The sequence below is a fragment of the Mizuhopecten yessoensis genome, unplaced genomic scaffold (assembly GCF_002113885.1).
Source record: "Mizuhopecten yessoensis strain PY_sf001 unplaced genomic scaffold, ASM211388v2 scaffold2073, whole genome shotgun sequence".
NCBI lineage: Eukaryota > Metazoa > Mollusca > Bivalvia > Pectinida > Pectinidae > Mizuhopecten > Mizuhopecten yessoensis.
In genome coordinates, this window is record NW_018404364.1 from 115,538 (window position 1) to 185,776 (window position 70,239).

The window sequence follows — 70,239 nt, forward strand, 5'->3', positions numbered from 1 at the left end:
TATAAAGACACGAAGTTTACCGAGAGTCTTTTACAATTTGAAAATTAACTAACGAGAGTTAGATAAACGTGATAACTTATCATCAAGAATTTTGGAGCCTGTTTCTCCAATAACGTTTGTATTTTATCTGAAAGACCACATGATTCCCCTGGAAAATACATCATGTGTCTTTCCGATGAGGGAAACTATTGCCATGGATCATGATGTCACAATGGAAATGACGTCGAAAAGCATTGTTACGGTGACGTCATAAATCAAAGATTGACAAATGAAATCAAGTCCAGTGTGTTACCTACTAGTGGTTAACCAAAAAACATTTCCCAACTCCTATTTGGTTTATCCGATGAGTCATGAGTGAGAAAACCTACAGTGGTTGTTGGAGAACATACAGGTTCAAACTACATACATAATACATAAGTACATATATCAGAAACATACACCCACGCTCACATACACCCATACACGTCTGTCAGCACATACAAACTTTCCTTATATCATGACATCCATATATGCATACATCCATTCATTTAATTACACTAAATACAGTACTATTTCAGTCAACACATACACAAAAAATAACTCCAAAAAACTACTCTTTAACATATTACACAGTCAATTATTAGCATAAGACATACATTTTATATACACCTGTCATGTACCTGTATACCAACAATCAGTTCAGTGCTTTTATTATCTAAGGGTTGCTGTAAATCTACCTGTATGTGTACTTTTATCATTATTTTTTCTTTAAATGTTAAGGGAAGACCACTTTTGGTTGAAATTGTTCGCTGAATTGGATGATGTTATACCGTACGAAGCATTACATATACTAATATTTACCATATAATAACGTTTGTGCGAAGTCTGTTCACCATCGTGACTCTAACCGGAAATCAGACACTGGATTATAATACAATTTTAATTAGAATAGAATACGGAAAAGAATATCCGGAAGTTTAATTTTTTATATCAAAATAGTGAATTTATACTTATTTGTTAATATATATGTAAGGCGATTATAGACGCCCATGTACATTGCATGTATATAATATATATATTTATGTTATAAAATTTTGAAAATATAATAAAAAACACAAAAAAAAAAAATCAAAAAAAAATGGAGTAATCACAGGTTACTTATTTAGAAGAAATACCTCATTCTTATCACAATAAAGAAGTAGCTTGCTTTAACACTTTGGAGAAAAAAAAATGTTCATCGTTTTGTTCACTTTAGGCACCTTTATCAATCTGTTGTTGAATAATTCGACTAATTCCACCATTGGAAGACGATTGAATATTTTGGGACCGACGCGTAAATATATAATATGTAATGTAATCAGTATATAGTTGTTTATATTAGATGGACCATATTCACAGAAAAATAAGACACCCTTGATATTAATCTGATCAATAGATATGTGATTGTTGCTCTTAAGATCATTGACACAAGCTGCTAAATCAGTCCATTCTGTATTTACCTTCATACAGTAAAAACAAGTGTTCAATTGTTCCTGGTGCATCTGTATATATTCGTACATCCACAACATTAATTAAGGAAACCGTTTGGTGTGAATATTGTATGAAAAATCTTAAGTTGTAGATTTTGAACATTGTATCTATGATTACCAGAAACCTGTTTTATTATTTTTCTTCAAACCTGTATCGTCATTTAAAATTGTTTTACGGGATACTGTTTGCAGTTAGCAACTTGTGCATTATTAACATATCTCAGATCATTAGGTGGAGACCTTTCCTTAAAAACACCGTTTCTGATTGATTGTTCATCTACGGTTGTTGTCGTATTATGTTTGAATTTTCTCTTGAAATGTTTTTATTAATGAAAAATATCGTAAACGAATCCGTTTCTCACATTTAGTCTAAACATCATTGAATGACAAAAAATGTAAATTATTGTCTAACAAGGCCTCAGATGTCTTTACTCCGTTCGTTTCACAATCAATACTTTTTTGAACGTTTTAACAGGTATTTAGTTCCAAAGGTCACCACAAGGAAAACTTGAAACTTCGTTTTTATCTTTTTGAAATTAATTCCGTGATAAATTAAATCTTATCAGAAAGCTTCAGTTATGTTTTTGATATTCTTATAGTTGTGACTTTCCTTCGGTTTCCACAACATTTCCCCTCCAGATTTACTAAAATCTGATTTTGCTAAACGTTGCCCGTCCCCATTGGAAATGCATTTATATATTTTTACCCACTTAATTTTTAAAACTCTCAATGTGTATCATCTGTATACCTCCTTCTCCATATTCCAAAATCATTGTATCTCATTTGATTTTGTCCGGTCTGTACTCATACAGGATTCTATAGAAACATGTGTAAATTCCATTAAGCCATTTTGCCCTCGATCTGGAAGTGAATGCAGCAAGTGTGTGGGAAGAGGTCATGCAAGTGTTTTAACAACTGTGATTTTTCCTAAAAGAATCAGATTTCTTTAAAACCACTTGCTAAGCACTTTCCTAATTTTTGATAGTTTTCCTTCGATCTTTCCAAAGAAAAATGTATACTGAGAAGTTAAATTGTTTTTGTAGATGAATGGAATTTATGTTCAATCCATATCAATCGACACTTGAGATGATTTCGAATAACCACCTCGGAAGAAAAAGGCATCATCAGCATATTGACCAAAACAACATTGTCTATCGTTTATTCGTACAACTTTGACACTTTGAATTTGTTTAATTGTATAGCGAAAAGTGCAACACGTATCAGGAACGGATATGTACAGATGGGATCCCCTTTTAAATACCACGTTGTACACCAAAAAAACGAAGGAAAGACCTAATGTAAAATATTTTGCTGTTTGCATTATGATACAAAATATGTATAAACGTAATAAAAAAAAAATCTCAAAAGATGAATTGTTTTAAAGACCTGTGGATAAAACCCCATTGTATTGAATCCAAGTTTTTTTTTAAAAATCAACACGTAACAACAAACCAGACATACTTTCCTTCTAATTCATGTATTATATCATATACCATTATTGTATTTTGACCAATAAACATATTTCTTTAAAAGCCTTTCTGTGTATTTTTTATAATGGAAGGTACATGTAGTACTGTTTTCATGCAATTTGCTATTGCAAAAGGAGCAATTTTGTAGTCAGTATTTAGTAAGGTTAAATTACTCCATATTTTTTTTTATTTATCTTCAGTGTTTGGAATCTTTTGGAATGCATGTAATTATTCCCTGATTTTCAAATTCTGATAATGATCCAAGAGTTATGCATAGTTTATGGATTTACAAACAAACTTTTTTCAAATTGTTCCCAAACTAATTGTGTGTGATAAGAACAATATCGTCCAGAATATTTTTTTTATAATAACTCGACAAAATTATGTTTATCGATAATGTTTTACACATAATTAGTTTTCAATTTTCATTTATGTATACATATTTTGCCTCCTTTTGGATGTTAAAACGTGGTCATAACGTTGACTAGGATATTGCCCTCCCCCAAAGGTGGTTCCTTTCAACTTTAGGGCAAAATACCCTTATTATTCGAGAGTTATTTGGACGAAGTGTCTCCATTATCATTTTAATATCTGGCATATTTTCAGTGTTAAAGAGAGAAAAAAGCAGGTTATTTGCAACAAGAAAACAGATATTCCACAATAACACAGACAAAGGGAAGATTAAGCATTTTATTAAGTAATATTTATCACATATTATCTGAAATATAGCGAATTGTGAAAGTTATCAGGATTAATTACTATAACTACGTTTATTTCGTAGTTTCAGAGAACCACAAAATATAATCTCGATGGAACTTTAACCACAAGAAATATTTGAACTTTGCAATAACACCGGAGTCACGTGGTTTAGACTACCATGGTTCCAAAGGTCTGAATTCACATATCTTTTTGTTTCTAAAAACAGAAAACTCAATATTCAAACTTACAAAATAACCAAAGTTACAGAATATCAACTCTCTTCAAGTGTATAGAACAAAGGATGGTTTGGAGGACCATTCTGTCTTCTCCAAGACGCCTAGGGTTCGATTCCGCAATCGAACGTGGAGGAGGGTTTCGCATTTTATAGTTTTTTATGTAGTGAGTTATGGTTTGAAAATAAATATTTCATCATCATTCTTTGTTTGAAATGTATTTTGTTATGTTGATCAGAATTTATAGTATGAATATATTTGCCTCAGTTAATGTCTGTAAAGCTTTCCAACTAACCATACTTACAAAATAATTACTATCTAAAGTTGAAACCTCGGGAAATACCTGTATTGGAGAGATAATCATAATATTGATTTTGTTTGGTATCAAATGTTATGTCAGCGTTAACTGGAGGAGGCTTATATATCGTTTTTTCCCAAATGCATATATTGTCTTACAAACATGGTTTACCATATGAACTAATTCAGCTTTTAAAAGTTTTTAAAGGTGTTGTCCTATTAATGTAGTTTAATATCAAGTTATCTTATATTCACAATGATAGGAGATTTTATGAAAAGGCTATACAGGATACATTGTCACAGATGTATTTGCATCACATGTGCAGTTCCAAAACTATTCAAAGAGTGAACTCCCTTTGGGTATTCTATCATATGAATAGGTATAACTAATATCATGTGTTTCCTGGTCAGCACTGGATAGCCTTAAATCATATGAAGTGCTTGTTTCTTTGTGTTGGGAATGTTTTTCCTCATAGTACAACGTCTGTTCGCCCATGTGACGTCACGAACCGGAAATAACAACCAAGTAAAAGTTTTCTGGGTAAGAAAAAAGTCTGCCTATAAAAGTTTCCTAATTATTGAAAAAGAAAACAAGTGTTTATTTAATTTAAAAAAATGACAAGATGGTGTTCATCTGAACATGACAGGAAAATCAACACGTCTTCATTGAAGGTTGTTCACTATCACAATTTAAAAATGCTAAGTCATAGCGTTGGTGGAGATGCAGCACAATAACAAAACGGTCGCTTGAATTGGCGTCACACCTGACTGCGCTTGTCAAAGCCAGCCCAGTAAATTGATAAACAATGTATCACAGTAGTATAGTCTATTACGTTAAGTTATTGCGTGCAATTGATCATTTCCACAAGATCAATTAAATCATGTTCAAATCACGATCCTATGAATTGCACGATATCGATATGGCTGTGCCGGTTGACAAAGCATGTTAACTTGATCCATGTCTGTAAAAACTGCAACCTTTCTTTCGCACAAAAAAACCCACAAAAACAAAAACAAAACAAAAAAATGTCTTCCTCGACAATGAAGACGACCCTACTTACCTGGTACACTTTTCCATTTTTTCGAAATACTAGTTCATCATGCTTCTATATTGTAGTACAAATGCAGCGCAGTACACTAATTCTTCTAGCTGCGCAACAAAATAAGTATCCAATTTTTTTACCCTTAAATACTACTAAAGCATGGCTCATTCATGTTTCAACACTATATTTTGCAGGTGTTGGATGTTGATTTTGAAGAATCAAAACTACAATTTTATCAAACCTGAACATATTAGAACATTAGCTACAACATAGGGTTAACCCTAACCCTAACTATGGAGCGTTTATACAAAATCCATTGGTATTTTTTAGATATTTTAATTCATACATTTATTTACATATGTGCAGAACCGTTCTTCTTTCAAAACACTAGCTACTATATCATCAGAGGTTATCAAATCTTTACACTAATTTATGTTGTGGAAATGATCAATTGCATGTAATGTTTTCATGCCAGACTGTTTAATAAATTATGATAATGTGATGCAAGTAGTACCTAGAAACCCATCTGTTCTATATTATATTGTCTTTTGGCTACTCATACATGATGTGATTAAAATTAAATATTCAACAAAATGTCGTTAATTGTATTCCTCCTGGGACGAATACAATGTTTTGTCCTATACAGTTGTATAAAAGGCTTTGACCTGTTGTAGATATCGTCTACGTCATTGACATTGCGGACAACAAGGTATGGTGTGGAAATAATTATATTTGAACTGATGTCCATTGGGAACAGCATGGGGTCTCTGTTTGTAGATATCAATGCAAGCAAAAACGATTGAAATATCTTTTAAATATTCAGTCTGGTTTTAATTAAAAAATCTAATATGCAGGAATTCACCACTCTCTGTTGCTATAAATATGCATTTATTGTCTGTTAAATCCGTGTTATGTATTGGAAAACACATTTTCACAACAGATTTTCTTGTAGTCATACCTGCATGGCTGGTACATATATTGCCAATTTGGTCACGTGACAACGAAAAATAAGCCAATTTAGACAGAGTTTACATTTTACATCATTTCTTATTTATATGATATAATTGAATGTGCCCTATAATATTTCTGAAATTATACATGACGTTGTATAAATACTCTGTATTATTATCATTGTTTTAGAATTTGTTAAACTTGATACAATGTAAGTGTATTTATCGCATTATGGTTTGGAATTATACGTGGACATAGTTGAAGTATTTTTTGTCCCTGTCAAAACACTCTTTTATTTTTTAGCCTTAGTTCTTTGTAAGGAATTGATTGTAAATATTGTATTGCAGGATCAATCTGGAACACTTAAAACATATATCCTCGTGGCAACTGGCTCGCAGGGAATGGAATGGAACTATTGGTCAACTGTCGTTAACGCCCTCAGATTTGATGCATGGATAGCCATCAGAGGAGTACGTGGTGCCGGTTCAGGGTCAGACATCTGTTTCGACGATGTGATGATTGACCTGTGCTGAATAATGTGTATCCGGTTTCAGTTGACAATCAAAACACATAACTGATAAAGACGATATTGAATAGAACAATATAATGTGCTGTATTACTCTGTAAAAGAAAAGACACCAATATTCTAAATGGTAAATCTGATGGTGGTAGTCGTTTTCTGTTGAGCGACACGTTAGAGGATGTTCCAATTTTTTAATGAAACTATATTTGTTTCTGGTACATTTAGAAACCACTCCTATCACAGTTGAGCACAATGGGAGGTAGTCCGAATTATTCTGACGTTTTATCGACTTTTTTCATAAAGAATAGATCTTTCGATCCATGTGTGACATGTGTGTGAAAGTGACGATTTGTTTCTATAATATCAGCTTGAAGTGCGCTCCGGGTGCGGGACGCATATTTCCCGCATATTATAGAGGGCCGGAGTTCTGACGTTAATCGACGACAGACCGATATGAAAAAAGTCGATAAAACGTCAAAATAATTCGGACTAAATGGGAGGTGGACAGATGAAGATCCGGTGGTGGGGTGTATGCTGAGTCATACGCAGACCAGTTAAAATTGGAACTTATAGATTACCGACGACATTGTGAAACCATATTTCATTCGGAGATTAGAACTCTTATGTCATGACGGCGTGATCATCTGGGGAAATCGTGTGGTAATTCCAAAACCTGGACGTGCATCATTATTTGGCTTTCTACATGAGGGGCATCCGGAAATTGTGTGTATGAAGGTACTAGCGCGTAGTTACGTGTGGTGGCCTTGTTTAGACTGATATTGAAGGACGATTCCAGGCATGTTCTGAATGCCAGCTAAAGACTCGTAAAATCTGTAACATTTCTCCAGTTCTGGGATTGGCCAGATCGGTCATATCGGCCATGGTCGCGTGTTCACGCAGATTACGTGGGTCAATTTCTTGGACAGATTTTTTTGGTCACTTACACTAAGTGGTTGGAGGATATTCCGACTAATTCGTCAACATCTGCAGTGACAATTATCAAACTACGTCAGATATTTGCCGAGCTTGTCTTCCTGAAATGTAAGTTTCTGACATGGGACCGTGTTTTGTAAGCGAAAAATTCGCTACGTTTATGTTAGAATACGGCATTAAACATGTGAAGACACACCCAGCATCGAATGGACAGTGAGAAGTTTCAAAGAGGGACGGAAATAAATGAGCAATTCAAGTGGTGATATGACGGCTTAGTTGAGTAGATTTCTTCTTGCGTATGGTACCACGCCACAAACCACAATATGTGTGTCGCCCGTAGAACTGTTATTCAATTGTAAGTTACGAACAAAGTTGGACTTTTTCAAACCGGAAGTCCGCAAACGCGTGATGAAACGGTTACGGTCACAGATAAATTATCACGATAAGCGTGCCAAGGATCTTTATTTCGATGTTAGTGATAAAGTCTTCGTGAACAACTTTTTACGCGGGAACTTAGTCTGCAGAAATAATATCGGTCCGGTCTCATATACGGTGAAGGATAGAATGTTGTTGTCGCTAGACGCCATGCCAATCACATTCGGCAACGACACTGTTTACCGGTTAATGAACCTGATGTAAGCGAGGATATTTTAGACAATGCTATCCCTAGTTGCACTCCTCTAATTAGCAGTAAACCAACACTTGGGGTAGGGCAGATGGCACACGTATAGGTACATTCGAACTCAGGTACTAGTCATGATCAGCTGAGTAGCAGTGAGCCGACTACGCAACAGACTGGTGTGACAAGTGCACGACCCCAAAGGTTGAGAACAGGTCCAGGTTATTTGAAAGACCATGCGAGACCTACATAACCATTGTGCGTCCAGAGGAGAATTGTATCCTTTTTGATAAGTTTTGTTAAACTATTGTTTTGTGCTTGACGAAATACACTGTGCTAAATGATGAACATACAGTGCTAAATGATGAATACACAGGACTAAATGATGAACATACAGTGCTAAAAGAACTGTGCTAAACTTAAATCGAAGTGTGCTAGAAGTACAATTTCTAAATTTATAGTCTAGTCATGAACAGTTTGCGATACAAAACAAAACAATACAGCATTGTAAGTTCGTTTGATACAGAAATAGTCCTGTGACATTATTGGACAATGGAACCTCAGTATTTTAGTAAATTCCAACATTTATTTACAGGTATTGTCTAAGGCATGACAATATTATGTTGACTCTAAAGTTCATGCGCGGTTAAAGTATAATTACCTAAGGGTAGAGGAATGTAGTATTCCGAAATAATATAACTGTTTTACATCAAGTGATTCTTAGTGCTCATAGACGTTATTGTATACGTGCTGGTTACTAGTTTTTAGTACGACGGATATTATTGTATGTAGGTAAGTATGGGTAATAAAAGCACATGTTTGAGTACCGCAATGACTGCTTGATGTGTTTTGTTTAGACTCACTCAGTAGGCATATCAGCTGTCGCGAGATGGCGGTGCAAGGGAGATAACTGCCAAACTTCCGTTTATGTCATTTTCGGCCATGACACTTTGTATGCTTCTGGCGAGACCGGTAAGCTGGTACATTTACATCGCAATCAATACATTCATTCAATGCCATCTTGTTTTGAAAGGCACTGGGTAAACTTTACATATTATTCTTTATATTCATGTTGTGTTTCGTCCGTTATCATTCCGATAAATTAACTAACGACACTAATACTTGCAGTCAACCGAAATTCAGGACGTTGGTTACCGGCATATTCTTTGTTCTAGTTTGCAATGAAGAGCATGGTCGGAGAAAGTCTAGCCATGAAACGAAATCATGTGTTATGGTTTATTGTTGTGACAAGTTTCATATTGATATATAGAACCGTTTGAAACCGACAGGGATTTTTATATTGTTGCACTGCAAATCTGTACGAGTTACCTCCCTTCCCATTAAAGTTCGTTTCTAAAATGTTTGTTTACAAAGGTGAATTTTGTACTGTTTTCATGTTATTTTCGTTTTTAAGGAAAACTGAACAATGTCGCTTTTTAAAGAAGGTTGTATCATTAGGTATACAACAAGAGAATTTAAATATAAGTATTTTTTTTCAAAAATATTGCTGTCAAAAACTTAGACATTTTACATTCATGAAAAATGAAAATAAATATCTAAATCTTAGAAAATATAGCTCAATACAAATATAGTGTATAGGTGATTAATATACCTATATAGGTAGCAGAGTACAGTAAAAATGACTTTCGTTGTGTAGACACAGACACTGCAGTCTCAAACCAAAATTGAATATTTTTTAAAATTATAAAGCCCACATAGTCCACTTCATCATGTTTATGCCAGTTTAAGAGGTGATTTTTTTTATTTTGATATATGTGTAATATTACAGGGATTTAAATTCAAGCGACAGAAATAAATACCAACAAGTTTATTTTAGGAGCAAGTTTGAAAAACTAACATGAAACAGACTATAAGAAACAAGTATTAGAAAACATATAACATTTATCTCCCTTGCATATTAAAATTATCTACAAACAGGCAGTATCTAAATTGGATTGTCTCCCGTGCATTTCATGACGTCAACATTAGCCTTTACATGTGAACATTAATAAATAACCATATATGAATGACAAATGAAAAATCTTCGTCTATTCAACACCTGTAAACATTTCTTTATATGAAAGGATAATTTTTATTGGTGGAATGTACAATTTTATTTTTAGCTGATATGCCTATTTAGAGCTGGCAACTCGCACACACAACAACACAACAGTAGGGATGAATGTAGCGGAACTGGACTGGGTCGATCGTCGGCGACCAGGTAGCTCAATTGGAAGAGTGTCCGTCTATCATCGTCAAATCATATCACCGTCACGGACAAGCTCGCCGCTATAATATCTTGTGATTGGCCTTTTTTCAATTTCCGGTTTTGAGCAAAATTGGTACGTAGGTGAATTGTCCCACGTAGATGGTATTTGTTTACATTGTTTTTGGTCTATAATGTCCAACATGTGGGAGGACATTACGTAATGAAAATCATTTTTAAACAAAATCGGATTTATTTTATACCCGTACCCTAGGTGGTGGAGATTGCAATTTCATCAACGTGAATATGCTCTTAAAATGACTTAATCACGTTAGCAACTTTCGATAATCTCACTGCACCTCGACTTTTTACCCACAGAATGAAAATGAAAAAAATCCACCTGCAGTCTCATCACACCAAATGGTATAACCGACGGGCCGAATTTAGTTTCACGATAATTATCTTTTTTGTATTAATAGTGACATGCCTTTCTCCCTTGCGCCCAGAATATTCATTTAAATATTGTTTTAAAATACAGTATGTGGCCAGTTGGTCAATAAATCACCCGCGTGAACAACATCTGTTGTACAGAGTAATCATAGTGATAAAAACAAAGTAACCCAAATTAAAACTAGATACCAACTGTAACGGAAAGAAACCCAATGTCGGAGAGAAACCCAATGTCGTAACCTTACCTGCTCCAGAATGTGCATTTATCAAGCGTATGTCATCCTGGACAAAAAGTCTGCTATCACATTGCATTGTCTCATGTAAAAGCCCAGTAGCCCCTGGTAACCCATTTCCACTCCCCCAGGACACACACGGGGGAGTGAGGAAAGGGGAGGGCTTTCATTCCTCCTACGAGTACAAAAGGGGAAAAGTGGTGAGCTGTAAGTGGTCCATAAAGACAGATATTAACCCCTCCCTTTCATTCCATTCCTTCATGAATGGAAATCTCAATAATCTATCACATTGCATTGTCTCATGTAAAAGCCCAGTAGTACCACCTGTTCTTCTCCTACTTTCTCCCTCTCACTTACCCTTCTCCTTCCCTCATTTTATATCCATCCTTCATTCATCATTCTCTTTCCCTCATTTATCCAATCCTCCCATCAGTTACTTTCTTTCTCCTTTCATTACCTTTTTCTTCTTCCTCGCTATATTATCCTCCCCCCTCCCTCAGTTCACCCCTCCTTCCCTTCCTAACAAATAAAACCTATTTCCAGGAACTGTGTCATGATTTACATGACATTGTACACATGTCACAGACCTAAATCAGGTGAAATGTTGACACACAACGAAAACCTGAGATTCCACCTGATTCTGTTATATGATGATGAGAGGTGTATCATATGATAGTCAATACTGTCTCCCTCACCACCCGGCAGTGTATTCCACCCCACTATCACCAGATGTAGTCTGTTACACTGTATATATAAACCATCTCCTCACCAACAGGAGTCGGGCCTATAGGACATAGATTATCTGATCGCCATCAATACCTACAGCTGGTGAGTAAGACTTTTAGTTTTAAAACAGGATACATTTCTTGTAATTGATTTTCGTGTTTGGTAATAAATAAAAAGACAAACAAGTTTTCCTCTCAAATAGGTTTCCTCATTAAGATGTGGTTGCCATATGTTTGTATACTATAAGTGCTGACAGATAAGTAAGAAAAGGCTGAATATTGAAATTATGGCTTAGAGGCTGTAATAACTCAAAGACAAATATGCCATATCCTGATGGTATGAAAAAGTAATATTACACATTTGTAAGGAAATTTGAGCCAAAATTTTTGATTTCAATTTGACTAAAGATATATATATATACTTAAGGACGATTTCAATTTGACTAAAGATATATATATATACTTAAGGAATAGTAAAAGGAAATCTGAAATATATGAAAACATGAAAGCTTATAACTCAATTAAACTACCTACTGGTTAAATACATAATTTGCCTAGAGATCTATTCACTTTATTCGCAAACAAGAGGCCCAGGGGCCTTGATAGATCACCTGGAATTTTATTTTGAATTTTTCAAGCTGTTGGAAAAAATACATGTTTATCAAAAAGAGTACAAGAAAGTCTTTAAGCTGTTAAATCAGACTATGCATGTTTGGGGTCTTTATGGCAAATCTTATTTTACTACACATTTTTTTTATCTTTGTGAATCTATGTTGGAAGACTTGAAATTTTTACCTTATCTGAACTAAGCTGGTTGTTATAGCCATTTAGTCACTTCTAACACATAATATTGATTAAAAACCTTTAACCTACAAAATGTCATGAACTTCAGCCAGTCCCTTTTATTATTCAGAAGTCAATTAAATGTTTCAACAAATGTAAACATAATATTATATGACCATGAAATTAACAATTTTAAAATATACTCTAAAATTGAGTCAAGGTCATTCAAGAGCATTTGAATATATTTTAGAACCCTTTACCCCAGGATGTTATTGGCTAAATATCATTACCAAAGATTTCCCTGATATTTAGAAATAGTCATTTATTTTAAAGGATTTTACACATTTGTCCTGTGTGTGACCAGCATCACCAGGATCCTGTTCCCCTCTTCCACTTACACTAAGTGTAGAAATATATATATATTTATTCAATAGTACTCTGTTCCTTTGATCTTCATCTTCAAACAATTGAGAATTATATGAAAGCTTGAGACAAAATCAATTCTTGTATGACAAAGGTCAAATACGTCGTAGTACTGGAAGTGTGAATTGTGCATTGATTATGATAAAGCTTTTAAACCTAAGAAATGTAAACCCTTTGGGGGTGTCAGGTCGTTTCGGAGCTTTTTTTGCCATGTACTATGATGTAGACTATTGAACAGAGAAACAGTACAGTTCTCAAAGTGTAACACGTGCACAAACTTACTCGAGACTTTATACAAACTAAATCAACGACATACTAATTTGATAAACGTGTGAAAAAGGTATTGTATAAATGGGAAATTTACAATGCGAATATTGTGAACACTTCGGGGAGCTTATATTACGAGTAGTCAGGCGGTTAGCCACACTGCATTTCTTTTGCGACTTTGTCATCCAGCCTTTGGAACAGCAGGCTTTAATTGTTGACCATTTCTTGCTCCGAAAACAACTTCGTAATCCGAAATCCAGTTAAATTCGACCAATATACTCTGTACTCTTCCCTTTTTCCATTTTGTTTTTATATTTACCGACAACAACGTGGTTTCCCGCATTGAAGAGTTCCTATAAATACCGTAAATACGCAATTCGGCGCGCGCATGTGCTTGACAACGAATACTTTTTGACTTAAGTTCAGTCTCAGATTTTGCTTAGCATGTTTAATGATCCACTTAAGATTTTGGTCTTAGCTAAGTCAAAACTTCAAACTTAAGTTCAAATTTTGTCTTAGACTTAAGTCCGTTTCATGATCCCGGGCCCTGGACGAGTGATATGTAATTCTAACATGTACATACAATATTTCATACTTCATATACTTAAGCGACCCAACAACCCCTAACTTCTTAAAACAATCTGTCCACTTCAACTTATTTCCACGGTACATAAACTCATATTGATACTATGTGGTGAATATTATACAACTATGGACGTTTGTGCTGGTGAATATGATGTGACATGAACTTGAAAAATCGATACCAACCGAGGCGTAGCCGAGGTTTGAATAAATGCTCTATTACAACAATAAATGTCTGGTGTTATTTGTGTCATTTTTGGGCAAAAAACAAGCAGAGTTTTCCGGTGTGCTTTAATTTCAAGTAGAACACATAAACACGATGTTATAATTGTATTTATGTTCACATAATGTTATTTATAACTTCTGTTTTCAGATCTCAGCCTGTTAACTTATGTGCATGTATTCAATGTTTTGGTTGGAAGTAGATATGTAATCTAATTACAGTTGGGTTATCTCCCTTGATACTTTCAGTAGTGTGTCACGTGACTATGTTGGAATACGAAGTCACGTGACGTCAATCGCCATTTTCTGAACCATTTACTTGATTTTGCTCCGCAAGTTTTCATTGTTTTATATGCCGACCTCCACCCCTTATTTCCTCCAGTTTTAATTACAATCCATACAATGGTTTTTGGCATTTTGCTATATGCTATTAGACTTTGGCATTTGAATAAATGCTCTATTACAACAATAAATGTCTGGTGTCATTTGTGTCATCTTTTGGCAAAAAACAAGCAGAGTTCTCCGGTGTGCTTTAATTTCAAATAGAACACATAAACACGATGTTATAAATGTTTTATCACATGCTTCAACAATAGAATTAAAAACAAACCGCACGGTTCTGATTTTTTACGCGAGCCTGCGTGTAAAATGTAGCCATGGTTGTATCTAACAGCTTCCGACACATCCCCAATGGTCTTTTCCTGAAGATAAGCATTGAGTGCGTGTTCGTTGGCCTTTTGTGTTAACAGCATCTTTATCATCGAGTAGGTTTTGGAAATTTTCAGGTGTACATGTAACAGAGGCGCTTCGACATCAATCATCCTCTGTTGTTGTCTGACAGATCGAGTTCCGGTCTAACAGCACATGTGCTACGACAGGTCGCTGGTAATTTCCATTTTGGCTTTATTAAGAAATCGATATTTTTGAGGACTGGTCACGTGTATAGGCTCCGGCCAATGTGATTGCGATAAATTATCAAGCATATACTAAACCTTTTTGTTTTGATAATGTATATATCAATATTTATATACATGGTAACATCTGCTCTGGATTGCGCCTTTAAACAAATATTGAAAAATACTTACAGTTCTTGACGACCTTGGATTTTGACTCTAATTTTGTACCCTGAATGAGACATTCCTCTCCTGCATATAACCATTTGAGTCGTGTACGTGTAATCTTAGTTGACGGCTATGAGTCTGAAACAAAATCCTAACCAAGGAGCAAGCCTGGGTAGGTATACGATAGAAATTTAGTCGATAATTGAATGTTTTTCTCGTTCCTCGTTAGTTCCATTTTTCATAAATGTGTCATATTTTACAAAAATCCCGTCTGGGACCTCATTTTGTTATGGCGGCTGCACTTCTATCACGTTTTGAATGTTTGCTCGTAAACAAAGTAATGTGTGGTTAGAAGTATATTTATTTAGCCAGTTTTTACTTATAAAACACATGCATGATTAGACAGAATTTAAAAAAAAAACCATATGTAAATACGATACACCTTTGCAACCAGTTTTTAAAACTTGAATTAGACATGATACACACATACGAGAAATAGAGAAGAGATATGCACGAACCTCTAGACGCACGTTAACCGATTGAGCTACCTGGTCGTCGGCGAGCGACCCAGTCCAGTTCTGCTATATCCCTCCCTCCTTTTTCTAAGTATTTGCCCCTGTATACAACACTATTTATTGGTTCGGATCTCCCCTTGTCAAGCGTACACCCCCTACATGAAACAAGGGATGGTAATTGGTACAGTATCAATGTAACAGGAGAAAAGGAATACACGACCAGACCGGGCCCGTTGTCATAAGCCTGTTCTCATGCTCAAACTCGGAATCTGTGCTCAAACCCAAAATGTTGTTACGGTCATAAATTAAGAGAACAAAATACATTTTGTTACGTATTTAATTTTTATAAAATGGGGGGGGGGGGGGCTATAGTGTTACCCGTACCGTCCCGTCCCGATTCAATGTAAACACTTAGCAACTTCATTCTTTGACAGATTTTGGTCAAACTTTATACAAAGGTCAAGTTTGGGTATACTTCGGACATCGTTGTATTTTAGGGATCCAAGGTCAAGGCCAAGGTCACACTTGCTATATATAGAAAATCATCAGCTGATACAATTTAAACACTTAGCAACTTCATTCTTTCATGGATTTTGGTCAAACTTTATGCAAAGGTCAAGTATGAGTATACTTCGGACATTGTTGTATTTCAGGGATCCAAGGTCAAGGCCAAGGTATATAGAAGAGCATCTACTGATTCAATTTAAACACTTAGCAACTTCATTCAATATGTTATGGAGATGGTAATAACATACAGAAAAAACATATGAATATTAAAAGTGTAGTACCTTGTGTGTGTGCATGTTTCAGGGGATCAAGATCAAAGTGGTTGTAACTTTTTATAGAACACTGAAACTAATTTCACATGGCAGCGGGGGCATTTATGTCTTACATACATTTTCTAGTTTTTTTTTTATTGAAAACCCTTAAAACTGAATATTATTTTAAATGGCTACGCATGACTTATTGATCGTATCACATGATCTACGTGCGTAAAAGAAAGCTGCCTTGAGCACAGAATTCATACTTGAGCACGAAAACGCTCTCACGAATACGGGCCCGGGATTCGAACCAGAGACCCTCAAAACTCTGAGACGGACACTCTAGCAACTGAGCTACCTGGTCCAGTTCCTGCTACACATAAATACAACTAGATTGGATTATATCATTTATACATGTTACCCCTGTAACCCCGGTGTTGGGTTTTGACCCACACAGTGCGGATTTGATACACCCATACAGCCATGATGGAACGCCTCGCGTATAAATTATACACAAAGTAAAACAGCATATAACACCGGCTAAAGAAAATCATTACAATATCATGTGTTTACTATGATTCACGGTGCACTGTTATTGATAGCAACGACATCCCGCTTATGAATTATGTATGACATTACACCTTTATTGATTACAAACGAGTTACCTTCGATGTTGTAGTCGTGTACCTGATCATTGGAGCGTACTATGTCTCTATTACTGGTCTGGATTGCATTACTATCATTTTAATCATTTGCATACGTCTCTAACTCATTTACAAACAAGGAAAGATAAATAGCATAGTCCGCGTTCTTTACTATATAAGTAAAAAAAAACAGTCGAGAAAAAACTAGCCCGTGTTCTATACTATACAAATAAAAAAACAACCGAGAAAAAACTAGTCCGCGTTTTATACTATACAAGTAAAAAAAAAACAGCCGAGAAAAAACTTGCCCGCGTTTAATACTATACAAATAAAAAAAACAGCCGTGAAAAGGTATTTTCAGATGTCAAAAAACGGATACTCCACGGGATATACTTACATAACAACGGTACTGCAATTGGGACTGTGACTTATATTTTAGTCATATGCTACTTATATAGAATGCGCTTACTTTAAGTAAATTGTTTGGTTGGATGGGGTATCATTTCATTTTGATAAATCGAGCATCTTGCATCGCCACATTATACCAGTGTATTATTTTGGTGACCCTACATACGAATGACAAATTTCCCGTGTACAGTTTCTATTTATTTTAACAACATCCATACCTTATAGAAGACGCAACTCAGTTAGCTCCCTCGAACATGGAAGCTAGCATATCAAGGTAACGTCACTTTGAGACAGGGAACTATCATAACAAGGTAACGTCAGTTTGAAACAGGGAACTAGCATATCAAGGTAACGTCAGTTAGAAACAGGGAACTTGCATATCAAGGTAACGTCACTTTAAGACAGGAAACTAGCATATACATTTGTATGTTACTTCACTTAAAGACAGGGAAACTAGCACATCTACTAATAGAGTCACTTTGATAGAGAAAGCTAGAATATCTAGGTTACGTCACTTTGAGACAGCAAACAAGCAATATCTATGTAACGTCACTTTAAGACGGAAACTAGCATATCTAGGTAACGTCACTTTGAGACAGGGAACTAGCATATCTTGGTAACGTCACTTTGATACAGGGAACTAGCATATCTACGAAACGTCATTTGATACAGGGAACTAGCATATATAGGCAACGTCACTTTAAGACAGGGAACTAGCATATACATTTGTATGTTACTTCACTTAAAGACAGGGAAACTAGCACATCTACTAGTAGAGTCACTTTGATAGAGAAAGCAAGAATATCTAGGTTACGTCACTTTGAGACAGCAAACAAGCAATATCTATGTAACGTCACTTTAAGACGAAAACTAGCATATCTACGTAACGTCACTTTGAGACAGGGAACTAGCATCTCTAGGTAACGTCATTTTGATGCAGGGAACTAGCATATCTAGGTAACGTCATTTTGAGAGAGGAAGCCAGCATATCTAGGTGACGTCACTTTAAGACAGGGAACTAGCATCTTTAGGTAACGTCATTTTGATGCAGGGAACTAGCATATCTAGGTAACGTCACTTTGAGACAGGGAACTAGCATATCTTGGTAACGTCATTTTGATGCAGGGAACTAGCATATCTAGGTAACGTCACTTTGATACAGGGAACTAGCATATCTTGGTAACGTCATTTTGATACAGGGAACTAGCATATCTAGGTAACGTCACTTTGAGACAGGGAACTATCATATCTTGGTAACGTCACTTTGATACAGGGAACTAGCATATCTACGTAACGTCATTTTGATACAGGGAACTAGCATCTCTAGGTAACGTCATTTTGATGCAGGGAACTAGCATATCTAGGTAACGTCATTTTGAGAGAGGAAGCCAGCATATCTAGGTGACGTCACTTTAAGACAGGGAACTAGCATCTTTAAGTAACGTCATTTTGATGCAGGGAAATAGCATTTCTAGGTAACGTCACTTTGAGGCACGGATCTAACATATCTAGGTAACGTCAAATTGAGACAGGGAACAAGCATATCTTCGTAACGTCACTTTGAGACAGGGAACTAGCATATCTAGGTAACGTCACTTTGGTGCAGGGAACTAGCATTTCTAGGTAACGTCACTTTGAGACACGGAACTAACATATCTAGGTAACGTCACATTGAGACAGGAAACTTACATATCTAGGTAACGTCATTTGAGAGAGGAAGCTATCTTGTCTAGGTAACGTCACTTTGAGACATGGAACTAGTATATCTAGGTAACGACAAGTGATCACCAGTCCCACCACTACCCTCTTACCCCCAGACATATATACTTAATTTTCCAGAAGGTATATCAAAACGAATTAGAGAACTTCTACGAAAGTTCATGTTTTGATTTGGTTTTGATGAATTCATTTGATAAAATTAATTCCAATAATGTTATTACGTAACGTGTATACATTGTAACAAAAAAAAATCGTACGGGAAAATAAGAAGGGTTACACAAAGACATTTGTTCTACTGAGCACTGACACCTAGCTGTGGTGTTGTATGAGGGATGATATCTACCTATTCATCCGCCATATTTCATTAGCCGTTAACGTAAAAGACCACAGTGAGGCACATATAGAAGGGATTAGCCATGCTGAAGTAATACATAAATAATTGTACAGGCGGCCTCCCTGATGAAGGCCGGACAATGGAATATGTAAAATACTCAGGGCCCGTATTCATGAAACCGATCCCATACTCGAGCATGATTTAAGTGATCAAGCCGACTTTCTTGTAACCTGCTTTAATCTTGTAACATGGTCAAAACTTCAGTGCAAAGTCTGTCTAAGGTTTTAACATAAATTATTTATTACTGGCACAAGAAATTGGGCTTGAGCACAGAATCTGGGTTTAATTATGAAAACGGTTTCCTGAATTCGAACCCAGGTCTTAACATGAAATTATACTTTAATGCAATATATATTCCATCAACAACCATTTGAATAACATATAAGACAATAAGATTGAAAGCGGATAGCATTACCCTTCAACCTGTACACGACAATAAACACGTCACACCAGATATGTCCCGTAATCAGGTAGACTTGCAACGAGTATATAAATAAATCCATTTAAGGACTTCCCACCCCTCGTAATATACAAGTTTTTCTTGTCGTATTTTCGTGTCGTCATTTCCGTATTGCGTATCGGGCATCCATTACCGTAGTATAAATTATAGTAACACCGGGTAAACAATAGTACACGTGCGTGACGATGATATGTCAACACCCGATATCGAGACTTACTAATAACTTGGAAATCATGTGTAATCACACGTACTTCAGAATTAAAGCTTATGATACAAAGATATCAATTAACTCACAGGAAAACACTGACATACGATCAGGCGACTTCAAGAAAGGTCGTATATGAGGCGCATGGAATGCAGACTGATGTGTTTTGTTTACCGACCTCACATGTACGTATCACGTGGTAGTTCACAAGCTCTTGGTCGCTACGACTTTTGTTGTCGAGCAGCGAGTTACGCTCTGTCAGATAAATCGGTTCACAAATGTAATTATAATACTCTGTGAAAATAGTGGTTTGTAAAATATCGAGATCCCTATAAAATGCAAGTGCATGTGCGTGCACGTAATAACGGCATACCATGTGATAGCCCACGGTTACATATGTACCTGACATGTTAATATACCATGCGTAAGCGGGCTATGGAATGATGTCCAAAGTGTACATGATTGAGAGTAATTTTGTTCCATAAAAGAACAGTAAATTCACAATAAAATATAGTAATTTAATTGATTTCCGTCGTTTTTGGTATAGTAAATAAAATAGTGTCATTGTATAAATTCTATCCCTATTCAAAAGTTCCGATTTTTTCAAGGTAGACAACTCTCATCAGGATCAAAATTATTGTAAAATGTAAAATAAACGAATTATAAAGACTTTGCGTGTCATTTTTCACTCTTTTTGTATGAAACTATGTGTCCTGTTTGCTCTTAGATTGTATTTAGTAACGGTTTTTCGGAATGCTTAGATTTTCATAGTGACATAACCATTATGTGAAACTTTCATTGAATTCTGCTGGCTAATTGCGAAAGGGTGGAGTCTCCTTAAGTATGTGAATATGACTGCTGATAATGAAAATATGTTAGTATATTCGCAATGTAAAGGTAAAAATGTGAATATAGACATATTTGTATTGTAAAAATACCAGTAGAAAACGAAAATACGTGTAAATGCATGTATATGGATATCTGTTTCAATGATGTGAATATGGTTGTTATTGTGATATTTTGTGATAATATGAGTATACATGTTTGTGTTGTATATCTGTAATATACATAAAAAATGTCAATATATACATATATATTGTAAATAAACTAGTAGAAAACGCACAGATATGGAAAAATATGAACATGCTAATATCCCTGTCGATGTTAAATGTACCTGTCATTTAGATGAATGTGGCTGCAGATAAATTAACATACATGTATCTGTATTAAGTCAGAACATAGTTGTAAAATAGTGTATACACCTGTACCTGTAAATACCGTAAAGTCGGTTATTAACGCGTCTTAAATCTTTCGCGACTGTGACCTAAAATTGGAATACTTGTATTGACACGGAATGTAATTTCGCGATCTAGACATGTGAAGTAGCCAAAACTGTGCAATGTTTATCACAGAAACGGTACTTTCCGCATCTTAAGTGTCGAATTGAGCATTTTGTTAAACAAATCATCAACAAACTACTAGATGTGTGAAACATCATTACGGTTTAGTTTGGTTTAATTGGTTTCATTTTGTTTAACGTTCTATTAACAGCTAAGGTCATTTAATGACGTGCCTCCAAGTGTGTAGTGTTGCCTGCTAACGTGTATGTATGCAGGAGACATGGTATAGTGGTGTGCTTGCCTCCTTGTGATAGCGCGGATCTGATGCCCACTTTATAGTGCTATCTCAGTGAAATGCCATGCCGAAGGGCCCCAGCACAACATCCCGCACAGTCACATTATATTGACAACGGGTGAACCAGTTGTTGCCATTCCCCTTAATGCTGAACGTTAAGCAGGGAATAACAACTACCATCTTTAAATACATTGGGATGCATTATTACGTTTTATGTATGCATCACAAGAAATCACTCGCTATTTCATGACGACATCACGGTTATTATGTTTATTATAGCGGCTCATTTGTACGCTTGTCATATTGTTCTGCGGATCGTTTTATTTTGCGATCTCATTATTGACCCGCGAAAATATTATCCTCGCGTAAATATCCGGCTTTACGGTAATATATAGAACCTTTTACAAAAAGTATGTTTATCTAAACAAAATCCGAATGTATCGTTGAATGTTGTTAACATACCTGTATATAATACAGAAACACCTGTCGGTATAGAAATGCTATACAAAGTATCACACACGAATCAATTTAAACGAAGTATATTTATTGAAGATATGTTTTCCTATTTCTTTAATATATATTCTTTCTGAATAAGATCAGCTTGACCAGGAAAAAGGGTTGCTGAAGTAAATTCTACTGCTGACAATGCTATCTTTGTCATGACTGCCGACATTAAATTTAGTGGGGAACCATTGACAAACTCACCAAAAACCCACGACGAGTTGCGCAATATCATCTCGACCTAGAACTCGAGGTCCTGTGAGCTTGATCCACTGCCTACAGACCTATTAAAGCAATGTCTTGAAGCACTGCTCACTTTGATTACCTCAATCATGAACAAATCATTGGCTGAGTCAAAGATTCCGTTGTGTTTCAGGAAGGCACATGCTAGACCATTGTTGAAGAAGCCTGGATTTACTTTTCTGTCTAAAATCTTAAAGAAGGTTGTGTCCCGGCGTTTATAGGTTAATCTCCATGCAAACAGTCTACATGGCAACCTGCAACCGGCCCACCGCATGGGACACTCTACTGAGACGGTCCTCCTACATGTACGTGTACAAAATGACATAGCTTCTGCTTTGGATAACAAGTGCAGAGCGGTGCTTGTCATACTGGACTTGTCATGCTGGACTTGTCAGCTGCATTTGACGTCATCGACCATGCCATACTTTATAAACGTAATGAGTGACTGATACCGCACTATGCTTGATACAATCTTATTTGAGTGAACGACGACAGTGTGTTGCTATCGGATCTACCATCTCACATGACAAGGTACTAGAATCCAGGGTTCCTCAAGGGTCGGTGTTAGGACCACGAATATATAGCATGTATTCTAAACCGATCGGAAAGATTTGTCGTCGCCATAGCCTTCACTATCATTGCTATGCTGATGACACTCAAATGTACATGGTCAGCAAACCACAGTACACCTGGGATACCATTTCATAAAATCTGGAAGCTGGTCTGACAGACATTTTTGCTTGGATAAACGCTATCACTGTAAAGCGTTATTAGGAAAAGAACTAATCGTCTTTTCCCCAAAGTGTCAGTAAACGATACCTCTCCAGCTCAAGGTCGGTGCAAGAACTATTGAGACTGTCCCAGCTGTTAAAAATCTTTGGATATACAAAATGTACTTTGATAGTTAACTGAACATGGAGAAACAATTTAAGTGACACTATTGCCAAATCCTGTTACTACCAGATCAGGAACATCAGCTGTATCCGGCAGTTTATAACTGCAGATGCATGCAATATTTTTGTGCAATCACTTGTTATCTCTTGGTTGGATTATGGTAACGCCCTGCTCTGTGGTATATCTGACACACTAAATTGTCGTCTGCAGAGGCTCCAGAACACTGCAGAACGACTGGTTACTCGTATTCGAAAGAGAGAGCACATTACACCTGTGCTATATTCATTGCACTGGCTACCTGAACGATACAGGTTGCAGTACCAAATGTTGACGTACACATACAAGTCACTGAACGGTACCACCCTCGGTACCTGCATGGGCTTGTTACCCTGTATCAGCCGTCGCAAATCACTGCGGGTCGGAGTCAGAATCAGTGTTGTGTGTCCCAAAATCTCGTACTGTGACCGATGGAAGCCGGTGCTTTGGAAGGGTTTCGGCCACGTTGTGAAATAGCTTACCATCTGCTATAATAAAGTCAAATACCCTAGCCAAAATCAAGAAAGACGTCAAAACACACCTCTTCATGTCTGCAGTATATGCTCTTTGCACAGACGTCATGCACTGTAAATACCACCCTTTATTTATACATGTACGTGCACATTGCGATGATGATCTTCTAGGTGATTGTAAGCCTCTTTGTTTCACAATTATAACTAATACTCTTATCCATATGTTATAAAGCACTTTTGAGTAATTTTACAAATTATATAGAGCGCTATATAAATGTTGTATATTATCAATTATTATTATTATATTACCGTATCGTTAACGCAATTTGATTAAAATCAACTGTTACATGGGCTCGTTAACTCTCTGCTACGCTGTCGGGACGTAGAACGAAGTTTACGAGATCATGTACAGTGGACTCAGTGTATTATATACAGGTATGTTAACAACATTCAACGATACATTCGGATTTTGTTTAGATAAACATACTTTTTGTAAAAGGTTCTATATATTACCGTAAAACCGGATATTTACGCGAGGATTATATTTTCGCGGGTCAATAATGAGATCGCAAAATAAAACGATCCGCAGGACAATATGACAAGCGTACAAATGAGCCGCTATAATAAACTTAATAACCGTGATGTCGTCATGAAATAGCGAGTGATTTCTTGTGATGCATATACATAAAACGTAATAATGCATCCCAATGTATTTAAAGATGGTAGTTGTTATTCCCTGCTTAACGTTCAGCATTAAGGGGAATGGCAACAACTGATTATTTAATACTCTATTTGCCAGAGACAAGTATTATAATAACGGATACATTATAATAAACGATCAAATTCTTTTCGATCCTTTATATATATGAGATGCACTATAATCATTAGAAATAGATAGATGTGGAAACATCGGAAGATATCAATACAATAATTGAAATAATTTGTTTATCGTAGCATGATTTTACTAAAATTGCGTTAGATGTAAGTTCTTATGTAATGTTTTGTATATATTCATCAACATGCAAAGAGCTCATTTAATTAATGGGGAGATTAGAGTGAATAGAAGTAGCAATTCTGTATTTTGAATGTTTTATTTTAAAAGCTTAAACATATATACATTTTATGTATATTTTAAATCAACCAATATTTACAATCGCTTTATGTAAAACATTCTTATAAATATGAATATTTTAAATGCGAAGAGACATAATAACAAAAATAAACGTTTGCTTTAAATGTATTTACGCTTAACGATCTCAAAAATATTGTAAACAAATCTTACTCTAAATAAAATAGTCATGAAAATGTTAACATATTTATTGTACTAAGACCATATATTTATCTTATAATTACTTCACAAAGTTTCTGAAATTATAACATACCATGTACAAACAAAACAGTCAACCTACTTTCAAAAGGTTTACACTCATAAAATCGTCCCAGGAAAAAACATTTCTGTAATATTCAATTGTATCTATCAATATTTCTAATAAACACATGATGTCAACAATAATACAGTTTAATTCGTTTAGGACTCCTTTTTCAAATCGATAATGTTGTTTCGGGACCGCGGTAGCCGAGTGGTTAAGGTGTCTGCCAAGGCCTGCGTGGGCAGTCGCCAGGTACTACCCGTAGGTCGGTGGTTTTCTACGGGTACCCCGGCTTTTATCGTCCACCAAAACCAGGCACGTCCTTCAATTACCATAGCTGTCATGTTATAGGACGTAAAACACATACAAACACTGGTTGGGATGAATCAACGATCGAATAAATATGTGATAATTGCTTTATCCGTTGAACATTTTTTTCACAGTTTAAGAAATCGACAAACCGAGTGACGTTGAAGGTAATTTTAGGATGTCACTAACCTAGCACCGAGTGACTGTTCTGTTTATTTAGTTGAAACATTAACCATTTTGCTCATACAAACGAACGTGGCACGATTTCAACCATATGTTCATACCTACTATAATGGCGTTTTTTAATTGTCCAAATGTATACAACATAAAACTTATATAAGAAACAAGTTTAATACATAATCACTTTATGAATGTAAATCGATCAAAACAATATTTCGCAGATTTTTTTGATTTTTCTATCTATAACGCACGGTATCAACAATATCACAATCATCATCATCATTTTGCATTTCTCCACGGCATCATTTTTCAAGAAATAAAATTGGGAGCCTTAGGATGTAAAATGTTGACCGATAGAATAAAATTCCAAATTGTGTTAATTAGCCGTGCGTTTCAGCCATGAACATATTTATACACAAATGCAGTATAAGTATAACTTAGTTTATACGATATTTCATTCAATAATTACATGTGCAACAACATACTAAAACACCTGAAGCATACCTGGATAGGGATTTAACGACAAGTTCATGGCTTATGTAAATTATCTCCCTTGATATTATGAGAAATGTTCTTGAACATTGCAAATGTGATTAAATAAATAAATTATAACTTCGATATTGTAAGTATAACTTACATATTTTAAGTATAAATTAGATATTGCATGAGAGGAAGAACTTTTATTGATGTGGCACATGAAAGATTTTCTATTGTAAAGTCGAACCTTATTCTAAAGAGGAGGACATAAGAAAATTTACAGTAGAAAGGCAATGGTCTTGTTTGTATGTGCTTTTATTATTATTTGATTTTGCTGTAGTTGGTCAGAGATACAAATTAGACATGATGCTGCTTTGTGTGACGGAGGCACGGTAGTGTAGTGGTAGGACGCCGGGCTCCTGACCAAAGGGTTGCGGGTTCGAGCCACGTCAGGGCACTGTGTTGTATCTTTGAACAATGCTCTTTATTCCGCTTGTTCTAGTCTACTCATCTGTAAATGAATAAGTAGTTGGGCAGTCCTGGAATTGTTGAATGCTAGCTGTAAGTGCCAAAATGGCATCACCGGCTGTATACTCCCCAGGGAGTTAAGAAATATGTTGGCTGGTTGTAAAGGCCTTATTACCACCGATACTAATTTGTGAACCGCTTTTATCCGACCGACGAACTAGGTCATGATGAAGCGGTATATAAGAACCTCGAATTATTATTATTATTATTATGAGATAGGGAACAAAAATAACTACCACTATGTACACAAGATACTGTTAGGAATAAATAGCATGTGGCGTCACGGCCATAAGTAAAGAAAATGCAAAAAAATAAAAAGGATCACAAGAGAATACGAAATGTCAAAACTACAATTCAGACTCAAAATCACTAAAACTAAAGAAAAATATGAACGAAGATTCAGACAGAAACCATTGAAACTAGTCAATGAGAATACGACCAGTTATTCATAAAGTGTAAGCATGTAATTTGCTTTGTAGACGACACATGTCAGGTACATTTAGAAAAAAACAACAACATAATGTTACGATATCGAAGCAAGAGCCGTGGCAATTATGACAAGAAATATATGGCATTATCATGAGCATAAACAAAAACATAAACTGTAAAGTTGTGGAGTCACGCAAAAACGTCACACGATAGGTGGTGTCCGGACGATGAGCGCACGGTGTGTACACAGTTTGCGCATTATGTGCGCATGGTAACAAAACTGTGCCATAATAGCGTGCGCACAACTGTGCGATAGCTATCGTACATTTGTTCGATATGTATTTTGGTTGATATGAATTCATGAATGGCCTGTGAATGAATGAATTGAATTTCGTATTTATGATTTAAGTATGTTGACATATTTTTCTAGCAGATTTACATGGTTACATATGTATCTAACTGTAATGGAGATATAACGAAAATTGTTTTTAAACTCCATGCACCTTGAAAGAAGCGTAAGCAGATATACTGTACATGTTTAAGTACTGTATCTGGTCAGTGCGACCCCATTATTGATAGTTTACAGTTATTGTAATAATGTATAACTCACAAAATACGTACTGTGCACCTTAATTCGCTCGAGCCTTCCGGATTTCTTTCATTCTGTATCATCGATGAACCGATCATTACAATATACCATATCGCACATAATGCATGCATTTTCTCCCACAACAGGGCGATCGATTGTAAAATTGCGCATTTGTTCTCATTGTATGCGAAAGATGTGCGTACGCGGTGTGTACACGGTAATGTTGTGTGCCTTGTGCGATCCCACAACTATAAAGTTACATTTAATATACAGAATAAAAGACATTCATAGCATTATATATACACAGAACCAAAATACGGTTATAGCATTAAATATACACAGAACTAAAACACGTTCTACACAGAACCAAAACAAGTGATCTGGTTAAGTCGTCATTGTTATATTTGCCAATGTGAAGCGTGACAGTCCTCTCCATATGACAAAGAGAATAGTGTTCAATCAATACCGAAGATGCCTATCATCGCGGAAATACGTTAAAAAAATATATTAAAAAATACAATGTGTTATTTTATGACTGACGATAGATTTTAGTAATGTAACTTCATCAGAATATTTGTAAGCAACGAACGTCTAATCAAAATAAGTTCCTGTAAGCAGAGTTAACTTGTCAAAGCAAAAAGGAAAACTGACACTTCCAAGTAAAAATACACATTTTCACCTCAGCAAAACGGTGCAGGACACGATTAACTATTTCGAAGTCTGTTACATCTTTGAATTCGCCGTAAACCACCTGGGAAGGATCTGTATACAATAAGAAAGGAGGGATGATAAAAGTCTCCTCGTGTTGTAGTTCGATACCTACTTTACGTGCTACTATTCCAAGGTACGCGTCATCGATTCCTAAATACTTAACATACGGAAATGCAAACACCATTTTGTTTGCTGTGTCACGTGACACCAAATATACAGCTCCTGCCAAATATGGCGGATATCTATCAAAGGGATATTGCTGTAGGGACACGGACCATCTTGAAAATCTGGACCTGTACGGAATGCTATGTTTTAATAAATTTCCAATCATTAAGTCGCCTTTGTTTAATGCATTCAGTGTTTCAATAAAAGTAAGGAGGTTTTGAATATTCAGATAATGGTCGTCGTCTACAAAAACAATATGGCTGGCTTGACCACAGAACTGAACAGCCCAGTTAAATCCCATAATAGTTTTATAAGTGTTGTTCATGTAGCTATCCAGAAACGATTCCTGTACGATATCACCGTATAAGGCCGCTTCTTTATCAACTTCCGGTTGTTCTGCTTCTCGATGCGCAAGCAAAAAAGCAATTTCGATGTTCTCTCCCGTTGAATTTCCCCAGGTGGTTCGAGCAGCGTCACGTAAATGAAAATTGTTCACCGTAGATTTCACTAGTATCAAAAGCGAAGGTGTTCCATTTTCCTTGAACTTGCATTTCTTTCTTAAATGAATGTATTTAAACGGATGTGGATTAATAATATTGAACGCAGGTTGTCGTCCTTCTGTTTTGAAGACCTTGTAATTTTCTGAAAAGTTCATTTTTACCGGATAAGTAAATTCAGAATATGGAATAACATTGTTATCTTTATACAGAAAAACAATATTTATCAGAATCAGACAACACACAAGCACTATCAACACAGACAAACGTTGACGTTTTCGAATGGCGTTCATCCTTATCTCGAAATACACCGGGTTTCTATTACTGTTTTTTCTCCTTATTCCTCTTCCTTGTCCCCAAAACAATAAATTCTTCTTTAGAAAACTACGTCTCATCTAATGCAGATAAGTCCATTTCCTACAGCAGTAAAAATGCATAAATTATATACAGGTAGATTTACATGTACTTTATAATAAGTGTAACTGTATTTCCATTCAATAATCCAATATATTAACATATGCAAATTATTGGAGTTAAACAAACCTTTAGATTTCTACAAAATTAAAATATAACAGGTTTAATATAATAAATGGAATATTTGTATAAAATTCGCCAAATATACTTGTGAGGTAGATGGGGTCTGTTCCACCATATCCAGTAATTCTTGCGCCGTTTGGTTTGCTGATTAAGAATAACATTTCATACTTTCTGTTCTTTGATTGGGGATCCAATGAGAGATAAGTCAACTATTCTGACGTTTTCACGTAAAAAACGAATTCGCATGAAGGGGAGATAACTGTTCTAGGCATCGAAATGACCCAAAAAGTTAACATAGGTTTTAGATTATTTTCTTCATATAACGTCAATTTTACACAATAAAATATTTTCAAAAATGTTATGAATAAGAAAAGGTTTTGTTGTTGTTATGGCACTCGACAAGTTTCGCCTATCGATAGAGAGTGTGTACGCACTGTATCGGATAGTTCACTGATAGGGTTCAAGTACAAGTTCTTTATTACCTTGAGTCTTTGGACTCAACAATCACAACAATAATTATACCACGGTTTGAACACACTTCCTCGACCCCACCCAAACCGACCAACTACAGCATTAGATGTAAAATGTATAAAAGGGACTACAGCTTACAATTCAGGTGTTAAGAGAATTACATTACACGTAATATTCAGGTCCATGTTAGCCCGAGTCTCCCTTGGCCCTGACACCAGACTTAGACATTTTGACAGATGTATGTCTACCAGACAATTGCAACCCAGTTATGTCATTATTGGAAAATCTGTTCGGTAGCAAGGGTGAGTGTATGGATCCATCCACAAACACAAACAGTTCCTTTATCGATCTATCAGCAGGGATCCCTTTTAGTGCTTGGGTCTCTAATTAACTTATTATTAACTGATACGCTGCACTAATCCGTGCACTAGAAGGCAATCATGGGGACGTGGCATGGAGACAATACGACGAAACAAGCCCATCGACCTCCCTGGCCAAAACAGCTAACCATCGATCTTTGCGTGGCCGACAACAGTCAACGGTAAAGATACCACACAATGTGCAACGCGCAACCCGTCAAAAGGTCTGCTGCTTTGCCTGCAACAGAGGGATGCCATGCACAGCATTCCAATGCAGATATAAACTACTGTGTCAGTTCTTTTTTTTTGGCAGCCGCACCAAAGCAAAATGTTTCAAGGCTACACAAGGTCAAACAGGTTCCCCAGCAAAAACAGTGGTTAAGCATGAAGTTCTCAATTCAGAACTTGTGGGGTATGAGAGTTCTTCCACTGTAAGCCTTCTGGCAGGCATTCAACATGGTTTTTCTATTGGTTGTGAAGGAGGGTGTGCTAAGTTATATTCTAAAAAGTCACAAATCAATTAGAGATATTATAAAGGCAGTATTGGAAAATAAAATAAAAGGAACTACACATAAACAAACATTTGGGACCATTTACAGAGCCCTCTTTTATGCTTTTGTTTGCTCTCCCTCGGGCCTTATCCCAAAATCTGTCCCCGGGAAGCTCAGATTTGATTTTTCATATCTAGAAGGAAACTCACTCGATGCAGGAATTTCCAAAGAAAAAACAAATTCATCTATGAAACAAATGGCAAAGGTATTTAACTCGTAAAAAGTTTCGGAACAGGTTGTTATTAGCAAAGACAAACATTGAAGATGCTTTCCGTGTTATACCTATTCATCCTTAAGACTATAACTCTTAGGTTTACCATAACATGTAAATATTGTCATTTTTGCCCCATGAGGTCTAGTTTTGGGAAAACATTAATCAGAGGTCTGAAGTTGTTTCGATTTTCAAAACATTATTGAACAACAGTAAAATAACATACAATCCAAAGGGAAAATGATGTAACGTTGAAGACTTACAGCACATTATTGTATACAACATCTTGCATCCATTTCTAAACATTTCGTATGAAATAATTTTACAGTCAATCGGAAATATTATAAAAATAAAATTTTATATATATTCTATATGAAATATAATTTTTCGAGTTTTCATTCCGTATTACTGTTGTACTTTTTGTTAAACAAAATTGCCGAATTCGCGGAAATGCGATTTTTCTGATATCATCAAGATTGATCAAGATTGATCAAAACATAATATCTTCAAAATCAGCAAACGTAGATATTATGGCAGAATTGAAAATCAAAGTTCTACTTGATAAATATTAAAATATCGTTTAATTTCATCACAAAAGGCTATACAATTCAATATTAAGATGTAGAAATGCATGGAATATAAAGTCATAAAAGGCCGTCGCAATTACTATCTAAGTAAAACAATGGAAAATACTGTACTTTTGGCCCCTACTTGTCTTTTGTTGGTTTTGAAACATAAGACAGAACAGAACTTTATTGAACACTCAGATTACTGATCCCCTACGAAATCCCAACTTGAGTTTAATGGGTTAAAACGACACCCTTCGGCAGCCATTTGTTTTCTTTTATGACGTCTGCACGTAGACTCACTTGAACGTGTGAATTACGACAAGTGCTTATTGGCGTAAGTTACGTTCGGTTTATGGTGTAATTTACCCGTAACCTATTAACGTGCACTCGTAACTTATGTTTTGATTTTAACATATTTTATTGTAATTTATATACAATGCGAGTTGGGCACAAGTTTAACAACTTATATTAAGCCCTTTCCTTACAATATATTTATACACATTTTCAAGGTGGCCTAATACATATATATTAGCATTGGCTTAAATTAAGAGAGATAGACAGATAGGTAGTGAAGAGAGAAAGATAGACTGGNGGGGGGGGGGGGGGGGGAGGAGAGTAATCCTTAGAATAACAGTCTAGTTCAAAGTATGATAATTTAACAAAGCTGACTTCCGTAATGTATTAAGTAATAAAATATCGATGTATCCCGGACCATGTGTTTTTCCTTCTCCATGCAAACGAAACCAGTGATAGTCTAATCACTATTCCCAACTTTCTTTTATTCAAATGTTCATCACATCCCGTGCCTTGTAGCTTTCTCCTTATAACTTATGTGTGCGTCGTGAAACGGACCAACAAGCTTACGTACGGTTTACGTGTACCCGTACATTTACGTACGCATCGTGAAACAGTGCCCCCAGAAAACTTTAAATGTTCGCAAAAAAGAAATTGTGGAAGTTAAACATTTTCAAATTATATTTTGATCTACCCTTAATTTTCAGAAACAAAGTCCCCATTTTTACCAGATATCCTTTTTTTTACGCTTAATATGATAGTTTTGATGACAAACTTCTTAATTTTTCTCAATATTCACTGGATTGAAATAAAAGGGGTAAAATGCTCGGAGGGGCAGTCAATGTGCTTCTTGTTTTGTCGTTTAGTGTTATTTTGAATTTTTTACAGGATCAAAAAACAAATGGGCTTCAACTTATAAAAATGAGAACTAAAATATCAATATTGTATAATTTTGTCACACAATGTTTTCATAAATGGAACATTATAAACTTGAACTTTCTACAATAAAAAATGGCGACGCTATGACAATTTAAGTGATTAACCAAGTGTCTAAAAACATAAAATTCACATTTTCACAATGGCCGCGAAATTGGTCGTTTTAAAAAACATTATCTTAACTTGTTAAATTTGTTTGAATCCTGTTAAACTAGATCAAAGCGAGATTTGAACGTGATTTAAACCTCAGAGGTGCAGACCTTTAACATGTCAAATTATGGACAAACGTAATGTTACGGTTGCTATATATGATAGATACAGATAGGCTATTACCTAAATAACAGAAGGTTATAGTGTATAACATCCGCGATACTGCAGGGAGCCAGAGAGCGAAAGCGATCGCAACCCTTGGAATTTAACATAACAAAATGGACGGCTCGGCGTGAATCACCCTGTGGATGAGACGAGAAGACTAGTTTGGTTTGTCGGTCGCGTAACGGAAAAAAATTAGTGGCTTTGAAGTCGGGTGTCGCTCCTCTGCCATCTTCAAATGACATGTATCAGCCTAGCGATTAGTAAGTTTCCCCCTTAGATCAATCAAATGGCTAGCCGTGCGACTTCAATTTCACCATGACATATTCCAAGAGTGCAGATAGCGAAAGTGAGCGTAACCCCTCGAGTAGCGAGGATGAGTGTAAAACAGGTAAATATAATGTTATAAACGGACTGATTAGTTATACCTTTCATCATTATAATGCCAAGTCCAAATGAATCATTTTACGGGAAATATGGTGAATACAGGTATGCTAAGTCTTTGTCTGAGATTAGTGGGCCATAGAGATGAAGCTTAAATTGATGTATGTGCCTTTTAGTGTCTTAGAGTACAAACCTCCCTCCTTGGTAGGACACCAGTCTTTTGCAAACATACAACTTCTCAGTATTATTACCCGTATTTGTACAAATAAGTAAACTTAAATGGACCCAGGTACAGTAGAGTACAAGTTAAAGTGGACAGTGAAATTTAGCCCAGAGTTGTTTAAGATATCAAGCTTTGGCCTTTACGGCAATGAGTTGGTACATGTACCCTGTCCAGTATGCTACACTGTCCAGTATGCTACACTGCCAAGATGTCTCAAGTTTTGTACATGTATACATGTATACATATATATATATATATTAATTTCCGTATTGTATGCTTATTGGCCATAGCTTAAAGGGAATATAGCCGTATATTTTTTTCATACCCAGGAAACAGGAAATAAGTGATATTAATGCTTAAATCAGCCAAAATTAAAGAGTTTTGTACCGCCATACTGTCAACTTTGTTGTACATGGACACATTTTACTCTGTGTTTATCGGTTGCTGTGCTGTTTGTATACAGCGCCATGCTCGTTTACGTCGAAGACTGCCGAATAAATCACATGATCTGTCACGTGATAGCGAAAAAGGAAACCGAAGTGTATGTAAACAAAGACACGTGTGTCAGATTTTACACCTTGTCTCCCTTTTCGTATGCACATCTCGTTGCTATATATTTTTTTATCATGAAATAAACCAGGTTCAATGTTAATTCCAATAATCACGAATGATAATCGTATTTTAAGTAGTTCACGTCATCGCTGGCGACGAAATTGAGCCAGCGGAGGCCGAAAAGGGTTATCGATAAATGGGGCTGCATATTTATGTAAAATTATTGAATCCACTTTTTAAGTTTAATTAGGTTTTTGTTTTGTTTTGTTTGAATTATAATTACCTATGGCTATAATCTCAGCATAGACAAATCCAATAGCATACACAAACCCTCTTCCCCAGTAACGTGTAAATAGAGATTTAGGATGGGCAATATTTTTCCAGTACAAAACTATTTGCGTTCTGGTCTAGTTCAGGTGGTGATATATGTCCCTATTACTATACAGGAAAGTTAACGGTTGGCCAGTCACGTGTGGCTGTATCCTGCCTATCTAATACATTAGAAATACGGTTGGCCAGTCACGTGTGACCTTACCCTGAACATCTAATACATTAGAAATACGGATGGCCAGTCACGTGTGACCTTACCCTGAACATCTAATACACTAGAAATAATCATGGTGACTGTGTGTATTATGGTTGAATATATGACGAGGGCGCGAAAAATATTTGATACATATTTAATGAATGCCGCCTGCGGCCTGAGTTATTTTTAAAAATATTTTAGAATCCTGAGCTACCACCCTATCAGGGCCCGAATGTTGGTTGATTAAGGTGATTAACGTAATCAAATTTTAACGACATTTACCAGCCTTTATAACTTGATCAATATATACAAGGAAAAATCTCTCAATCTTATATGTAATGTTACTGTACTAAAGTATTTGCGATGTAGATAATTTGAACTGCGATTCTGGTTGTAATTTGAAGATACACAACGAATACATTTTAGTCTAGTCACTGATTAGGCTTATATTTGCCACTTTTCGAACAATTGAGCTAATACCGTGAAAACTGAACACAATACGCCCGTCATACATTGAATTAGCAGTTGTTTGTATGGTTGTACCTTAAAGGGCACAACTCCGTAAATTACGTTCCAATAATTGCGGTTACACACCTGTCCGAGGTATAATGGCAATTAACGTTCGTATGAAGTTTGGAGTTAATCCATTGAAAACTACTCGAGATACTGTTCATGCACACCATCCCATCTACCCGCCCGCCAACGTGATACCATAATACGTCTTGTCATTTGACGGGCGTATAGCAAGTTAATTTGTTAACATTTTCACACACGGGAGTTTCCACTTTTACAGTTATGAGGATCGTTTCATCCAATTACCTCTGTCAAATGTTGAATATGTCTTAACTCATTCTCCCTTGAAATTCCATAATGAACTATTCCAACCTTTAAAATGGAAGAGTTCATATATGTCTTAAGTGGTAAATGAGTAAGTACCAATACATTTATCCACAGTTTTGAAAGTCCAATCAATAATGTTTATTGTGGTTTGCATTCTCACTTTCCAGATAATAAATAGTATTGTAAAAAATGGTAAAGGGGATTGTGTGCACATTATCCATGTTTCTAATGTTAAGGTTATTTGGTTTCAATAACTATTAACACATTCTTTTATTTGTTTTCAGGCACCGCCATCCATAAATAACTACACAAATACATATTTTTTTCATATTCTGGAAAAAAGCCAACTTTGTTGAGTTTTCAAAGATTCTTGAAAGAACTCAATAATTATAAGGATGATACTGACCTAAACTACTATCATCCAATTTTGACTAGTTGTAACGGATGATAAACACAAGACTAGTTTGGTTTCTTGAGGAAAACGATTTGATATTCCTTCTTCAAAGTGGTTTAAGAAACCGAAGAGGGATAAATGACCATCTCATCAGACTCGAGACATTCACACGAGAGGCTTTCGCCAGGAAGGAACACCTTGTTGCTGGGTTTATTGATCTTGAGAAGGCATATGATACTACATGGCAATAAGGCATCATGAAATATCTTCACGATTTTGGTATGCGCTGAAACCTACGAAATTGTATATCTAATTACATATCAAATAGACAGTTCAAAGTCCGTGTTGGTTCAACTTTTTCTGAAACGGCTAAACCGGAGTCCATCAGGGTGGAATCCTATCGGTCACCCTATTCGGTCTTAAAATTAATAATATATTCAAATATCTTGGTCAGTCAAAAGAAGGGTTGTTATTTGTGGATGACTTCTTGATCTGCTACAGATCTAAGAACATGCACACGATAGAACGACAACTTCTTCATAGTTTCAAGAAATTACAAAATTGGGCAGACGAAAACGGTTTCAAACTGTTTAAACTGTGTGCATGCATTTCTGTCAGAAACGAAAGGCACACAATGGCCCAAATCTTCCACTTGATGGCATTAACATTCTCCTTTTGGGAATGCATTTTGAAGTACCCCTCTCATACACAACTTTACATCGATGTTTCTAAAGAAGGTCAAAAAGTGGTAGAAGCCCGTTGTTATGTTAATTCTTGCACTTCAGTTCGACTACCAGACGGCACCTCTATCTTTCTGCCGAAGCGTGCGCCATTGGTTTGGTCCACAAAACATTTCGATAAACACCGCATTAAAAAGGCAATCATTTGTTCAGAGTCTCTATCTGTCATGCACAGTTTACAGTTACGAGATCCTAAAAACAGACACGTAAAAAAAACTTACTTTTCTCAAATACTTTTCTTACATGTCGGAATTAAAAGAAACTCATTCGTAGCTTTGAAAACGAAAAGATCCACCTGCATGCCACGCATGTGCCGCTCCATTTACAGTGGAATATTTTTAATAGAACGTTCCGACCTCAAACATATTCGTGATAATTTTGTTTGAGGCCGGGATATGAAAACTCTTTTCAGTTCCATGGACTTAAATGCAATACTTAACTATTTGACAGACATCGGTCTATTCTATTTAATCTGATGACTTTTAACCCACCCTACCCTGTTTGACGTTATATATACACGTATAGCACATACTCCATACAACGTATTCATTATTTCTGGGTTTTTTTTCCCCTTTTTATTTTTAAATGTTTACACATACATTTTGTACCATTGGAATGCTTTTAAAGATATTCAGTTTTATCTGATTTCATCTTCGTTACTCACATATTTGTTTAAAATAAATAAAAAAATCGCCATAGCCCTAACTGACTACAGTTATCGATGGGCCGTTAACATAGAAACAAACAAACAAACAAATTGTTGCTAAAATATATACAGCTTAATTCACTAAATAAAATTGAATATATAATTTAATAATCATAAGGTTATTAAGATCTCAATATTTTTTTTTATTTCGCACGTCTAACATTCTTCAGGGCCATTGTAGCACAACGAAGCTATCTGTTTCATAGTTCGGACGCAACATTGTACACACACAAAATAACTAGCAAACCCCAATTTACAATATGCATTCTTATTATATTTGCATATAATTAACCCGTTGGCTACTTTTTTAAATACAAACACGGAAATTGACTTACATCGGAGTTTTACGCGTCTACATATATCTCATTGGAATGTCAGGTCTTAAACACTCTCTATACAGGAGAAGAGGTAACTTGAATTTATAATGTTTTATTATTGCAATGCATTCACCTGCAGACGAGCACGGGGTACTGTGCCCGACTATCTTTCAAATTAAATCAAATTGCAGGGAAGCGAAGTATTGATATCACCGCAAGTGTATTGTTAGCTTAAACAGATATTACAGTTATAATAAATACAGGGTGAGTAGAGTACATGAACATTATATGTATTTTCTGATATGTATATGGATACATGCAATAATAATGAACATGTATGCATGTATTTACATGCATGTGTACGTATATAAGTGCATGCATTTATGTATGTATGTACGCATGTATGTACGCATGTATGTATGCATGTTTGTTTGCTTGTCTGAATGTATGTATGCATGTATGTATGTATGTATGTATGTAGGAGTGCATGTATAAGTGTTGCTATTTTGATGTTTTATTTAAGTGATTATGATACTGTTGTATATGTAAAAATACGTCTGGATGTGTGTGCTTTTTGTGAAATGTACTATCATGTTCTTGTTCTGTAGATGTTCAATACTTTATGAACAAATATTTTATTTTCCAATCAAATTTCTAAATGTTTTTTATTTATGAAAACATGCTATCAAATTGCAATATTTGAATTCAGGTATAATTTGTAGAGAGAAAAATGAATGAGTCAGTGAGTGAATGATAGAGAACCCTCCATTGTGAGGATACCATATTGTTAAAGGGTGAGGGTTAGGGCAGATACGATTTAAAATATAGAGATTTTGCTACAACAAGTTGTGACATTCGATGACCTTCTAAAGGAAACGGCGAATTTGAATCAGCGGTAGTACGACTCCAGCACGATTTTGCACTACAGATAAGCAATCTTAAGACTGAACTGAACAGAAAGAGGAAGTAGATAAATTGAAAAGGAAAAAGCTATGCTCTCCATATTTCCAATGACTCTCTGCGAAAAGAATGCAGGCGATAGAAGGCCACAGCTGGGACAAAGTCATGTCCATCAACGACTTGGAACAACATGGCAAATCTAATTCCATACGCATAACTGGTATGCAGGACAAAGATGAACGTGAAACAATAGAGAATACTGTTAAAAAAGTGATAAAAATTTGCAAAGAAAAACTCAGCCTTGATATTATAGAGACAGAAATCGACACTGCACACAAACTTGGACTATACCGACAAGGAAAGGACAGACATAGTATTTGCAACTTCGCTTGCAGATCAACCTTTGCGATAATCAAAGAACGATTTAAACAAAAATCAACTGCTATCATGATTACTAAATACTTTACCCGGTACAACCAGGATGTGCTGAGGTAAACCTACCAACACCCTCAAATAGCATCAACGTGGTCCAAGAAAGGTCAACTTAAAGTTAAAAACCAAAAACGGTAGAATTTTCCATAGTAGTAGTCATCACGATTTGGAAAAACTACTAGAAACCCACGGAACTGAACTTTTGACCAATCGTCTAATTTCCGTAGGAGATTTATTACTAAACCACATTGTATGTTAAAACAAATCATCGATTTATACTAGTGTATACATTTCGTATATGAATATGAAAGTTGTTCCTATATAGATTGTGTTTGACAACACAATAATGTATGTGTTTGACCAAACTATAGAAATTTATTTGGAAAAAAAAATAGAAACCCAAAGAATTTAAATTGAAACTAGAAAATCGAAGTCCACACCTTTAGAAAAATACCAAACAGTATGCATGCTGGTTGCTTTTCACACTATTACATATATATATATGCATGGATTTGGATTTGCTTTTTGTTTTTTAAGTCTGGGATATGCATGTATATAGTCTATTTGTGGTAATGGACAACATATCCGGAAAACAACTGACGTATGTTTTATATACTTGTCCACTTTGTTTACTTCCGGTACAACAACGAAAGAAAGTGGTAAAGTTATCGACATAACTATGTGCTCCAGTTATCAAGGTATGTATCCCATCGCCCCATTGCAGGTCAATACACCTAAAAAGGCTCAATCGATCTAAAATGTATAGCTGTTAAAAATGAATAGCCGTATCAAGCTATAGTTTTCTAAGATTTTAAACTTGCATAAAAATGTATATCTAGGATAATGTTAATATTGAGAGAAGCATACCATTCAGATGTAGCCATAACATGATTGTTTTAATTTTTCATTGAATATAAAAAAAAATATTATGAATATTTCTTAACAAGAGTACGTATGTAAATAAACATTAAAAATAGTTTTCTTTTTTACACAAGTTTATACTTAAGTTATGACAAATTGTGGTGCCACATGTGCAGGAGTTTGACACGAAGATTGTTTTTTTTTTTGTTCTTTTGAGAACTGCAGCGGCGATCTACATTTGCAGCTGAGGAAAGATAGTTTTAAATTGTGTGTATGTATACCGTATATTTAGACGTTTTTCATCAGATCATTGTTAAAAAACACCGAAAATCATGTTTACACATACAGTGTACTTCTAATGTACATATGTACACCTGTGGCACCACATGTATTTGATCTAAAAAATTGTGCTCTATTGAGAACTGCTATCATTTTAGGCTCATGCTGGTCTTGCTGATGAACCCCAATATATATATATATATATATTCTTTACTGTTTGCCTAAATCTATCTCATTCAAATATCATTTGTGTATATGTTAAGTCACAATATATATTACTTTTGTGTACCCCCATATGCTGTGTTACCTGCGTCCTGTTTTTTTAAACCAAATAAGTATACTACATGATGGATAGCCTTCTGTGTATGATAAGTCGAACATGTTATCCATTTAATAGTATTGTACTGAAACAAAGTATAAAGTTTATATAATATAATGTGCTTGAATATTGCGTAATTTGACAAATGAATTGCACAAATATTTTTTACATATCCAAATTATACAAATACAATATATATTTTTATATAGTTAAAAACCTTGACAAACTATCACACGGATACGTTTGTCATTGTTTACATGTAGCATAATGTACAATACGAACATGTATTTACATATTTATCGATATTATTATTTGTTTTCTTTTCAATCATGTGCTTTAAATAGATGATAGCTGTTCTTCCAACACACAAAAACAAAGATTTGTCCTCTTTCTGAGCAAAGACGATACAGCTACATTTAGTGTGTATTCTTAGCTACGGGATACAAACAACATATTGTACACCAAATTCTTATGTCATTGTATAGAAAACTTAATTATTTTGTTATGTTATTATATTGAGAGTGTTATTCTGAATATATTACTTACTGTCTCTTGTACAAACACCAAGTGTTGAGGCCCATTTGTGTAAATATATAATGATATATATATTATTGGTCATATTATTTGCAAGCCGGAAACGCATATTGTCTTTCCACTTGAATATATACATTACACTTGTAATCCAGAAAAGGAAGTCATTATTCCGTTTTGATACTATCACACCAAAGGTTATTTCCGGGACATCGAAACCGACGATACGGTCCAGACCACAAAAACACTTTCGGGTCATTATGCACGAATATAGTGAATAAGGACATTTCAGGTCAGTTACTAAATCATTTTTCCTGTCTGATCTATGACAGATTTGTACAGTTTTTGACATAGATTTGTTCAACAATATCTATTCTAGTGATTCAATTTATTTGACACATTTTTCATGTTTGTATTCTCAGCAGGACACAATGAGCGATGAGGCTTGAGCATTGATATTTTGTGATTTGTGGTATTTTCCCCTATACATGCAAGGTAGTGACATTCAAATGAAATTATCTTTTTAAAATGCACGTCATGAGTTACTTTCCAGCTCGCTGTATGTTCATTTTGAGTAGACCTACAATATGAAATAGAAACCAGACCCAGCCCAAAGTTTTAAAATGTTTTAATTTCATTTTTCCTTTGGTAGTAACATGCATAGAACGCGCCTTTAGGTGGTAGAAAATCACTCTAGTGTCTAAAAATAGAAAAAGGGTTACATGTTTACTTGTCCTGTGTGATTGTATGTATTGTATTTGTGTGTAGATGCCATTTCAACTAGTTGAAATGATTTTTAACAAGCTAGGTTTATTAACCTATACCCCAACATGGCTCATTTCGATGCAGATTTCACTCGTCACGACCTCTTCCCCGGCCCAACAAGGCATGTTTTGACCAAGTGTACTGATATTTCACATTCCTACTATGCAAGGTAATATTATTTTCAAGTTCTTGTTTATATATTAGTGCTTTTTTGTTAAAAGTAACCTGCTTTGCATGGTATTTAAATGATATTTTTCTGAAAAAATGCAGCAAGTTTACCTTGTATTTCATCATATTTAAGTGAAATTGAGGTATTGTAATAATCCTTTTATAATATCCTACAGTACGCGGTAAGGCATTGTGTACAATAATTCATTATAGAGCAAATGTAGGCATGTTTGAGAAAACTAGGCTGATTAATGCAAGGTCAGTACTTGAAAATGTCTTGTGAATTTCAAGATCATATTGAGACCTTTGAAAAAACATGAGAATCATGGTCGAATATTTGTATACCCTAAAGCTAAAGATTTTATAAGCCAATAATATCTTTTTTTAGTTCCTCTATGAGTAAAGAAATGAATAAAGCTGACACCCGAGAAACTCAAGAACTATATAATATACATAACAACAATTAAGTATATATTCACATACAGTATTGAATATTATAAATGCTAAAGTATTTATGTGTATATATAGGTATATGATATTCTATATGCAAAATGCCGTGAGATGAAACTGATGATCGACATATAATTTTATAAGATTAAAAAGAAAACACATGAAATATATATCATGTTTTTGGGTTTGTTTGTTTGTGTATGTTTATGTATGTATGTTTGTACGGATGGATACACTTGCACATTCTAAGGCATGGGTATATGTGTATGTGTATGCATATCTGCATGCATGCGTGTATGCACACACGTATATACGCATTTGCATACATACATACGTTTGTGCATGCCTGAATGCTTTCTCGATTAACACAGGTCTATATGTTCTGATGACTCCCCTTGTAATAATGCTGTACAGTAACACAGCTAGGTGGCCCGTGACATCTTGTCGCGATTGTGTTTTTTCCACTACATATCTCTCACGGCGGTCTCATTTATTTGTTGTTTCTTTATCCGCAGCAATACAAAGGCAACTTAAATGCTTAACTTATGTTTATGTTGCATCATTAGAAACTTTGCCTTCGTCTGCTATAGTGCTGTAATGCATTATTAAAATGGTGTACTAACTGCATTAACCAACAACGATACTTCAAAACAAGTTTTGCCCATATATAAATATGTTCATGTACTTTCTCTGAATATTTACGTGTGAGCTAATGTACCTCCAGTGGGTGCTTTGTTATTGTAGTTGGCTCTCCTAGATAACGAACCAACACTTGCACTGGTTAACAGCACTTAATGTTTGGTGCTCTATTATGCGAATTTGAAGTTGAGTAACTATCTTTCCTATATAAACTACAAACCCTTGCACTTGGTAGGCTATTATTGTTTCAAAATGTATACTGTTGTGATAAGGATAAGAACATATATCTTGTTATATATTGTAATTCCCCGAACGTTACGAAATAATTCCTAGAATAACAAAATGACATTGTTACATATATGAATCGTTATATTGACGATATCTTGAATGTAGGAGTCACATTATTTCAGTCAAATATGTCATGAAAGATGACCTATATAGGGCTATGCTTGTCTAATACGTTTGCCTGAATTGGAATCGTGAATGTACATAATTAAATTAGACAAATACAACATCAAAACCGTTAGAAGTACATATTTAAACGAAAACAGCGATATTTTACTGCATGTCTACAAGTCCTTACCTTGACTTTCTATATGGTGTAGCTACTGTATTCCTTCTTTGTTGATAGTGCAATTGTTGAATATCGATTTAACCAACGCATCGTCTGATTTGAATATTCTTTCACAGACACCGATATCTTTACATGATTCATATGCTGGATGCAATGTATAGTTCCCGTTTCTGTTTGTTTCATCGTTATATCAAGCCGAAGTTATAAATGTATCAACACCACTCTGATGGTCGTCATGGCCTTTACAGTCACACATCTGGAGGATTCAAGGTACATTTTTAAATGTAAGTGCAAACGTTCCCCAGCATACGTTCAAATATTGATGGGACCAGGTGAAGACGGATTTGCCATAAAATACTCCACGCTACAGTGAACATTGTTACATTTTGGCGACGAAAAGGCATTGGTGTCGAATGATTGGATACAAATTTCAGATAAACAGCTATGAATGGATCATGAGTAAATGGAACAGCTTTCTCGACTTGGCTTCGGGACAGCCGGACGGGCAGAACATGTAATGTAGTATATAGATTTACGAACATAGTTTCGGCTTATAGAAAGAAGTAGACATAGATTGACACATGTCTCATCCTTTTTATCTACTGGTCCTTATCAAATTTAAGAAAACAACCCACAATATTAGTGTGTGGTTAAGGTAGTCATCGAGTTTATAGCCAGCTATATATCATGCCTTCGCTGTAATGCGTTCACGGGACACTGCAGACACACTGCAATACGTTTTATTGCAAAATCGAGTAGGATAGTGAAGTATGTTATTGATTTTAGACAGACATTTATCGATAGGAATTATATGCTCTTGGCTCAACGCTAAGCTGAGCCGCAATAATGTTGTAAATAATCTAACATATCCACCTTAGCTGTATCACAAAAATAATTAAAACCTAATAAAACCAGTTATACATCCTTAAGGATTTACGTACCACCGCAAAACAAAAATATGGAACTATGCATTGAAAAATAGTTTCCTGTTTGTTTATAGCACTCTTGAATTATGTCTAAGATGAAAAGCGTACCACAACAAATAGAAAATGTCTGTAAGACATAAATGCCCCCGCTCATGGATGGGACGAGACGCGACGTGACGGGACAAACATGGGCAACACTATATGCCCCCTCCTCCCATTTTATGGCGGGGGCATAACAAACATTTATGACGATATAAAGAAATACAAACATCAGTGAACGTAGTAAATACAATGATGCAAGACCGATATTTGAACTCCTGGACCTCAGATAATTTATACTGCCCTCTAACCCGGTCAACAGAAGAGTGCTTATCTCTACGGTTACATGATAACTATCCAAAATGAAATTAAGGGGAGGTTACGGTATTGACAACAAAGCTGCAGTGGAATTATTTAGTGTTTTCCGTTAAGTTAACAGGGATCCGTTTAATAAATACATTAAAGAGGGCAAATGATCGATTATTATATCAAGATTATTTATACTAAGTATTTCAACGACGAAGGAAGGTACAGATATCAGAACCCATTTGAGCTATTTACATATGAACGAATCAGTGACGCAAAAAACAACATCCATGTACCATAGGCCTCTGATGTTATACATCGCTAAAAATGTTCCAACGTTATTTATATTCATAGTCTATATGGCATGTAACAGGTGCATGCATTTAAATAAAACAGGTGACTTATATTTAAATATAGTAACATCACCTAAATCGTTCAACTTGGCTTCGTACTTTGAAGTGTGAAGTGATATTATTAAAAAAAAAATGCAAGCGGATATATCCAGCAATTCTATCCTTATTAATTCGTTCAAATTCATATCTGATGTTTAAATATTCATGTAAATGCCAGTATGATATAAATAGATGTATACATATACAGATATGTACATTTAGTATCGTGCAGATTTTTAGATAAACGTTTGATATTAGCATCTCAGAGCTAAGCCAAACTGTAGAAAGAGTTAAGAATTAAACCCGTCAATTAATTATTTATTTACTTATCTATTTAACATGATTCTCTAATGTTATTATATAAAAAATATATTCTAAAAACAAATTAAGTAGTACAAAATGAACAAAATTGTCAACTAATACAAATACATAAAGTAAACAGCATTTTCATATTCTGCTAATGTTGTGCTTATTCTTTGATTTGTCATGAGGACAATGATAACTACATTCTCTCTTAGAACACGTAACACAATGGCATAATTACACACTTTATCTATATTGATTGGCATTAGTATACTAGTAGTTATAGTTTCCGATAAATTAAATAAAAGACAACTTCTACACAGCCTAGGAACGTACATTCTATATTGTCTTTATATATATGTTCATGTAAATATTGTCACTTGCAGTGTTCAACAAATAATGATATTGAACGTTAACTTTAAGCTAGCGTTCAGAATAGAAGTGATCACCTTAGCAAGAAAGATAGCTGAAAGACATACTCGGGTAATTGCACATGAAAAAGGCAATATATATACAACACATCCTCATTATAATAAATGAGAAAAAAAATCATGTTGTTTTAGGACTCGTTAGAAATGCTAAGGAAAAGGTGTAGAAATTCGTATAAGACCAAATTATTCTTGAAACAATATAATACAGGTATTTGAGTTGAAATGTTTTTTTGATGCAAGCTACTGATTTAAGGTACCTATTCGTAAACAGATTGTACCAAATAGTTTTTAGCCGTTCTAAGACTCCTCAGTGATGCTAGGGACAAAAGACGTAGAAATTTGTAAAGGAATACAGTTTTTTGAAACAATAAACTTCATGTGTTTGAATTGAAATATCAATTGTAAACGCTTATCAAATGTAGGTTATAGAATAACCTATTCGTAAAAAAATGTATCGTATAGATATTTACTCGTTCTAACACTTATCAGTAATGCTAGAGAAAAAATGATAGAAATCCGTATAGGACTATAACCATTTTTGAAGCAATATAATATTCAAATTGAAAGATCGATATTAAACGCCTATTTAATGCAATACGAAGAACTGAATTACCTACTCGTTAAAAACACGAAGCAAAATGGAAAATTAAAACCACATTTTCAATATAAACGAACACAATCAAAACTGGATGAAAACGACAAAGATAATGACCTAAAGAGAGGGTGAGACATTTACTATCTTAAAACCTAATTTCTATTCTTGGTATAGTGGGGGGGGGAAGGTTTGTTTACTAATAAGGAGCTTGTGGTGGGTGCTATACCTGGTAATAGTTCTGTATGTCAGGTTTTTTTTTATATTTAACGTCCCCGCAACAGCGAGCCTAATGCAAAGACAAAAAGATAGAGAGACCGAAAGAACGAGTAGAGAAGTGAGCAAAAATAAAGATATATATATCAACTGTTACAATAAGTTATATTTAAAAAATGTTTTGCAAAGGGATACAACGGGTCTGTTCTTGCATCAAAGGCAGTATTAGCCCTACCCAGAACTGAAGGCTGTGTCGTTTGTTATGAAATGTTCGACGTCTCCTGTACCGTGTGTATCACACAGAATGACGCCCCAATCCAAAGAAGAACTGATATTAACTACAGGTTGTAGTTTTATAAACGTAATTTCTTACGTTTCTGCATGACAGGTTTCAACCCATTATATAGACATATCACCAGCTGCCGTGTTGAAACACATTGTGTGCTATATCAAAGTTTTGCTTTTTACACAAACAGTGTACGTTTTAAACATGCCGCAACGTTTCAAGACCGACTGGTTCCTTTGTCAAGCTATGACTAAGTGAGCGATTCCTATAATTTACCTGTACAACGATGTGACGAAATTGTATATCTGTTGTGTGCTTTATCTTCGATAGTACTTGCATCTGTGTGTTGACAATGTACTACATTTTCTCAATTTACAACAACTTGGATCTAAAAGTAAAGAATTGATTTCTAGAAATAGATTCCATAAGTATTTAACTGGTGTCCATAAATAAATTGCATTTTAAGTAGAGAGAAATTAAACAGAGTTGGAAAATTATTGAAATGCGAAACATGTATCTGAGTGTGACAGTGGATATTGTTAACCCGTAAAATATCAGCCTAAAGGCAACCTTATTACAAATCCTATGTATACGCTACATATAATTAATTTTGTTTTCATTGACACTCCAATCGAAAAGAAAAAGAAAGAAAATGTTAAAAAAAGGAGTAAAAGTCCACATGTTTTCCATCGCTTAATTTTTTATTCATGTATTTGGCTAATGCGATGGTGCACCGTTTCACTTTTTATTTAATTCAAGTGATTAAGCTGATATCACCAATTCTTTATGGTGATATCACATAAGAAGTAGAGCGATCATTGTTATTGTTATATCGACATAATAAGTTGGTGATGTTGGGGAAGATACCAGTTTTAGTAATCAGTATGAGTATGTAAATACTGAAGTTTATTTTAATACAAGTTATTTTACCTAAAGTGAAAATCCTGTTATCTGATTGGTTGTTCTAAAAAAAGAATTCGAAGAATTGCTAATCGACAGACAGATGGGTTCAGCAGTCTTTCCTTTGGACCAGATAAGCAAACAAAAAGGGAATCAACACTGGTCGAAACTCAGATACTATTTGATTTTGAAGAAAATATATATTCATATTAGGGGACTGCAAATTCAACCGCATGGGTTTCGTTGCCATAGCGACCACACAGCAAACACACGAAGACTTCTGATTGGTCGAAATGTAGATATTGTTTAATTTTGATGAAACCTAATGTATAGGGGTATTAGTGGACTGCAAACGCAACCACATAGGTTTCGTTTCCATACCAACTACCTGGAGGCTTCTGATTGGTCGAAATTAAAATATTATTCTATTTCACTCAAATTTAGTATGTAGGTGATTTATGGCATTTCTGATGCATCTTTGCGACTATGTGGGGAGTTTTGGCTACNAAAAATGGTCCCCTTTTACAATTACTACTTGTTTTAAAATGTATTTACGAACGCATAGATTAAGGTAAGTCTGCAATGAGAAGAAAATGTCCTTAGGTACATTTTTTTTAATTGGACATTTGTTTCTGAGAATAGTACATATGGTATTGCCATGAATGTTATCAAACATGAAGGGCGAATATGTTTGATGAAAGGTGATAAGGTGACTTATTTTAAGCCCCTTTTCATCATTTAAGGAAGCAGTAATTATTTAATACTTCCCAAAACTGAATATTGGTAGTAACTAACTCAAAATAAAAAAAATGTACAAAACTGGACAGATTGATTGGAATATAGCATCAAGCGAGCTATTGACATAAATTAACAGCCAAGGTTATTTGAGGATGGACTAAATATGTGTAATGTATACTGTAAGCTGGTACATGTAGTGGTTTGTTTGGTGGTGTGATTGCCCCAATGCAATAGAGCGGATCTGAAGCCGACTTTAGAGAGAAACATATGCTTCCCTTTGGTAGCATAAGTAAAATACTACTAATATCTTATTATTTTATCAGTAGTGTCCGCTTTATTGAGAAGTTAATAAAAAATAAGGGAGGGGTGACTTTGAGGTATGCTGGGCAGATGTGAGGGGGGGGGGATAGATAAATAACTAAATATATCAATAAATATAGTTGTGAGGTCGCAATACGTTTCACGATATCTGTATGTGGTGCATGCACGGTGCACACACGGTGTGGGCACGATGAAAAAATTATGTGTTAATCGCACAATTGTTCATTGTTCGATATATATCGTGGTGTATAGATATAAAGGAGTGGCCTGTGAACTGATAGGATTTCGTATTAGAATTTATGAACTTCCTGATTTAAGTCTGTGGCTATACATGTATATCAGTCAGATTTACAATATTTTCTAATGACCATATCACGCATCAACATTGCTTTAGATCGACCTTACTCGATACGTGTCTACAATTGTAGATACAGAGACATATACATATAATTTCAACTGGTTGACGGTAGGAATTATGATGTTGTTAAATACCAGCAGGTAACGTGTACGTTCCCCGCATCACTAGTCAACCGTGAAGTAGGACACAGGTGTTGTGTTTTGATAAAATGCCAAATCATCGATGAACTTTAAACGACGATCACCTGCATTAAATTCACTAAAACTAATACTGTGCTTGATAGAATCCTTCTATTAATGAAATTTTAGTTCATTGTAATGATGTATACCATACATTGAAAAATTAGATGCGTGCAAAATATAAGGATAAGACAGGCAACACGTATACGATGTACATGTACCTTATTCCTCTCGAGCCTTCCGGATTTTATTAAATTACGTAGCATCGATTAATTGATCTTACAATATGACATACGTTTAATAGCATAACGGGGCGATCGAACGTTAAATCGCCTAGTTGTGCGCGCAATGTGCAGACGACGTACAAAGGGTGTGTGAACGATGTATGCACGATGTGCACACGAGACGTATGATACGTTATGCGACCAAACAGCCGTATACAAAAATAAAAAGGCATCAAATGTTCCTCAAAAATTCACTCTATTTTCATAAAGCACGATACCTAGAGTAAGGACCTAGTACATCAATGAAGACTAATCAGGCAAGGGGTAGGTAGTTCTAATGAAAATAGGCCAAGGGTTTTGCCTTAAATGATCAATTCCGTCTTTGCATAATGCAGAGTTATCTTCTCTTGGGAGCAGGTATTGATTGTTACGTCATTGGTTTGTGTGAGAAAATTACGTCGTTTTCTCAAAAATTGATGACGTCACTCTCACAAACAAGTGACGTAACAATCAGTACCTGCTCCCAAGAGAAGATAACTCTGCTATACGCAAGGACGGAATATTTGCAATTTCTTATCGATCAGTTTTGAAATATCTTTAATGATGTGGCTTTTTCGATACCCATGAAATTGTTTGTCTGATGAATTGCGCTAAAGTGCTGTTGATCCTTGTTGTAAATATACGACTTTAGACACGTTGAACAAACAAACCAGTGCCTGATAATAGCAGGTGACATTGGTTTACGGCACAAATTTACCCTTTGATCCTTATAAGCATGCGCAATCCCAACGCCATATAAATCAGTATCCTATGGAAATACATAAAACTAATTACAAAAACAGAAATGAAACTATCATTTTTTATATCCAGTTTAGAATCAAACAAATACTGTAGAGGTTGTTATCTTTGCAAGCTTGAATTAAGACAATTCAAAAATACAATTATACTTGAAATAGATCAACCAAATGGTATGGGTGTAACAGAACCCATGCTAATGACTTTTGTTATAAAACGTTGGATAAACAAAGCAATAACATATTTGATATGAGGGATGGAATTACATTTTTAAGAATATCTGATTCAAAATATATCTAATAACTAAGTATTGAAAAAATAATCAACTTTCACAACACCTGACACAAGTGGGCCAAGGAGTCATTGATCTAGAGAAAACAAACATGTGCTTGAAACATATAATAATGATATATAAATGAAAAAAACATAGAAGAATAGCATGCATAATAGAAGGACATTCAACCAATTTCTATGATAAAGGAAAAAAGGCGATGATTCGTTTAAATGTCACCTCCTAGGTCAAACCTGCTTACGGCAATTGATAGCTACACTTTTCATACCGTCTATCTAGAAAATTGGGAACTATAATACATTAAGATTAAAATCGATAGGAAACCGTTATATTTCAAAGTCAGGTCGTGGTCGTTTATAAATGAAAAAGTAAATTGATTTTTAGTGCGACATCAATGTACCATTGTATTNCAACCCCCTGCGTCTTGAAAAATAGAAATAATTATGAAATACAAATAATAAAGAAAACAAATTGTTACTTTATACCAGAGTTGTAACAACGTTATAGTGCTATGCCATGCTTTATCATATTCGGATTTAAAAACGATGTTTCTATATCACAATTAAAGTCACGCATTCATCATTTCTGGTAAATGTGGGACTTTTATTTCCGTACCACATTGCCTTAAAAAGATTGATTAATCAAATAAAAATGTTAAATATTTTCAAAATAAACATATAATATTGAAATGACGAAAACAATAATAATTATGCCCATCTCCTACTTTATATGATAATTCTTTAATCCAGTGATACCTGTGTTAAATGATGACTCAGTTTCATTTGTAAAACGATTTGTGTACTTACTTACTTACTTCTTGGAAGTCGTAAAATTAACAGTTCCAACAGCTTGGGGGAAATGTAGTTATAGTATATGATCAAATAATTAGATTAAGCCTCCATCGAATTTTTCCTCAACACACACCTCTTGTTGATTTCAGCTACATGTACACTGTAACACTATACAGGAAATGGTATTATAAAGGCGTTCTGGCTTTGTTACGATACTTCGTGCACATGCCAATAAACGCGGAACATCAATGCATTGCGTGAGTTATACAAAAATTACGACAAAATAAGGCACAAAAAAAATATCTCCGCACCACGGCTCTCTTACATGTAAAATGTCCGATGACAAACATTTCTTCCATTCGGCCCCGCCCCCTCTTTCCTGCGATTTAGACGTTACCTTCTAAATTTAACAAATACACTAAGTAACCAGTGCAAAATATTGGAGAGAAAAACTTCAAACAGGATACAATATTGACATTTGGAATAGGCGTATGATGACCTTCGATATAGCGCCCTATCTAGCTAACATAGATGTACTTCTGTATTTGCGTGTGGATATATTCGCACAAATGTATTAAGGTGGAAAACACAAGCATTTCCACGTTTACGGTGAGTTTTATCAAGTATATGTCTATATTAACTAAGACAGATAATCGTAAAACAAATTCCACAGGGCGGATTTTATTTTCACTTTTATAATATATAAATATTATCTAGGAATGATATCGAAATTAGGTTTCTGTGGATTTTGAACACCTTTGAAAGAATCTAGGGCTCAGGGTTATTAAAGGCAAGAAAACAAATAGACTTTTGTCGGTAATTGAACCGTTTCCAAGTTATTAATTGAACGCAGCGCATCTATTTGACTGCCGGCATTACAATCTATGAAATGCTATCTGTTGATACAGGTACATATCTTTATGCGATACAACTAGAACGAGCTTTGTACGTAAGAAGGGAAGATGGATCAGTCCCAAAATAGATCACTTTTCACTGAAATACTTTGTGTCAACAGTTAAGATCTTACAATGATGCGCAAGGTACCCGTACAACACACAACCATGTACTATGCTTTAAAGATGATAAATTTATAAGTTTAGACTTCATCAGAAGGAATACATCTCCCTTTGATTTTTTTTTTTAAATTGTCTGTTTGTTTTTGTTTGCGTAATTTTTTTAAATGTTCAATTTAAAAATGGTATTTTCGGTGTTTTTTCAATAACCCAAATCGACACATGTGCAACTACAACACACATCATCATACGGTCCTGTATACTGTACAGGTAAACATAGCCACTTTTGTACATGTACCTTGTGCCGTCGTCTTCCTGATCCGGGGCACTTTGTCGAGTGGTAAAAATCCAGGTGAAAGGGAGATATAGACCAATACCAATGCAATACCTTAACGTCCTGCTGTGCTTTTATAATGGTCATACGGTATCACAGATCAGCCCTTATATGTCAGACACAGACCAGTTAAAACGCCGATCACTCATCAAAATGTGATTTACCTAATTTTGACAGTCTGACGGTCGCTGTAATAATGCGCAATACGCATCGTAAAACTGAACACAATCTGATAAGAAACTGATAAGAAACTAAATATATCCAGTGTACCTTATTTCATACGAGCCTTCCGATTTTTTTTTTCATTCCGTAAAATTGATCAACCAATTGTACCTAATTGAACATTTGTGCGGAGAGAAGCGCTCCACAGAGCGAACGATTGTTAAATCGCACAGTTGTGCGCACCATGTGCGGAAGATGCGCGGACGGAGTTTCGAACGATATATACAGAATGTGCGCACGCTATGTTTGGGGCGTTGTGTGATCATACAACTGTATGCTCTAGCAATCATTCTAAAACGTTAAAATTGTGTGAGACATAGGAAAATTTCAAATAACAAATCGTTTTGGATACAAACATTTGCATAAAAAAACACTTTTTTTGGTGACTTCAGAGCGTCATTTAAATATACATAGTAAGAACACACATCGTCCTTAAAAACAACCATAATTGACTGTGATGAATTTTCATTGAAAGACTAAAATGATGGTTTAGTGATTTATTTTGTATACTACCACTGTTATACATTGTATTGTTTATATATCTAACAAAAAAAAAATTAACAAAAAAACGTATACCAAATGACAATTTCAAGTAAAATAACTCGTTTTCACCGCAGCAAGTATTGAAGAAGAACAAGAGGTTGTTTTTAATTCTGCCATATTCTTTCTACAAAAACTGGGAATATATATAGATGATGGATAATGATGAAGAGTGAATCGATCATCGTGTAGTGGTTCGATACCTACCTTACGTGCTACTATTCCAAGGTACGCGTCATCGATCCCTCAAAACTTAACATACGGAAACGTAAAACCATTCTCACAGCCCCTGCCAAATATGGCGTCAATTTATCAAAGGGATATTGCTGTGGGGCTACGCATCATTTTGAAAACTTAGACGAATGACGAACAGTGTCTTGTTATAATTGCTCAATCATCAGTTCGCTGTTTGGATTTTCTAGATTATTTATGTAAGCAAAGATGTTAGGAATATCTTATATTTTTTTTATATTTATATAATTGTCGTCGTCCACAAACTCAATATGACTGGCTTAACCACAGAACTGAACAGCCCAGTTAAATTCCATAATAGTTTTATAAATGTTGTTCATGAAACTGTCCAGATATCAGGCCGCTTCATTATCAACTTCCGTTTGTTCAGCTGTGCGATATCCGGGCAAATACATAACTGAAAGTTCGCTGCTGTCAACCGTCCCATGTGTCCTGAATAGCATCACGCAAAAGATAATTGTTAGCTGCAGTTTTCACTGATATTTTAAGTAAAACTGTTCCACTGACTTTCATTTTTTATATGAATATGTTTAAACAGATTTAGATTGATCCTTGCAGGGTAAGATTGTTTCTCCTTCCGTGTAAATTCCATATAATTTTCTATGAAATTCATTTCTATTAGATAGGAACAATGTTTTATCAAATGAACTGTTCCGTGTTATTAATGTGTATTATTACAATTATCATTATACAAAAATCGCATGAGTAAAAGTAAGCATGTAGGTTGGCATTGGCGAATAAGCTGTATTCTTTGAAACCTTCAACTGTGATTTGCGTCTTCATTTTTACTGAGTCAAGAACATCTCGTTTCTTCAGAACTCTCGTTTTCATCCAATGGATGTCTTAAAAAGTAAAAAAATAATATAACCACTGCAACTATTGGCGGTAATGGGTGTGTTGACTCTTTAATGTGGAAATCTGTCCCTTTGTCTTCGGCACTCCTCTACTGATTAGTATGACTGCCTTACATGGTGGAAGCATTCGGAAAACCTCGCCCCGATTACAGTTCCTTCCATCGTAGATGACCGAATCGGCCGAGGTGTTCCGAGCAAGTAGCAAATGGTAAATAACGTGCAATAAACGTGTTAACATTGTATATATGTGCACCAAATTCAGGTAAAATATCAAGTGACTCTGTTTGTGTTGGAATAATATAATCTTCATTCGCAATAATTACGAAAAGGTTTAATCATCTTATATTAATCACTTGTGTTGTCCCGGAAGTTACAGCGCTTGAGTCATAATTTAGGAAGAAACTTAAGTAACCGGAGAAACCAACTTTTTCACATATGTTTGGTATGTGTTTTATATTGATTTGCTTTTTCCTTTTTTGTTCCTATCTGTTTTACGTTTTGATTCCCAATTCGAACACTTTGCTAGTGTTGATTTTATTTGATATTAATTTTTTTCCAACTTATCTGTTTTTATGTTTTTTTATTATTTTATTTATAACAAACAAATAGCTTCTATACTGAAGTACAAAATGTGTCTGGCGTTTCCTTGTGACAAAGCCGTAGGCGGTGTAGATGACTCGATCACAAGTGGTATTAATGCTCTTTACATGTTTTGTATCTTTAAATATCCTACATGTCAATAGTAGTCGGGACGTTATTTTACACCTCACATGAACGTGCACAAACAGCATTAGAGGACGGAACCAACGAGTACATACTATATAATATATGTATATTGATTGTATTTGAGTTCAAGGAATCTATCTCAGTCATTCAGACGTTGAGATGCAGGCAAGCGATCATGGCTCCCACAAAATAAACCACAAACTGCCTTAACGTTAGAACCCCGTTTTGACATATGACACATGTGGCCCCTTTACCATATATATTACCATTACCCTATCGCAATGCAAGTCAAACATGTCGCAGAAAAAAAACCCCGTAAAAGCCGTAAGACTACTGACTGGGTTAAGAGTTTAGAAAAATAATGCCCGTGAAACCTTTTAGAGTATTAAAGAAGATAATACATAAGCACTTACAAAACCCAGACAACTTCAATCCAGGGAAAAGGGGTTGGATTTGAGACCTCATTGCATATTAAAGCGAGGCGGTAGTACAGGGGGGTGTTCTCGTTTCCCCCACTTTTTATATAACAAAGGAAATGTTGATTGGTGTGAAGTATGGAGTTATAGTCCTGCACCGCAGATTGAAAATTTACATTTATTATTTTTGAAAACCGTATTGGGTGTCGGGAAAACAGTAAATAATGCCATGGTGTATTTTGAACTTGGTTATTACGCTTTGCATATACAGCGTAGGATTGCTATTATAAAGTACTGTCTGCAAATATTACAGACTAATAACTGTATTTTGAGGAACTTTTAGAGCTTTATAACAGGAAACCAAATTACAGGTAGCTTGTTGAATTTAGTTTGACTGTAATTTAGCTAGAGATCTATTACATGTAATTTTTTTAACCTTTTTGCAAAAAAAATAAAATAAATTGGTGATGCTTGTAAACAGTTGTTCTTGATGATTTATTTTGTAACAAAACCAATAAAGTGTATGTGTGTTGTTTACATAACTGGTATGGTGCATGTTTTTACTATGCCACTTTAATAAAACAAATGACTAATGATGCGTATGTGCACACACATATAAATCATATTCGGTTTAGCAATATAATTCGGAGTCTACCGGCTACACTACATGTACATATGGGTATGACGGTATGTACACAAATATATAAATATAATTCACGAGTTGGAAATATAAAATTGACGTCCATTCGGTCACTCTATCAGGAAATGTACACTTGGTATTTTATAGTATAAATATATATACTTGCCTACCTGAAGTAAATGTCTACGCGCAACTGGTTAGTTGATACATGTACGTATGCTTTAAATGCCTAACATAATATCCAATACCACTGTGTTCTCAAGAGAAGCCAATACTGCTCAGAACTTTAATGAACAAAAACTGAAGACGACATTAATAATATCTTAACAACAGTGATTTAGGAGTAAAACATTAAACACGTTTGGGTTGCTTATTTACATTTGAAGAACTACAGCGGGAGTTTCTAATGGTTTGTCTGTAATGGGACATGGATCCTAAATGACATCAGTTTAAAATGTTCATATATTGTCTTCTTACAAGGTATGACTCTAAACCATTATGATATATAACGCTTCGTCGCTTCCTATTGTTTTTTCTTCTTACATGTACAGTCCCTGCAGAGTGTGAGTAGTCCCTGCATGGAGTGACATGTATAGTCACTGCAGGGTGTGACATGTATAGTCGCTGCAGGGTGTGACGTGTATAGTCTCTGCAGAGTGTGACGTGTATAGTCCCCGTAGGGTGTGACATGTATAGTCCCTGCAGGGTGTGACATGTAAAGTCGCTGCAGGGTGTGTCGTGTATAGTCCCTGCAGGGTGTGACGTGTATAGTCCCTGCAGGGTGTGACATGTATAGTCCCTGCAGGGTGTGACATGTATAGTCCCTGCTTGGTGTGACGTGTATAGTCCCTGCATGGAGTGACATGTATAGTTCCTGCATGGTGTGACGTGTATAGTTCCTGCATGATGTGACATGTATAGTCCCTGCTTGGTGTGACGTGTATAGTCCCTGCAGGGAGTGACATGTATAGTTCCTGCATGGTGTGACGTGTATAGTTCCTGCATGATGTGACGTGTATAGTCCCCGTAGGGTGTGACATGTATAGTCGCTGCAGGGTGTGAGGTTTTCCCATGCAGTGCTATGAATAAGTATCAACCAAGCTTTGAGTTAATTCTACAAAAGATACATCTGAAATGAATCTTTACCCAGTTTGAAAAAAATGCAGCGTCCATGCACAACGTGTGCCGAGATCATAGGAAACAGACATGTACGCTTAGGCATGCATGCTTAACTTCTACAACACTATATATAACAGCTGTCGGACATTGATTAATTAACAACACTTTCAACATTGTACCCGGGCGTCGCTTTTATAAGACATAACAGTATCATCTAGCTATCGTTAAAACATATATTATTGCCACAAAAAAACAATGATAGTGGCCAGAAATAAAAAATACACTATTGAATTGTTTTATCGCCATAAATATATATACATATATGTACCCGGATGTGAAACAAGCCTATTCGGGTTTATAAAATGACACTATTTATCCAGATGGACCTAATCTTGTAAATAGGGTATGAAGTTTTCAAGATTCAGTATGCTGACGCAAAGCAAGGTCAAGTCTCCATACAGATAATTCAGGTAGTGACAGCATTACCACAACGTATGCGGGAACACAGGTATAGAACAGGTATATATATATATAGGTTGCATCAAGTATTGAGTTCTACAATGTAGAGTGTTGGTTGATCGAGAGGCTGCTCGGATGGCGAACTCGCTTTGCATCAAGGGGACCATTTTGATTCCATGACTGGACGTGAAAAAGGTTTGAGATGCTTGCCGGCGTTTTGGTTCTTTTCTAGAGATACTCTGGTTTCCTCCCAAATTAAGACCAACTGCACGCTTCTATTATGGTCAACACGTGTGATTATTTTAAAATCATAAAGCCTGTTTTCCTCTTTAATAATCGTCGTAAAATAAATATTTTATATATATACAAATATAGTGGATATGAATGGCAGTTTAACAATTAATGCCGTTATGATATATTGCCATGTCTACAAGGTCGTATCGTGATCAGTTATATAAGTGAGATCAAGGGTACAAGCTTGTAATCGCTCACTTAAAAACGATAGTTGAGTTTGAAGAGCAAAACATCGCCCGACATAGGTGCTTGGCCGACTGGAAAAACGTATGGCGGTTCATTTGCACTCGACCATTCAATATCTAAACAAACGTTGTTGTGTATACTGTAATAAGAGTTATACATATAAACTTTATTTATTTTTACGTGGAAGGAAACTGGAGTGGCTTTGGTGAAAGGTAAGTGCCCTATCCACTGTAACACCCGACCACCCAGTTACTAGTGTTACTTCATAGATAAACTAATTTTAGAGACAAAAGAACCATTTATATTTTTGTGAACTGTAAATAACATAATGTTCTCAACTAAAATATCTTCTAGGGAAAAACAAGTGTAATAGAAGAACGAGGTAGTTCTTAAAAGCAAACATATGTATTAGAAATGAGTTATTCAAGGATAGAATTGTTTTTCATTTTATCATTTTTAGAACGATTTGTTTTTACGATTTCCCCATAAAATATTTGAAAAATCAACGAAGGCTTATGCAGATATAGGCAATTAGTTCTCTGTTCTGATCATGGTATCAAATTACCTTTGGCTAATGACATTAAAGAATTTGCATGTGCTTACGTATGAATTTACCTCATGTGTTACCTGTATTAATATTTACTGGTTTGCAAAGCGGGAAGGGGCTCTGGCGCATATATGTCGACCAAGACGATGCAGGAAATGCACTTATCATAAATAGAACCACGGTGCGAGCAAGGAGCATCCAGATCCGAAAATGTAATCCTGGAAGTGGTTATCTGGACGACTCTGCACAAGTGAGAGTAAATTCACAGAGAAAATTAAAAACCTAAAAAATCTTAATGGCAAGGAGAATCTTTCCACAGTTTTGGAAAAAGTAACAGTAAAGGGGTGACATTTTTTTTTAAAATAACACAAGATATGAATTCGTTAACATCATTAATGATAATTAATGATTCGTAATGATTAACATTAAAATAAATGAACATGCATTTACCATAGTAAACTTGTATGCCCCAAATGATTGACAAAATAGAAACAATTTCTTCAAAAAAGTAAGACAAAATGTTGAAGATTTTTGGTCAAGGATTTAAAATATTGCAATAACGTTCAAACTCCAATAGACAGGAAGTCATTTAATAAAATTCCGGAGCCAGTACATAATTTTGTTTGTTTGTTTGATTTTGTTTAACGCCCTATTAACAGCTAAGGTCATTTAAGGACGGCCACCCCTGTGTGCAAGATGCATGCGTGTAGTGTATGTGTGTGTATTTTGGGAGGCTGCGCTATGTTCGTGTTCTAAAAACGCTAAAAATATCGATGTTTAAAACACGAAGCAGCTTCATGGGTCTATTAGCAATATCTTATGTCGATCACGCAAGTTTGGTAACATGACTGTATGTTTGCCTACTAAATATTTGCCTGCTATAGCATTTACCTCGTTGTCGGTACTGAATGGAGGTTATCTGAGGTCAAGGTTTAAACAAACGCTATTAGGAAAAATACCAAGAGTATTTGTTCATCTTTTTTTTTTTATGTTTTTCACACATTTAAAAGCCCTTATACTGTGTAGACAGCGTCACCTTATCTGCTGACAAAAAGTACACGAGAATGCACCTGTAATACAACGACACAGTGTCAACTTCATGAACAATATTTGAATTAAAATCAATAGCTCATTCTTTGATCTGTGCTATCATTTTATGGTGTTGAATTATTGGAACTCGTAAATCAAATGCTTTCATACCCTCTGTTCTAAACGGTATTCATCACAGCCAAGAATTGTAATCGACGTCAAATTGCAGCTCGATGATGTGGGACAAAGGTGTAGTGTATAGGTGTCCAAGGTTATCCGCTCGAACATGTCAAAATACATTTATATGGCCTTGAAATTTACCAGACACATGCATACAATATGTTANTAAAAAACAAAAATGACCCTATTCGTCAAAGTACATATCCACTAAAACCACCTGATGTTCAATTATTATACCTAATCTTTATAACAGCGAGTCTGATTTTAAGAAAAACTTTCACATGACGGGATAATAAAACATCATGTCATCCTCACGCACTAAAGATTTCCCGATAATATTTTCCCTATTCGGAGAACTTTCTTTAAACAAATCGCTTAGTGCCACAACAACTTTGTTCAGAATGACGGAAGCAGACGAAAACAATGACGCGCCAAACTCATTATCTCTACTATTATGTGATTTAATTTAATTTATTTATTGCACTAATTGTTTGGAAACACGAATCCTGTTTCCCTTCAGTAAGGGTAAGACATATGTCAAAGTTCACTACAGCACTCTCGTAGATCATGTAGTGTGATTTATTATAAAGAATACTGAGGTAGTAATCGTCCGGAGATTTAAATTTATTTTTACAGTAAACTTACGTTAAGCTAACCAGGCTCTGAACCGCTGATACAAAGCGGGGAACTTTCTGTCGTAATCAGGAAAGTGTGAAAGACACCAATTATCAAAGGGATAATTAACAAGTTTCGGGTAACTGTAGACACTAACGTCGTGATAACGTCGCAAAATGGTTTATGGGGAAAAGGAACCGTATTTATAAAACCCCTATCGGGTTCGTTATCGATGATGCAAGGGTTATGCCTAGTTGTTCTTTTCTGTTGTCAAATTATAAGGAAAAAACATATCAGTAGATAACATTTTCTTTAGAGACGTTTGTAGTTCTTCAATTCTTGTCGATTTATCAAGGTCAAAAACCTCTTTATGTATGTACATTTTATCAGACTGTTATGTCTTTCTTTAATGACAAAAATACAACTTTTGAGAAGTTCAATTAGACGTATCCCATCAATTGATCAATTGGGTTTCTTATATATACACGTCTAATTTATAGCATAATCCTGTCATGGATAGGTGGTCGGATGGTGCAGTGGATAGCGCACTCGACTTTCACTAAGGCGGTGGCCGGGGCTCGATTCTCCAATCGAACGCGAAAAAAGGTAAGGTATTCATCTCTGTATTTTTATATATTACAGAACATACAGACATTACAAAGATCATACGATCACAGATAATGTTTTTTTTTTAGTTGTATCACTGCATCAATTGTATATGGTAATTTTTCTTAAAACATGTACGATACAATCTTTAATATAAAAAATATGTATACATTAAAGTTTGTAGCCAAGCCCTGTCAACTTGTTAACATGGTCTCTCTATTTTTTATATCGCTCGCAAACTAGGTTCTTTGTGTTCAGTTAAACGTGCACATTCTATTTATTGACGGATTTTCTCATTTTAAAATTGAATAGTTTCAAGTTTGATATCCGGGTGCGACATTTGAATAGATGCGTACGTGATGGCTGGCCTTTTGTATGGTGGCATATTTCTGCAATCCACTTGCGACTTACGAGTTACGTATGTCGACATAATTATTGAAAGATGTCAACATAATCTGAGAATATGTCGACATAATCTGAGAAGATGTCGACATAACTGTTAAATTATGTCGACATATTATCACATTTGCCGAGATCATTTTGCCGAGATAATTATCTCGTAAGTGGGTAACGCGGCTTTTTATCGTGTTAATGCTCGGGTGTGACATCGACTTACGACTTGCCACTTACGACTTATTTATGTAAAATCCCTCTTTGATTGATAAACTCTGTACATCATAGTAACCTACTGTAATATCCATATCTTTGATTTCCCATATTTACATTGATTTTACCAGGTTACTCACCAGTATAGTCACCACTGTCCAGTCAGCATCAGCCCACCTTCGCGGGCCTCGTGCACAAGCCTCGTTTTGGTAAGTCGGCAATAATCTACTAGGATGTCGACATAAATAAGACGTAAGTGGCAAGTCGTAAGTGGCAAGTCGATGTCACACCCGAGCATTAACACGATGAAAAGCCGAGTTACCCACTTACGAGATAATTATCTCGGAAAAATTATCTCGGCAAATGTGATAATATGTCGACATAATTTAAAAGTTATGTCGACATCTTCTTAGATTATGTCGACATCTTTCAATAATTATGTAGACATACGTAACTCGTAAGTCGCAAGTGGATGGCAAATATATGCCACCATAAATATCCATATCTATGGTGGCATATTTCTGCCATCCACTTGCGACTTACGAGTTACGTATGTCGACATAATTATTGAAAGCTGTCGACATAATCTGAGAATATGTCGACATAATCTGAGAAGATGTCGACATAACTGTTAAATTATGTCGACATATCACATTTGCCGAGATAATTTTGCCGAGATAATTATCTCGTAAGTGGGTAACGCGGCTTTTTATCGTGTTAATGCTCGGGTGTGACATCGACTTACGACTTGCCACTTACGACTTATTTATGTAAAATCCCTCTTTGATTGATAAACTCTGTACATCATAGTAACCTACTGTAATATCCATATCTTTGATTTCCCATATTTACATTGATTTTACCAAGTTACTCACCAGTATAGTCACCACTGTTCAGTCACCATCAGCCCCCCTTCGCGGTCCTCGTGCACAAGCCTCGTTTTGGTAAGTCGGTAATAATCTACTAGGATGTCGACATAAATAAATCGTAAGTGGCAAGTCGTTAGTGGCAAGTCGATGTCACACCCGAGCATTAACACGATAAAAAGCCGAGTTACCCACTTACGAGATAATTATCTCGGCAAAATTATCTCGGCAAATGTGATAATATGTCGACATAATTTAACAGTTATGTCGACATCTTATCAGATTATGTCGACATATTCTCAGATTATGTTGACATCTTTCAATAATTATGTCGACATACGTAACTCGTAAGTCGCAAGTGGATGGCAAATATATGCCACCATAAATAATCATATCTATGGTGGCATATTTCTGCCATCCACTTGCGACTTACGAGTTACGTATGTCGACATAATTATTGAAAGATGTCGACATAATCTGAGAATATGTCGACATAATCTGAGAAGATGTCGACATAACTTTTAAATTATGTCGACATATTATCACATTTGCCGAGATAATTTTGCCGAGATAATTATCTCGTAAGTGGGTAACTCGGCTTTTTATCGTGTTAATGCTCGGGTGTGACATCGACTTACGACTTGCCACTTACGACTTATTTATGTAAAATCCCTCTTTGATTGATAAACTCTGTACATCATAGTAACCTACTGTAATATCCATATCTTTGATTTCCCATATTTACATTGATTTTACCAGGTTACTCACCAGTATAGTCACCACTGTCCAGTCAGCATCAGCCCACCTTCGCGGTCCTCGTGCACAAGCCTCGTTTTGGTAAGTCGGTAATAATCTACTAGGATGTCGACATAAATAAATCGTAAGTGGCAAGTCGTTAGTGGCAAGTCGATGTCACACCCGAGCATTAACACGATAAAAAGCCGAGTTACCCACTTACGAGATAATTATCTCGGCAAAATGATCTCGGCAAATGTGATTATATGTCGACATAATTTATAAGTTATGTCGACATATTCTCAGATTATGTCGACATCTTTCAATAATTATGTCGACATACGTAACTCGTAAGTCGCAAGTGGATGGCAGAAATATGCCACCATAGATATTACAGTAGGCTACTATGATGTACATAGTTTATAGTCTCGTTTTGGTAAGTCGGCAATATCTACTAGGATGTCGACATAGATAAGTCGTAAGTGGCAAGTCGATGTCACACCCGCGCAATAACACGATAAAAAGCCGAGTTACCCACTTACGAGATAATTATCTCGGTAAATGTGATAATTATATATATAACATGTCGACATAATTTAAAAGTTATGTCGACATGNATAGTTTATAGTCTCGTTTTGGTAAGTCGGCAATATCTACTAGGATGTCGACTTAAATAAATCGTAAGTGGCAAGTCGTAAGTGACCCGCGCAATAACACGCCGCGCAATAACACGATAAAAAGCCGAGTTACCCACTTACGAGATAATTATCTCGGCAAATGGGATAACATGTCGACATAATTTAAAAGTTATGTCGACATGTTCTCAGATTATGTCGACATCTTCTCAGATTATGTCGACATATTCTCAGATTATGTTGACATCTTTCAATAATTATGTCGACATACGTAACTCGTAAGTCGCAAGTGGATGGCAGAAATATGCCACCATACGAAACATCCTGGAGAATGAGTAACGTAGCGTGTTGTTCAACATATCGAACTCCGTATAATTGTCAATTAATATTTCTTCCTAGATGTATCCTTGATAGTGTACAGTGTAGTCATTTATCAACAACACACAGCGGCACTGTCACTGGATAACGATTTGATTTAAAACCAAATTGGCAGTTTGAAATATCTTCGTCTGAAACTTTGCTACAGTCAAGTCTTCAGCACGTCCGTACCTGTTACCGCGTGTCAGTCGAGAGCAATTGATATTTGAACTACGCAACACATGTATCTATGGTTCTCCATTCATTACAAGAGCAAAGGAATGCGAAGGAAAACATATTTAGTTCATTTAAGAGGCATTGTGTTCCCGCAGTCAAAAAGCAAGAACTACATATAATTCACTTTCTCCAAGGCGGCCGGGGTTCGATTCCCCGAACGGACGTGAAAAGGTATTGGGTCATCTGCCACGTGGGTTTTCTCCGGGTACTCCACTTTCCTCCCACATTTAGATCCTCCCAACGATAGCATCCTGGTTAACTAGAGCGATTAATATGAGTTAAAATAACTTGTTTCATAATAGTTGTAAAATGAATAAGTTACATATAGTTAATTTACAATAATTGTTAAACAAGTGATTTCATCTAAAATTAACCACTCGTATTGGCCAGGGTTTTAATGTTGGAGGAAACTGGAGTACCCGTAGACAACCCGCGTTGTCGGGCAGGTATCTCCATACCTTTTCACGTTTGATCGGGAAATCGAACCCGTCCTCGGTAAATACCACTGGACCGGGTGACAGATTTAATATATATGTAGTTCCGTTTTGAGAAATTATTTTATCGGGATAGAAATCTTTCCTTATCGATCGTATGCACATTCCGTATAAAAAAGCAATATTGTACATGTTGCTCGGGGTGTGACAGATAGGTTGCACAGACCATTATTATTGTACTCTCTATGATATCAACACCGATATATATCTTACTCTGAAGTAAAAATAAAAATCACCTCTTCATCTGACTGTTTAAAAAAAAATCTTTTTTTCTTCTTTCTGTGTAGCATTGTATAACAGGGAAGTGTTACTCTCACTTTCACTCTCTGCACCCCTGGATTATGTCATAGCAAAATTGAAGGCACGCGGTAGCTATTTGATTGGTCTCACGTAAGAAAAACGCCTCACACATCACTTGGTTTATACTGTACATGTCCTTTGCAGATTACAGAGGAGCGACAACCGACTTACAAGGAGAGTTAATCTTACTGTTACGCATCTGACAGATTTGTTTGATGCACATCAAAGGATCAAACTAGTCGCAGTGAACTTTCGATTTCGCTATGACGTAATACAGGGGTGTTAAGGACGTAAGTGAGTGTAACCCCTGGTGGAATATCAAGGAAGACGGGTGACTGTGTCGGGGTACTTCTGTTGACCATATAGTTCAGTAAGTTATAAAGAGCGACAGTAGAATGACCAGAGGTTCAGGGTTCGAGTCTTGGACGCGTATTCATGAAACATGTATCATGATCCGGAATGAAATATATGCTCAAACCATTTTCTAAACTCGCATAAAAATCATACAAAATATTAAAAAAGTAAAGTCTAGACATTTGAAAACGCTATGTGGCTTCTAGTCTGCGCAAAATCCCTTTAAACATCGAAAAAAAAATGTATAATTTATCACCGAAGCAAGTAAATATGCGTAAACACGACATCTGAGTTTGAGCATGAGAGCAGTTTTATGAGATAATGGGCCCTAGTCTAGACCTGTTACTGTACGCGTCCGTGTAAAAATATAAATCAAACGCAGCTTCTTGGGCTCAGTTGCAATCGTGTCGATTACACAAGTTCGGTAGAACAAATACATGTTTGTTTACAAAATATTTGCCTGCGATAGCATACCTTTCCAACTTTAACCTCGTAATCAGTACTGGTTTGAGTTCATCTGAAATCAAGGTTTAAAAAGAAAACGCTTTTTAGGGAAATACCAGGAAGTGTTTTTTTTTTATCTTTTTATTCGATGTTTTCCCACATTAAAAGGACCGAATAACTGTGTAAACCGTGTAACCTTATCTGCTGACAAACATTAACGAGAATGCACCTGTGACACAATGACACATTGGCAACTTCATGAACGACATTTGAATTAAAATCAATAACGTATACTTTATACACCATTGTGATACATTATTTGATCTGTGCTATCATTTTATGGTGTTGAATTATTGGAACTCGTAAATCAAATGCTTTCATACCATCTGTTCTAAACGGTATTCATCACAGCCAAGAATTGTAATCGACGTCAAATTGCAGCTCGATGATATGGGACAACGGTGTAGTGTATAGGTGTCCAAGGTTATCCGCTCGAACATGTCAAAATACATTTATATGCCCTTGAAATTTACCAGACACATGCATACAATATGTTTCATATAAAACCATACCAGAATTATGTATGTCTATTTGTATATTTCAGATGTTGAAGTTGTAAAGGACATTTATTTACATATTTGTACTGTATACAATGTATGACGCCATCTACAATGAAAATGATCCTGACAAATTGGCGCAATATGCCAAAATCAATTATGCTGTCTGGGTCATAATTTCAGTTTTAGAGATAAAAAACAAAAATGACCCTATTCGTCAAAGTACATATCCACTAAAACCACCTGATGTTCAATTATTATACCTATTCTTTATAATAGCGAGTCTGATTGTAAGAAAAACTTTCACATGACGGGATAATAAAACATCATGTCATCCTCACGCACTAAAGATTTCCCGATAATATTTTCCCTATTCGGAGAACTTTCTTCAAACAAATCGCTTAGTGCCACAACAACTTTGTTCAGAATGACGGAAGCAGACGACAACAATGGCCCGCCAAACTCATTATCTCTATTATTATGTGATTTAGTTTAATTTATTTATTGCACTAATTGTTTGGAAACACGAATCCTGTTTCCCTTCAGTAAGGGTAAGACATATGTCAAAGTTCACTACAGCACTCTCGTAGATCATGTAGTGTGATTTATTATAAAGAATACTGAGGTAGTAATCGTCCGGAGATTTAAATTTATTTTTACGGTAAACTTACGTTAAGCTAACCAGGCTCTGAACCGCTGATACAAAGCGGGGAACATTCTGTCGTAATCAGGAAAGTGTGAAAGACACCAATTATCAAAGGGATAATTAACAAGTTTCGGGTAACTGTAGACACTAACGTCGTGATAACGTCGCAAAATGGTTTATGGGGAAAAGGAACCGTATTTATAAAACCCCTATCGGGTTCGTTATCGATGATGCAAGGGTTATGCCTAGTTGTTCTTTTCTGTTGTCAAATTATAAGGAAAAAACATATCAGTAGATAACATTTTCTTTAGAGACGTTTGTAGTTCTTCAATTCTTGTCGATTTATCAAGGTCAAAAACCTCTTTATGTATGTACATTTTATCAGACTGTTATGTCTTTCTTTAATGACAAAAATACAACTTTTGAGAAGTTCAATTAGACGTATCCCATCAATTGATCAATTGGGTTTCTTATATATACACGTCTAATTTATAGCATAATCCTGTCATGGATAGGTGGTCGGATGGTGCAGTGGATAGCGCACTCGACTTTCACTAAGGCGGTGGCCGGGGCTCGATTCTCCAATNCCAAATTTACCCCCCCCCCCCCCTGTTTCGCGCGCTTACACTCGAGCCAACAACAGTGATTAATATAAGTTGAAATAACTTGTTTATAATTATTGTGAAATAAATTAAGTTTATTTTTTACATATTACAGAACATACAGACATTGTAAAGATCATACGATCACAGATACTTACTTTTTCTTGTGTCACTGCATCAATAGTATATGGTAATGTTTCCTATAACATGTATGATACAATCTTTAATATTTAAAAGATATGTATACATTAAAGTTTGTAGCCAAGCCCTGTCGACTCGGTAGCACGGTGTCCCTATTTTTAATATCGCACACAGACTAGGTTCTTTGTGTTAAATCCTTAAACGTGCAACTTCTATATCTTGATAGATTTTCTCATCTCAAAATTAAATAGTTTTCTGTTTGATACCCGGGTGCGTCGTTAGAATATATGCGAATGTGATGGCTGGCCTTTTGCATAATTCATAATATTTCAAATACAATTTCCTGTATTAAAATCCAGAGGACGCCAGTCCTAACAAATTAAATCTTTGAAAACATGCTTTTACAGGTAACAGCATATTACCACTCAGTGAGGTAAAAGTAAAAATTGCAAACTAGGTTTTGAAACATTCTGGATATTGAATAACGTAGCGTGTTGTTAAACATATCGTACTCCTTATATATGTCAATGTATATAACTTCCTACAGATATATTTGATATTTTACAGTGTAGTCATTTATCAACAAACCACAGCGGCACTGTATCTGAAGAATGATTTGATTTAAAACCTAATTGGCAGTTTGAAGTATATTCGTTATAACTTTGATACAGTTAAGTCTTCAGCATGTCCTTACTTGTTTAAACATGTCAGTCGAGAGTAATTGACAATTGAACTACGCAACACATGTATTTATGTCTCCCCATTTATAACAAGAACAACTCCAACAAAGGAATGCGAAGGACAAGTTGCTGACTTCATTTAAAAACCTCCAACTGACTTCTATAATAAATTTCCTTTTTTGTAATTAACTCTTCGTGTCAGTTGCAGTGGCGGACGAATCCAAGGTTTTTTTCGGTCTTCAAGATTCACCTAC

The 70,239-nt window shown here is 35.4% G+C and overlaps 1 protein-coding gene across 6 annotated transcripts; it reads right to left on the reverse strand.

Moving 5' to 3' along the window:
* Window positions 1-26,280: 26,280 nt before the first annotated feature.
* Window positions 26,281-53,816, reverse strand: LOC110445052 (beta-1,3-galactosyltransferase brn-like). 6 transcript variants are annotated; one of them, XM_021489445.1, is made up of 2 exons: window positions 53,611-53,816; window positions 26,281-29,787 (listed from the first exon to the last, which is right to left on the reverse strand). In XM_021489445.1, the coding sequence occupies exon 2, from the start codon at window positions 29,763-29,765 to the stop codon at window positions 28,626-28,628; it is 1,140 nt and encodes a 379-aa protein (XP_021345120.1). In that variant the 5' UTR covers window positions 29,766-29,787; window positions 53,611-53,816; the 3' UTR covers window positions 26,281-28,625. The 6 variants fall into 6 exon arrangements, with proteins under 6 accessions (XP_021345120.1, XP_021345109.1, XP_021345092.1 ...); XM_021489434.1 differs by lacking the exon at window positions 53,611-53,816 and adding an exon at window positions 52,323-52,610; XM_021489417.1 differs by lacking the exon at window positions 53,611-53,816 and adding an exon at window positions 52,319-52,610.
* Between the last annotated feature and the right edge of the window lie 16,423 nt (window positions 53,817-70,239).

Excerpts from the sequence above, each read along its gene's own strand:
- LOC110445052 (XM_021489445.1), bottom strand. The coding sequence starts at position 29,765 with ATGAGACGTAGTTTTCTAAAGAAGAATTTATTGTTTTGGGGACAAGGA.